This window comes from Rhinoderma darwinii, chromosome 11, assembly GCF_050947455.1.
Source record: "Rhinoderma darwinii isolate aRhiDar2 chromosome 11, aRhiDar2.hap1, whole genome shotgun sequence".
NCBI lineage: Eukaryota > Metazoa > Chordata > Amphibia > Anura > Rhinodermatidae > Rhinoderma > Rhinoderma darwinii.
In genome coordinates this window covers 80,424,010-80,496,098 of record NC_134697.1, presented here as the reverse complement: position 1 = coordinate 80,496,098, position 72,089 = coordinate 80,424,010, and the positions used below count along the sequence as shown (strand labels likewise).

General features: G+C 43.4%; 1 protein-coding gene across 2 annotated transcripts; it reads left to right on the top strand.

Moving 5' to 3' along the window:
• Positions 1-32,318: 32,318 nt before the first annotated feature.
• Positions 32,319-66,136, top strand: LOC142663973 (homeobox protein MSX-2-like). 2 transcript variants are annotated; one of them, XR_012851173.1, is made up of 3 exons: positions 32,980-33,067; positions 44,625-44,750; positions 48,859-49,085. XR_012851173.1 is itself a non-coding variant. In XM_075842834.1 (2 exons), exons 1-2 carry the CDS (start codon positions 32,773-32,775, stop codon positions 65,703-65,705), a joined length of 711 nt encoding a protein of 236 aa, XP_075698949.1. In that variant the 5' UTR covers positions 32,319-32,772; the 3' UTR covers positions 65,706-66,136. The 2 variants fall into 2 exon arrangements, 1 of the variants encoding a protein (XP_075698949.1); XM_075842834.1 differs by lacking the exons at positions 44,625-44,750; positions 48,859-49,085 and adding an exon at positions 65,290-66,136 and having other exon boundaries at positions 32,319-33,067.
• The last annotated feature ends 5,953 nt before the right edge of the window (positions 66,137-72,089 follow it).

Genomic DNA, 72,089 nt, shown 5'->3' with positions numbered 1-72,089 from the left:
CATTTTCAAAATATTACACTAATATTTACCAATATGATCACAAGAATCCTCTAGCAATAGAGAGAGACATAGACAAGACATTCAGTCATTCCTCTCACACCCGGAACTCCCTCAGTTATCCTTGGCACAAGAAGTTACGTAGTATAGTTCAGTCTATGGAAGATGGTCGTAAATTACTAGCCGATTTGGACTGTCAGAGTTTGTGCATCCACTTGGCAAATGAGGTTTAATGTGGATAAATGTAAAGTTATGAATTTGTGTACCAACAATAAGCATGCATCATATGTCCTAGAGGGAACTACGGATGTAGACATCTTTATCTTTACTCTGATAAATTGCTGCATCGTGATATCACACAACAGAAGCCATTGAAAAAGTCAAGTTAAAAGTTGCTTAACCCTTTCAAGACCGAGCTCATTTTGACCTTCATGACCAGCCCCATTTTCTCAAATCTGACATGTGTCTCTTTATGTGGTAATAACTCCGGAATGCTTTTGCCTATCCAATCGATTCCGAGATGGTTTTCTCGGGACATATTCTACTTTATGTTAGTGGAAAAATTTGGTCAATAAATTCATTGCTTATTTGTGAAAAACACCAAAATTTTGAGAAAATTTGCAAAAATTATGATTTTTCTCATTTTAAATGTATCTGCTTGTAAAACAGATAGTAATACCACACAAAATAGTTATTATTTTATATATTCCATATGTCTACTTTATATTTGCATAGTTTTTTGAACATTATTTTATTTTTCTTGGACGTTACAACGTTTAGAACTTTAGCAGCAATTTCTCACGTTTTCAAGAAAATTTCAAAAGGCGATTTTTACAGGGACCAGTTCAGTTCTGAAGTGGCTTTGAGGGCCTTATGTAATAGATAGACCCCATAAATCACCCCATATTAAAAACTGCACCCCTCAAAGTATTCAAAATAGCATTCAGAAAGTTTCTTAACCCATTAGGCGATTCACAGGAATTAAAGCAAAGTAGAGGTGAAATTTACAAATTTTATTTTTTTTGCTGAAATTCATTTGTAATACATTTTTTTCTGTAACACAGAAGGTTTTACCCGAGAAATGCAACTCAATATTTATTGCCCAGATTCTGCACTTTTTAGAAATATCCGACATGTGGCTCTAGTGTGATAATGGACTGAAATACCGGCCTCAGAAGCAAAGTAGCACCTAGTGGATTTTGGGGCCTCCTTTTTTTAGAATATATTTTAGGCACCATGTCAGGTTTGAAGAGGTCTTGTGGTGCCAAAACAGTGGAAATCCCCCAAAAGTGAGACGGTTTTGGAAACTACACACCTCAAGGAATTTATCTAGGGGTATAGTTAGCATCTTGACCCCACAGGTATTTTGCTATATTTATTGGAGTTTGTCTGTGAAAGTGAAAATCTACTTTTTTTCTGAAAAAATATTTAAAAAAAAAATATTTGCAAGGAATAAAGATTAAAAAGCACCCCAGAACTTGTAAAGCTACTTCTCCCGATTACAGCAATACCCCATATGTGGTACTAAACTGCTGTTTGGACCCACGGCAGAGCTCAGAAGGGAAGGAGCGCCATTTGGATTTTGAAGCGCAGATTTTGCTGGATTGGTTTTCAGTTCCATATCGCGTTTGCAACGCCCTGGAGGGAGCAAAACAGTGGAATCCCCCCAAAACTGACCCCATTTTGAAGACTACACTCCTCAAGGAATTGTTCTAGGGGTATAGTTAGCATTTTGACCCCACAGTTTTTTTGCTGAATTTAGTGGAATTAGGCCGTGAAAATGAAAATCTACTTTTTTCTGAAAAAACATAGAAATGTTTAATTTTTACAATGAATAAAGGAGAATTTGTCCTGATTACAGCAATACGCCATATGTGGTAATAAACTGCTGTTTGGACCCACGGCAGGACTCAGGAGGGAAGGAACAATATTTGGCTTTTGGAGCTCAAATTTAGCTAGAATGGTTTTCGGGTGTCATGTCGCATATGCAAAGCCCCTGAGGTACCAAAACAGTGGAAACCTCCCAAAAGTCCCTTTAGGGGACTGGAACGAGCGATCATTAGGTCGCTGGTACAATACACTGCAATACTAATGTATTGCAGTATAATGTCATTTTACAGGCTCCTGTAACAGCGCGATCGCTGTTCCTGTCCGTTAGTCCCGGGTGTCAGCTGTAATACACAGCTGACACCTGCAGAATATGGAGCGTGCACAGCGCATGAGCCCGCTCCATAAATAACCCCTCGCACCACGACATGCTATTAAGTCGTGGTGCGCCAAGGCGTTAATGCGCAGCGGATGGTGCAAAGTGAAAATTAAAATTTTCCACTGATATGCCATTTTAATACACAATATATTGTGCCCAGTTTGTGCCACTGAAGACAAATACCTCATACAATGTTGAGCGGGTTCTCCCGGATATAAAATGTCATATATGTGGACGTAAGCTGGTGTTTGGGCACGCTGTGGGGCTCAGAAGAGAGGGAACACCATTTGGCTTTTGGAGCGCAGATTTTGCTTGGTAACTGTTCTGTTTGGGGTTTTGCTGGTATTTCAGTTTATGATATGGGGGTATATGTAATCTGTGCGGAGTACATCAGGGCATAATAAAAGGGTATAATAATGGGGTACATAAATAATAATTCGCAGATATGTGGCAGGTGTCGCACTGATAAATGGTCGCCCGATCTCATCCGCTTTTGGAACACTGCACATTTTGCATCGCCATATTCTGAGAGCCAGAACTTTTTTATTTTTTCTCCAACGGAGCCGTGTGAGGGCTTATTTGTTGCGGGACAATCTGTACTTTTCATTGGTACCATTTTAGGGTACATGTGATTTTTTTTAATCACATTTTATTAGATTTTTTTGGAAGCAAAGTGACAAAGAAACATAAATTCTGACAATGTTTTTTGTATATTTTTTTTTACAGTATTCACCGTGCGGTATAAATGACATTTTACTTTATTCTGCGGGTCGGTACGATTACGGCGATACCATATGTATATAGGTTTTTTATGTTTTGTTGCGATTGCGCAATAAAATCACTTTTATGAAATTATTTATTTTTTGTGTCACCATATTCTGAGAGTCATAATTTTATATTTTTCCGTCAAAAAAGCGGTGTAAGGGCTTGTTTTTTGCGGGACAGGTTGTAGTTTTTATTGGTATTATTTTGGGGTACATGCGACTTTTTGATCACTTTTTATTCTATATTTTGGGAGGGTTGATGACCAAAAAAAAGTGATTCTGACATTGTTTTTAAATTTATTTGGTTTGCGCTGTTCACCGTGCGGGAAAAATAATATTATAGTTTTATAGTTTGGGTCGTTACGAACGCGGTGATACCAAATATGTGTACTTTTTTTAACATTTTCATTTTTTTTCCTATAATAAAAGACTTATAGGAAAAAAAGCATTCTTTTTTTTTTGTAACTTTTATAACTTGTTTTTACACTTTTATAAAACTTTTTTATTACTTTATTTTTTACTTTTTACTTGAAGCCTGGCAGCACTGATCGCTGCTATAATACATTACACTACCTAGGTAGTGTAACGTATTATAAACGGTCAGTGTGACGATGAGAGTCACACTGACAGGACGCTTATGAGGACCGGCATCCGGGCCTGAGCGTTGTTGTATACCTAAAGTTTGTCTTGCAAATGGTCTCCTAGTGTTTTCCAGTTGCCAGTGTTACCCGTTCCTGCTGCCTGTACCCTGTATCCCGTGCCTGTGTGCCATCTACAGTGAAAGTCAGGACGTGTCTTCCGCTGCATCTACTGTGCCATCTACAGTGAAAGTCAAGACGTGTCTTCCGCTGCATCTACTGTGCCATCTACAGTGAAAGTCAAGTTGAGCCACCTCTACGGTCTACATTGCCTCAGATACCCGTTCTGGACTATAGACATTGTTTTGTACCTAGTTGGCCAGCTGCTATCCCGCTACACGGTACGTCCCAGTGGGTCCACACCCCGCGCCGTGACAAGAACTTTTTCATCACGTTTTTAATCTCATTGTCTTTGTATGTGTTTCTTTACCCTGTGCCCATATTAACCCCTTAATGACCGCCGATACGTCTTTTTACGGCGGTCATTAGTGGGCTTTATTCTAGAGCGCCGCTATTCTACGTCGCTGCTGTAGAATAAAGTAAACAGAGCAGGGAGCCGTGAAATCTCCCTGCTCTCAGCTGCCAGAGGCAGCTGAGGGCTGGGGGCGTCCCTGCTCTGCCGGGTGAGATCGATATTAGTATCGATCTCACCCGTTTAACCCTTCAGATGCGGTGCGCAATAGCGAGCACCGCATCTGAGTGGTTTTGGAGAGAGGGAGGGAGCTCCCTCTCATCTCACTGACACCCGGCGATAAAATCGCCGAGTGTCTGTGTCTCTAATGGCAGCCGGGGGTCTATTTAAGACCCCCAGGTCTGCCTGGAGCGAATGCCTGCTAGATCATGCCGCAGGCATGACCTAGCAGATGCCTGTCCGTTTTAAACGGACAGGCAGTAATACACTGCAATACAAAAGTATTGCAGTGTATTATAATAGCGATCGGAGGATAGTGAAGTCCCCTAGTGGGACTAGTAAAAAAGTAAAAAAGTTTAATAAAGTTAATAAAAAAAAAAAAGTGAAACAAAAAAATGAAAAACCCAGCTTTTCCCCTTACAAAATGCTTTACTATTAAAAAAAACTACAATAAAGCAAAAAAGTTACACATATTTGGTATCGCCGCGTCCGTAACGACCCCGACTATAAAGCTGTTACATTATTTAACCCGCACTGTGAACGCCGTAAAAAATAAAATAAAAAACAATGGAAAAATTGCTGTTTTCTGTTAATCCTGACTTAAAAAAAATGTGATAAAAAGTGATCAAAAAGTCGCATCTACTCTCAAATGGTACCAATAAAAACTGCAAGTCGTCCCGCAAAAAACAAGACCTTATACAGCTATGCCGACGCAAAAATAAAAAAGTTACAGCTCTTCGAATGTGACAATGGAAAAATGTAAAAAATGGCTTGGACATTAGGGCCCAGAATGCAAGCAGGGGGAAGGGGTTAAAACAAAAACAACACATAAAGGCAGAGACACACGCTTTATATTTTTCTATCCGTTTCAGGTAAAAAAATATATGTCTGCTCTTTTTAAAATAATATATTCAAAGAACGTCCCCATATCACAGTACAGCGAAGCAGGTAATGACATACAAGCCCCTGTGCTATTTAACACCTATTGACAAAACTTTCTATGTGTCCTGGAACAAACTCTCAGAAGTGAAATTCACTGAGCCTGTCTCCAAGTTAAATACCCTGGAAATATCCCCCCATTGTACTGCTGGGAATTACAGTGCTCCATCTGTCATTCACAATTGCTGACATGACAGAAACTGTCTGGGTCACTGAGTCAACTGGCACCACAGGTAATAGCTTTTTAATTTGCGGGAATTGTAATTTATTACGACTGAAATGGCATCCCTACTGAGAGACCACAGGACAGTCCTGGGGAAAATAAGGAACTGCTTAAGAGTATTAGCTATAGAAGCTTGCTGTCAGTTATAGTCATATTGGCAGGTGCAGAAATTTATTTTATATTTTACCTTACAGCTATGATAATAAACTTCATATTTTCTAATATTGTTATATTCATAGAAATGTATAATTAATCACTAATAAATATTAATATTAATAATAATAATAGGAGGTGGTTAAAAAGGTTTGGCAACTCACTTCTATATACATTTGTTAACAAGACCAAAAGCTCTAAAATAATCAAGTTAGTGGAGAGGCTGCTCCCGGGAGCAGGAGGTTCACAATTATATTTTTCTAAATTCCCCTTCCTTTACCGATTTTTTTTAAAATTTATTTTTTTACCTATTGATGTGGTCTACAAAACATCGGCAGGGCAAAATTACTCTCGTCCTGTGAAAGTTTATAGAGTAACCACGCTCTTGGGGAGAAGATAGCCTTCATTCCCTAGCAGAATGAAAAACAATTCCATCCATTAAATGAGCCATTGATGCAGCTTTGGAGTTTTAATAGAGGTTTAATATATATTATTAATATAATAATTTCCAGTGATGCCCAGTAGCAAACTCTGGACTGGTTTATTGTAGGCCCATAAGTGTATAGCTGCAGGGCCTTCAACTGGAGAAATAGGGCTAATTTGCTGAAGTATACTATTAAGGATAGGGGAGGGTTTTAGATTGGTCAGCTGGCGATTGGTCAGCAAAAGCCTAGTATTTACATGTAGGGCTGTTTTGGCTATTATACAGTTGCCCACCATTCTGTGCAGAGCGAGTTTCCCATCCTCCCTTCCCTGGTCCTGCGGTATAAAGGATGGGCTGGTGTTTTTTTTTTGTTTGCTTGATGTCAATAAAATAAACAAAAAAACAAATAGAAAAAATAATTATATATATATATATATATATATATATATATATATCTTACTAGCTTTTGAAGCTGCATTCACTACGGTATTGCATTTTGATTAAAAAAAACAACAAAAAAGTATGAGTTAAAGGTCTGCTCGGCATTTGGTTGTATGACTAATTGCTCCTAGTATGGATTGACGTAATATTGTGTCAATAAAATTATCATTTCAAGAAATTCAAGTTAAGATTTTATATTTAATAAATAACTGGCCAACCCTTAGTAAACCCACATTTGGAAAAAATATTTGGTCTCCAGTGTTTTACTTATTTTCAATCACCTGGCCTATTCTAGTAAGTATGTTTTAAATTATGCAGTCTTCGTATTCAAAGGAACAGACTTCGGCATCGTCCACATCTGCGTCGGGGGTTCCGTTCGGGAGTTCCGTCAGACCTTTCCTGAAACCATAGCTTTCCGTTAGCACTACCATTGATTTAAATGGTAACGCTTCCGTTGCTAATGGTTTCCGTTTGACTCCGTTCCGTAAGGTTTCAGTTTTATTGACAGAATCACTAACGCAGTCGACTATGCTATTGATTCCGTCATAAAAACGGAAACCTTACGAAACGGAGACAAACGGAAGCTATTAGCAATGGATGCGTTACCATTAAAATCAATGGTAATGCTAACGGAAAACTATGGTCTGCGTTTGGATTCTATTCGTGGGTTCCAGAAGGAAAGGTCTGAAGGAACCCACGAACGGAACGCCGACGCAGATGTAAACGAAGCCTTAAGGATTAAAATGTACAGTGTATGTTCCTTCCGCTACAACTATTTTTTAAATGGTATGTATAGTCAGAAAATGAGCTATTGTTTGAATTAACTGTTTATATTAATCTCTTTTTTGAAATTACATTTTGTATGATACTATCTATATTTTTTTTAAAAATCCTATAATATTACATCGTTCACTCTGGCCATTGACACTTCGTATTTTGTAGAGATAATTTTTCACAGTTTTCAAATCATGATCAGGTAACAACTCTATAATAAAGCTTGTGAAAGATAAAAACAGGATCACAATAGGTGATGGGGACAGCTCACCTCCTCCCCGTTAAAAAAAAAGACAAGTCCATCAAGTCAAACCTATAGTCCTACTGTGTTAATCCAGAGGAATGATCTGTACTGTCCAATTATATATTTGTACATTGTAATTAGATCGATCATAAGCCGTCGTCTTTCTAAACTGAATAGCCCCAAGTTTGATAACCTTTCTTGGTACAGCAATCCACCCAATTCCTTAATTACCTTGGTCGCCCTTCTTTGCACCCATTCTAGTTCAGCCATGTACTTCCTATACACAGGTGCCTGAAAATGTACACAATATTCCATGTGTGGTCTGACTAGTGATTTGTATAGCGGCAAAACTATGTTCTTGTCATGAGCATCTATGCCTCTTTTGATGAATCCCATGTTTTTATTTGCCTTGGCAGCAGCTGTCTGGCACTGGTTGCTAAAGGTAAACGTACTGTCCATCAATATCCCCAAGTCTTTTTCAGTGGTCGATTTACCCAGTGTTTTAACATTTAATGCATAATTGTACATTTTGTTTACTCGGCACAGGTGCATAACCTTACATTTATCCACATTAAACTTAATTTGCCATTTCTCTGCCCAAACCTCCAGCTTCCCCAAATCCCTCTAGTATTACATTATCATCCTCTGTGTTGATTACTTTACAGACCTCAGTGTCATCTGCAAATACTGAAATTATACTCTGTAAACCCTCTTCAAGGTCAATAATAAACATATTAAAAATAAGCCCAATACTGACCCCTGTGGAACCCCACTTGTAACTGTGACCCACTCTGGGGATGTACCATTAATAAAAGAAGCGAAAAGCCTACTGGATATACAATTTAAATACATTGACAACGAACTCACTGAAATAATACTCTAATACCAAGGACTTACTCCTGCATTTTTTAACTTTCCCCTTCCACCCCACTCACAATTGCTTACAGCTCAGCATCTACCTATCTTCAGGGTCCCTACCCCCACTATATCCTACTCCATTCTCATATCATATCCCCCTTTCGGTTTCATATGTCTAATCAGTTCTGTCAATCCCCACCAGCTACTATAGGTCAGTACACTTCACACCACCAGGGCACCCAATCCATCTCCCCATAAACAATACTTTATCCTATATTACATTCCGCCCTTACTTTTAATATTTCTCATGTGTACAACCAGTTCTCCACCATGCTCCATTTCCGCCGTACAGCAATATAGTCTTATATTGCCAAATTATGCATAAGACTTTCTCATAGGTCACCAGCTCATATTATCCCTAATCCATGGACCCTTTTATTTCCCCTTGATTAGTCCTTCCATTCTCACAACTTTATCCATTGACCCCCGACAATCTGGCCGTATGTTTCCCCAAAAAGTGTCCCTCCCATCACAGAGGGAAACCACTCCCCCAGTATTCCAACCTCTTTCATACATAACCGCGCGCATTCACCGCGGTTTTCTCAGGCTCTTTATTTTTACGCCTTTAGTTGAACAACTTCCTCGTGGTCCAATCCGCCCTGCAGTTCCACTGAACCATCCCAAGCATAACAGCTGCATTCCATGCCCAGCCTCCAGCTAAAACTAACCTGCCCCACTGTATAATTACAGCACATTGTCACAATCCTTGACCTCTCCAGGCCTCCATACCTACTCCTTCAGCAGCCATGTTAATCCACTGCACTATACACCAATATCGCTCTATACACTCGTATTGCACCCCTGTTCAACATAACTGTTCCTTTCTTTCTACTGCAGGTTAATGTGCTCCATATACCTAAATACTACTTGCAATTTTATGTACTTTGCTTGTATTTCTTGTTTTGAACTGCATAAACTTCAGACATATAAGCCCTGCCCCCTCCTCTTAATGTGTTTTTTCCCACACTTTTTTTTCCCCCTGAAGTTTTTGCCTGTATTTAAAATAGCTGCACCCTCCAAGGCCACTATTTTTCCCCACAAGTACATACTGACTAACGCCTATGGCCACGGTCCGTCGTTCTGCCTTAATCCCAGACGGCCGTGGCCATGGACATCTTACCTGCTTGCAGCATTGTCCTCCTGTGAGGCGCCGGCACTCACTTCCGGACTTCGAGTGTCTCCGGCGGGCGCGCGCGTGTGCACGGTCTTAAAGGGCCAGTGCGCGCATTTTTGCAGGAAGTCTGCAATATAGCCCAGGGTGCCCTGGGCTATAAAAAGGGCTCTGCCCTCTTGCTCTTTGCCAGAGCATTGTTTGTTACCCAAAGTTTGTCGTGCTTATGGTCTCCCAGTTTCCCTTGTTCCTGTATCCCGTATCCTGTTTCCGTGCTACGCTGTTCTAGTGCCATTCTGTGCTGTTGCCATGCTGTGCTATAGTCTACGCTTGATTTGCTACGTCTCACCTGACGTCTTCCCGCCACCTGGTCCTGGACGTGCCTGCCTCGCTACTGTCTACGATTGCCTCAGGTACCCTCGGTGAACTATTTGAACTCTGTACTTAGCTGTTTGGCCAGCTGCCGTCCCACTATGCGATACTGCCCAGTGGGTCCACACCCCGCATCGTGACAGTATGCTCTGGCCTGGTCTCCGCTGGTCAATTCAAGGGCTTGGCACCCTCCCAAGCCATGCAGGCGGACCTGCTGGATCTCCGAGCTAGGCAGGATCAGCTCCTTGTGGCAGTGGACTCTATGGCGCAGCAGCTAGTGATGCTAGTTGCTTCTCTTCTTGCCTCTATGCAAGCTTTTCAAGCCGATCCTCCTGTTACTCCTCCTGGCAGTTCCTGTCCGGATCCCCGGTTCTCGCTGCCATTGCCCTCTCGGTTCGATGGAGACGCCAGTGCTTGTCGGGGATTTCTGAACCAAATGCCACATTCATTTTACCCTGCACTCTCGAGCATTTCTGTCGGATGGAGCCAAGATCGCATTCATCATATCCCTCCTGACTGGCAAGGCCCTGGCATGGGCTAATCCGATCTGGGAACGTCAGGGACCCGAGACCCAAGATTTCCAGGAGTTCGTGCGAATATTCCGAACTGTTTTTGAGGAGCCTGGGCAAGTCTCATCGGCAGCCACTGCCATTTTCAACCTTCGCCAAGAGGACACCTCCGTGGGCGAGTATACGATTCAGTTCCAGACTCTGGCAGGAGAGCTATCCTGGAACAATGAGGACTTCGTGGCATCCTATTGGCATGGCCTGTCGTCCGAGATCAAGGATGAACTGGCTGCTCGAGACCTGCCTCCTGCCTTCTGCCTTGGACGACTTGATTCTGCTTGCCATTCGGGTAGACATAAGGCTGAGGGAGAGATCTCACGAGGCTCGTCAGGAGCGTCGGCGCCCTAGACTGGCGCACAACTTTCAGAAACCCCTCTTGCCTGCTTCTATTGCTTTGCCTGAGGTCACGATGCAAGTAGACCGACTAAAATGATCGGTCCAGGAGAAACAGCGCAGGCGCACCTCTGGACTTTGCTTATATTGCGGCCTCGCTGGCCATGTTGTGCGTCTGTGTCCTCACAAGCCAAAAAACCCCAGGGCCTAGGTTTGGTTGGAGAGAGAATCCTGGGCGTCAACACATTAAATCAAGAACTCTCTTCCAAACTATTCATTCCCGTAACCATCATTGCTGGCGAGAGGTCCCATCAGGTCTCTGCCTATCTGGACTCCGGCTCTGCAGTCAACTTCATCTGCCAGGACCTTGTGGACCTCCTTCAGTTGCCTACTATTCCGCTTGAAAGGCCGTTGATCGTTGCCTCGGTGGATGGACTGCCATTGCCTGACCCAGTTGTGTTTGTAACCAAGCGGTTGAGACTCCAAGTGGGAGCCCTTCATGCTGAACTCATCTCACTGTTCATCCTGTCCAAGGCCGTCAACCCTGTGCTGCTAGGTTTGCCTTGGCTCGGTCTGCACGCCCCCTTCCTGGATTGGAACTCTGGAGAGGTCCTCCAGTGGGGTCCGAAGTGTCTTGACCGCTGTCTGGGCCATATCCAGTCGCCACAGCCTGCTCCTCTTCAGTCTTTGACAGGGTTGCCTTCTTGTTTCTCCATGTTCTGCGATGTCTTCAACAAAAAGGAGGCTGAGACCTTGCCGGGCATATGACTGTCCTATCGACCTGGTTCCTGAATCGTCCCCTCCTCGTGGTAGAGTGTACCATCTCTCCTTGCCAGAGACCCTGTCCATGTCGGCCTACATTAAGGAGAACCTGGAGAGGGGTTTCATTCGTAAATCCTCATCCCCAGCCGTAGCGGGGTTCTTCTTTGTTAAAAAGAAAAATGGATTGCTACGACCTTGCATTGACTACCGAGGCCTAAACCAGATCACGGTGAAGAACAGGTACCCTCTCTGCCTTTGATTTCTGAACTGTTTGATCGCATATGGGGGGGAGGATTTTTTCTAAACTGGACCTGCGAGGGGCCTACTATCTGATTCGGATTCGTCGAGGTGACGAATGGAAGACTGCCTTTAATACTCGTGATGGGCACTACGAATACTTAGTTATACCCTTCGGCCTGTGTAACTCCCCCGCTGTATTTCAAGAATTTGTCAATGACATTTTTGGCGATCTCCTTTATGTTTGTGTTGTGGTGTATCTCTATGACATTTTGATTTTTGCCCCAGATCCAGTAACTCATCAAAGTCATGTCCGCCATGTGTTGCTCCGTCTAAGAGAGAATCGCCTTTATGCCAAGTTGGAGAAGTGTGTATTTGAGAAGAAGTCTCTATCCTTCCTGGGCTATATTATCTCCGATCGGGGCCTCAAGATGGACCCCCAGAAGGTAAAGGCTGTACTGGAGTGGCCACACCCCCAAGGCTTAAGGGCCATACAACGCTTCCTAGGATTCACCAACTTCTACCGACTGTTCATCCCCAACTTCTCATCTCTGACTGCTCCTATCTCCACCCTCACTAAGAAGGGTATGAATGCCAAGATGTGGACTCCGGAGGCTGAAGCCGCATTTGAATCCTTAAAAAAAGCCTTCACGTCCGCCTCCATTCTGCACGATCCTGATGTATCCCTACAGTTTTCGTTAGAGGTGGACGCTTCCACGGTTGGTGCTGGTGCACTGTTGATCCAGAGAAGATCGAAAGGCAAGGCTGTGGTATGTGGTTACTACTCTAAGTTGTTTTCTTCCGCAGAGCGCAACTACTCGATTGGGGACTGGGAGTTACTGGCCATCAAGCTGGCTCCGCGAGTTGCAGTGTGATCTGGGTGGTGGTGGATCGAATTTCCAAGATGGCTCACTTCATTCCCTTGACCGGTCTGCCGTCTGCTACGCGATTGGCTGACCTCTTCATACAGCACATCTTCCCTCTGCATGGCTTGCCCCTGCATATTGTCTCGGACCGAGGGGTCCAGTTCACCTCGAAGTTTTGGAGAGCACTTGGCGGCCTCCTCGATGTAAAATTGGACTTCTCTTCGGCCTATCATCCCCAGTCCAATGGGCAAGTCGAGAGAGTTAACCAGATCATGGAGAACTATCTACGTCGCTTTGTTTCCAGGTGCCATGATGATTGGGTGCAGTTGCTCCCGTGGGCAGAGTTCTCTTATAACAACCACACCAGTGAGTCGACCACTTCCAGTCCATTCTTCATTGTCTACGGTCAGCATCCTCGTATACCTCTTCCTGTTTCTACTATGTCCCATGTTCCTGCAGCTGACTCGACTTTCAGGGACTTTCTACAGATTTGGCAACAGACCCGTTCCTCTATCCTGTTGGCGGTGGACCGCATGAAGAGAAAGGCAGATACAAGAAGACGGACGCCTCCGCAGTTCCTTCCAGGGACTAAGGTCTGGTTGTTTTCTAGGAATATCCGGATGAAGGTGCCGTCGTGCAAATCCTCAGACCCTTCGAAATCCTGCTACAGATCAACCCGGTATCCTACAAGCTGCGGCTCCCCCCAACCCTAAGGATTCCTAACTCCTTCCACGTCTCCCTGCTGAAACCCGTGGTCTTGAATCGCTACACCAGGACTCCTAGTTCTACAGTGGTTCCTGGCGACTCATCAGGGACTTTCGAAGTAAAGGAGATTCTGGCTGGCCAAGGCCTTCGACTCCGTGGAGTGGAGGTATTTGCAAGCGGTACTGTCTAAATTTGGATCTGGATTTTCTAAATGGATATCCATTTTATATGAGCACCCCAGGGCAAATCTATTAGTTAATGGTATCGGTACTGCCTTTTTTGATCTAAGTAGGGGCACTAGACAAGGATGCCCGTTATCCCCTCTTCTCTTTGCCTTAGCCATAGAACCTTTTGCCATTCACATGCGTCAGGATCACATATTTCGTGGAGTGCTAATTGGTAATAGAGAAAGCAGAATAGGCCTGTATACGGACGACTTAGTTCTCTACATGTCCGAGGTTCATGATACTCTTCCACGGGCTATTGATATTGTGAACCGTCTTGGCCACTATTCTGGTCTACTGATCAACTGGGCTAAGTCGGCTCTGATGCCTTTGTAGGAGGTGGACTGGCCAGATGTATATTATAATCTGCCGGTGGTTACTAGCTTTAAATATCTAGGCATATACATCACAAAACTTCCTGAGAAGTCTCATGATAAGAATATATACCCCTTGGAGAGCCTTTTCGTTGAGAAATTTAAAGCATTGAAAACTTTGCCGTTGTCAGTGACGGGACGGGTAAACTTGGTGAAGATGATCCTTTTACCAAAGGGATTATACTTACTGGAACACGCAAATGGTCCTATCCCGATATCCTTTTTTGATAGATTGCACTCCTTGATGGCTAGTTTTGTTTGGGGGAAATCTCGCAGGAAACTAGCTTTGGTCAAACTACAGTGTCCGAAGGTCAGGGGAGGACTGGCACTGCCTGATTTTTATATTTACTTTTTGAGTGATCAACTGCGGTATTTGAAGGAATGGACTGACCCAACTATATATAATACACCAGTGTTATATTACACCAACTAGTCTATACCGTATGGGTAGGATGCCTCATACAGAATGTCATAGATGTCATTCCTCAGGGGCAAACGTCATACATCTTATCTGGAGCTGTCAATGTATTAGCTCCTTCTGGGATGAGGTAGACGAGGTTTGGAATGGAATTGTATCGGTGCCTATACCCAAGAAACCCCGAAATTTGTTTGCTGGGACTGTTGCGGGAGAATTGGCCATTCCACAATCGAGTATTTATTAGAGAAACGTTCCTAGCTAGGAAAGAAATAGCCTTGAGATGGATGGCGGACGGGCCCCCCACGCTTACACAATGAAAATCTCTGGTTAATCAAGTCATCCCGTTTGAGAGAGTGGTTTATAGAAATAGGAAATGTGACCATAAGTTTGGGAAGATTTGGGATGGGTGGCTATCCCAATCTGAGACATTGGACCCAGGAAATAATATGCACTTTCTCTTACATAGACTGTCAAGGGAGGGAGGGGAGTGAGATATGCTTGAATAGTACACTTGAATACTGTGTAATACTCTTTTTGCATCTTTCTTGTACATGTATGTATATATGGAATTCAATTGCCTAAAGTCATATGTATACGTTGCTGACGTGTGGGTCGGATATAATACCTGAAATGCATTTTGTGTTGTTCGAAACTAACCTGACTAACATGTAATCATTCTGATTCGTTGATGTATGATATGCCTTGAACATTGTATATTCTTTGTTGCAAGCTTGAAGTTCAATAAAACGAGTTTAAAAAAAAGGAAATTCTGGCTACCAAGAAGGTGGGAGAAAGGACATTTTATTTGGTGGATTGGAAGGGGTACGGCCCAGAAGAGAGGTCTTGGGAGCCAGTGGAGAACATCGATGCTCCTGTCCTCGTGAGGAAGTTTCTCTCCCGCTCTGGTCCCAAGAAGAGGGGGCATAAGAGGGGGGATACTGTAACGTCTATAAAAAGGGCTCTGCCCTCTTGCTCTTTGCCAGAGCATTGTTTGTTACCCAAAGTTTGTTGTGCTTATGGTCTCCCAGTATACCTTGTTCCTGTATCCCGTATCCTGTTTCTGTGCTACCCTGTTCTAGTGCCGTGCTGTTGCCGTGCTATAGTCTACGTTTGATTTGCTAAGCCTCACCTGACGTCTTCCCGCCGCCTGGTCCAGGACGTGCCTGCCTCGCTACTTTCTACGATTGCCTCAGGTACCCTCGCTGAACTATTTGAACTCTGTACTTACCTGTTTGGCCAGCTGCCGTCCTGCTACGCGGTACGGCCCAGTGGGTCCACACCCCACATCGTGACACTGACAATGTCTCGCTTATCCCCCCTATGTCACAATTCTCCACCAGCGTTATTAACTATAATTCTTCAATCTTGTCATTGAGGCTTCCGGCATTAGTATACATGCATGTCATATGTTTACCTGTACCACTTTTCTTCTTATTCCTATTAACTGTTCTAAACTATTCCTCTATTCCAACCCACGTTAATTTTTCAGCCCCAGCGCACAAGCTACGCTGTCCTCCCCTACTTTACAGTAATTGCCCTCCCCATTCTCTAGTTTAAACACTCCTCCATCCTTCTAGCTATCTTCTCCCCCAACACAGCTGCACCCTCCCCATTTAGGTACAGCTCATCCCTACAGTAGAGTCTGTAGCCAACAGAGAATTTGGCCCAGTTCTCCAAGAACCCAAACCCCTCCTTCCTATACCAATTCCTTAGCCACCTCCATAATCCCCTACCATCTCTCTGGTGTGGCACATGGTACAGGCAGTATTTCTGAAAATACTACATTTGAGGTCTGAGATTGTTACCCAAGACCCGGAAATCATGTTTTAGGACCTTCCACCTTCCCCTAACTTTGTCATTTGTGCCAATGTGCACCATGACCGCTGGGTCCCACCAGCCTCTCCCAATAATGTCAACCTGATCCGCGATATGCCGAACCTGAGCACCCGGAAGACAGCAAACTGTTCCGTATTCCCAGTCTTTGTGACAGATTGCCCTATCTGACATTACCCTGGTTGAAGCCTAACTGCCGTCATATCTGTCATACACTGCACACATAGGGAAAAGAACATCCTGCACTACAATCTCTATTAATATTTGGAAGCAGCAGCAAGGAGGACAACATACAGCAGTAATGTGTAGTGTAGCTGTGAATCCAGCACTGGGGTGAGATGTAACACTTACTCGGAAGCTGTTTCAGCTTGTCTGTGTGTCTCTCCTTGGCTGCTTTTTTATGCTGCTCCTGTCCGCCCCACCCTCCTTCCCTCCAAGCTACATAGACTTCTATTGGCAGCTGTAATCTGATACCTCAGTGGAAATATGCAGCAGAGGACCTCTGTGCAAGAACAATTTATGGGCCCCTTGCTCTCAAATTAAAGAGCATCCCTCTTATGGAGAATCCCCGTATATATCTCACCAACAATACAACAGTAATAGTGCGCTGTGAAGAACAGTCCCTTACATGCAATTTAATAAATAATACAATTATGCTGGCTACAGCTGCACAGGTTGCACATATAACATATGTCCATCCCTGCCTAAGTGAGCAGTAAATTCAGAGTGAGTCACAAGTTAGAAGGAAGTGGGGGAGGGAGAGAAGAGCCTGCAAAATTGAGAAAAAGGCATTTTTCTCTAATAAGTTAATTTTACAAAGAACTATTGATTTATGCAAAGTTTGTTAAAAAGTTAGTCACTTTAAGTCTGCTGGCACTTGCTGAGGACCCAACCATGGTCATTTTCCCCCAATAAAAGTTCATACAGTGATAGCAGGCGCTTTGAGAATTGTTCCACGTGCATGTAATACAAATGTCAAGCACATGGTCCAAGTCAAGCCCGTTTATAATATAAACTTTTTTGTAATCATAAAAATGATATTTAAATATATTACCACTGGATTAGGTACGCTAGGGAATGTGCAGCTAGTCTGTACATTTTATTTTGCTCTGATGTCAAAATACCTTCCAGTGGAATGCATACCTTTTATCTGGACTGATTACTTATGACAGCCCATACCCACATATATATTTGGTTATTTTTTATCTGGCCTGTGGCTGAAACCACTGCCCATTCTCCCACTTAGTTGGAGAACAAACCAACATATTTTTTAACGTATACACACACATACATCCTGACTATAGGAAGCTGATTACCTAGGAGAGGTCTTTCCATGGGAGATAGGTGTGCTGATAAGTGTCACGTAGTGTTCGTGGACCCACTGGGCTGTACCGCCTTGGCGGTATGGCAGCTGGCCAACAGGGTGCAGGTTAAAGTTTATAGTTCGTAAAGGGTACCTGTGGCAGCTCGGACAGTAGCAAGGCAGGCTCGGCTGGGACAAGGCAGCAGGTAGACGTCAGGCGTGGAGTAGCAGGACAGGCGTGGAATACAGCACAGCACGCCTCTAGCTCAGCACGGCACATGACCAGGATAGCACGGGATACAGGAACAGGAACACACTAGGAGACCATCGCATAGACAAACTAGGGTATGACAACAACGCTAGGCATACAAGCAAGGGGCTGAACCCCTCTTATAGTCCAGAGCACTCAAGGGCTGACAATATATTAAAGTCCAGTGCGCGCGCTGCCCATTTAAGAGCGAAGGCTCCAGGGCCGTAACGCGCGTCGGGGATGATGCCAGACATTGTGGACCGTGATATGGGTAAGGTGCTCTAATTCAGAGCTATTTTCATATAGGCTTCTTCTGCCTTTTTTGTTGTTACCCTACATTATATACCCATCAGTTTACCTACCAACGGATGTATCTGGCTGCTGTGTTTGCATCTAGTCTCTACCTTGTTATCTCCTTGTGATCTATACCAAATATTCTGGACGCAAGGTATTATGCATCAAAGTCTTATCCTTCTAACATTGATATAGTATCATCTATATATATCTTGTGCATTATATTTGCACACATCACTGTCTGGTATTCACTCACACTGTGGCAATCATCTCTAATTTTTAATGTGTCTTCTGTAATTTTTTGTATACTTGATAGATAGATAGATAGATAGATAGATAGATAGATAGATAGATAGATAGATAGATAGATAGATAGATAGATAGATAGATAGATAGATAGATAGATAGATAGATAGATAGATAGATGGATAGATGGCTAGATAGATAGATGGCTAGATAGATAGATATTTTCGGTGGATAGATAGAATAGCTGTAGATATTAGATAATATCTCCTGCAAAACCCCTTGAAATAAGTCATATGGCTGTTACAACTTTATAAAGCAGTTTACATTGTAATAGAGAATCATGCACATGTCCTAGAAGTGAGCGTTCATGTCAGGGTTCAGCTGTAACTATTTTATTATAACTGGCCAGTGCAGGCACCCTGTAGCGGCAGTGCATGGGTTAAGCGGTAGCTGCGAGAGGGGTTCAGGACAGTTGGCATGAGCCCTCTGCTTTCTCTGTTTGATCCTGCCGATCCTGGCGCCTAGCACAACACTTGTCTGCCTTATTAACTGCCCTGACTTCTTCTCAACCATTGCGTATTGACTACAGCCCCGAACAAAGCAATCCATTACTCCATAGACGTACTAATGACTCTACACATTGTGCGGATACTTTCTAATAATAATAATTCTTATTAATTGCTCTGCCAACGGGAAATTCCAATGAGTGCCCAATAAAGCAAAGCCAAACATTTTGTCAACTGCGCTAACTCTCTAAAGACATCAAAGAGTTAATACTTTCCTTTACAAAAGCACCCACAGACATCAGACGTATAGCGGATGGCACACATACTTTCGGACGCACAAATAACATGCTATTGTTATGATTGCAAGCGATTGTAACAATGATCGCCTAGTGCAAAAGTGAAAAGCAATCAACGACAAATCTACCATCAATTACAATGTCTCAACCATAAAATGAATCATTAGAACTTTGTACCTACATGTTGATTGGCTGACGTTTCCTTCTACATACATACTACCATCTTAACCAACAAATACATTGGGCCCGATTTAAGATGTGCCAAATTATTTACAGAGGCGCGTGCTGGATGATAAATTTGGCGCGTTTTTAGACTAGGGATGTCACGATACCAGAATTTGGACTTCGATACCGATACTTCGTTTAGTATTGCGATTTTGATACCAATTCGATACTTTGCCAACAGTAATAAAAAAAAAGTTCTTCCATTTTCTGATGTGAGGCGCGAGGTGTGATTATGATTTTAACCTCCATGTGCCTTACATTAATAGTAATTAACCCCATCATGTGTCTCAGTCATAATGGGTTAATGTGTAAGGTACATGACGGGGTTAATTACTATTAATGTGAGGCACGTGGAGGTTAAATTCATCACACCTGGTGCCCCTCATTAATAAGTGATAGAAAGCAGTTTTTATTAGATTTTTTTACAGCGTACACATCATAAATGACGCAAAAAAAAATGTTGTGCAGGTTATTACGGCCGCGCCAATACCAAATATGTGTGTGTTTTATGTATTGAGACTTATTTTAATGTTTATTGTAAAAAAGGTGTACGTGTATTTTTTTTAATTTAACATTACTTTATGTTTTTACTTTATTTTTTAAACTTTAATGTACTGGCATATATCTATATTACAGTACATTAGCTGGTGTATGTATAGTACACAGGAAGTTGTTAGGACTGCCCTAACAACAGGAAATATGGTAGGACAGCTCTGGGGTCCTTCAATGGACCCTGGGCTGTCTGCCCATATATGGTATATCCCTCAATCGCGTCACAGGAATTCCCTGGATCCAGGAGCATCCCCCTTCTCATTTTCCCCTGAATGCTGCAGTCCACTGTGATCGCAGCATTCACGGGAATAGCGGTGGAGATGAGAGGTTTCTCTGATCTCCGCTGTTATAGAGCGGGGCTGCGACTGTGTAATACAGCCATTGCCCCGCTCCTGACAGGAAGTGCACGCGCGGTCAGCATGAGGAGATGCGGCCGGCGCTGCACTATTGAGCGGCATTTCAGGCGCTAAAGACAGAACATGGGGGTGTTTTGCAGTGCGCCCGCCATGTTCTGTCTTCAGTGCCGCCGCTCATTAGTGCAGCGCCGGCCGCATCACATCATCCTGACCCCGCGCACTTGTTATCAGGACTCAGGAGCGGGGCAATGACTGTATCACACAGCTGCAGCCCCGCTCTCATACATTCATGTGTTACTATACTGAGCTGTGCGGCCGCACAGCTAAGTATCGAAATACATGAAATAACGGTATCGAACCGTATGGGGATGCAGAGTATCGAAACAGTATCGAAGTTTCGATGCATCGTGCATCCCTACTTTAGACACGTCTGTCTATGGGTATGTTCACACGCTGTGTTTTCAGGCATAAACCCCTACAAACATCTGACCATTGAATTTAACCCCTTCCCGACATTTGCCGTACATGTACGTCATGGAAAGCATTGACTTCCCGCAAAATGCCGTACATGTACGTCAAATGTTTGGCACCGGCTCAGAAACTGAGTCGGTGCCATCATCACCGGATCTCAGCTGTATCTTACAGCTGACATCCGACTGTAACGGCGGGGACCGAAATTAGCTTCGATCCCCGCCATTAACCCCTTAAGTGCAGCGCTCAAACGCGATCGCTGCACTTAAGGTGTTTGCAGCTCATCGGAGCCCCAGCAATGAAATTGCCGGGGTTCCGGTGGCTGCAATGGCAACCGGAGGCCTAATACTGGCCTCCCGGTCTGCCTAGCACCGAAGCCGGTCAAGATCCGCCCGGCGGCGGAGCCTGATCGGCTTCCGTAGCTGCCGGCAAGATGGCGCCGGGTCAGGAGCTGATCCGGCGTCATCAGCGGTGGAAGTCAGCTGTATGTTACAGCTGACATCCACCTGAAACGGCAGGAACCGGAGCTAGCTCCGATCCCTGCCATTAACCCCTTCGATGCAGCAATCGAAAGCGATTGCTGCATCGTAGCGGTTACTAGCAGATCGCCAGCCCTGACAGGCAATCGGGACTGGCGACTGCTGTTATGGCAACAGGAGACACAATGGTCTCCTGCTCTGCCATTACGGAAGCCGATTTAGGCCCCGCCGGGAGGCGAAGCCTAATCGGCTTGCTGTCAGTGAATGACTGACAGATCTAATACATTGCACTACATAGGTAGTGCAATGTATTAGAAAAAAAAAAATCTGACCGTTGGACCTTCAAGTCCCCTAGTGGGACTTGAAGAAAAGTGTAAAAAAAGTATAAAAAAAGTGTAAAAAAGTGTAAAAAAAAGTGCAAAAAATAAAAGTTTGAAAACAATAAAAGTTTCAAGTAATCAAATAAAACACAATCCCCCTTTTACTCTTATCAAGTCCTTTATTATTGAAAAATAATAATAAACCATATGTATTTGGTATCGCCACGACCGTAACGACCTGAGGTATCAAAATATTGTATTATTTATTGCACGCGGTGAACAGCGTAAAAAAAAACGTAAAAACGTTACCAGAGTTTCTGTTTTTTAGTCACTTTGCCCTACAAATATTAGAATAAAAAGTGATCAAAAAGTCGCACGTATCCAAAAATGGTACCTATAAAAACTATAGCTCGTCCCGCAAAAAACAAGCCCTCATACACCTCCGTCGACAAAAAAATTAAAACGTTATGGTTCTCACAACTTGGCGACAGAAAAAAAATACATTCATTTTACAAAAGTAATTTTATTGTGAAAAAAGTTGTAAAACATAAAAAAGTGCTATAAATTAGGTATCGCCGGAATCGTACTGACCCACAGAATAAAGTTAACATGTAATTTATAATGCGTGGTGAACGCTGTATAAAAAAAACGAAAAAAGCTGTGCCAGAATTGCATTTTTTTGTTTACCTGGCATCCCAAAAAATAGAATAAAAGGTGATCAAAAAGTCGCATGTACCCCAAAATGGTACCAATAATAACTACAGCTCGTCCCACAACAGACCAGCCCTCATACCACTACGTCTATGAAAAAAGAAAATTAGTTATGGCTCCAATAAGTCAGGAAATAAAAAAATATGCAGTTGTGCCCGAGGGGAACATTTCTTCAGTTTGAAGAGGCGATTTATCAAGGACCTAAAATTAGGGAACCAGGAAAGGGAGGGCCCAAACATATCCGCTGGATGCGACGGTGCCCGTATTATACCAGGACAACACTTCCCAGCAAAATTCCTCAAACTACAAAGGTGCAGAGTGTGGACCAAAAGGGGGATAAGAAATTACACCATTTATCAGTGCGACACCGGCCTGTGCGGAAAGGATTGCTTCACAGCGTAACACACATCTATGGATTATTTTATTTTTTTCATACCACCTGACTATGCCCCTTATATACTCCGCCCCGCTTACATGTACCCCCACATTATAAAACACCAGCAATACTCAAACAAATTTAGTACCAAGCAAAATCCGCTCTCCAAAAGCCAAATGGTGCTCCCTCGGCTCTGAACCCTACAGCGTCCCCAAACAGCAGTTTCCTTCAACATATATGGCATCGTCATACCCGGGAGAACCCTTTTAACAATTTTTGGGGTGTGTGTCTCCAGTGTCATAAGCTTGGCATGACATATTTGCCACTGAATGGCATATCTAGGGAAAAATATAAATTTTTAATTTGCACCATCCGCAGTGCATTCATTTATGGAAAAGACCTGTGGGGTGAAAATGCTCACTACACCTCTTAATAAATGCCTTGAGGGGTGCAGTTTCCATAATGGGGTCACTTCTCAGGGTTTTCTTTTTATTATTTCACATCTGAGCCTCTGCAGTTGTGAACCAATACTTTCAGAACCGATAAAAACAGGGACATATACAAAAACACCGACAAAGGCCATACTTACAAATGGACACAGCCAGGCCAGAAATGCTGATGAAAGGGCGAGCAGGTGCTTTAAATAATAATAGCCACTCCCACTAGTCTTGAGGGGAGTGGTGTGTGGTGCATGGGATGTGTAGTAAGAAATAATAAATGAATAGTGTGTGTGCAAGTGTAATACTATAAGTGAAATATAGGGGGCAGTAATAAATGAAGTGCCTCAATAGAAATAAATGGATAATGGGGTGCAAGTGAGTGAAACATGGAGGGATAGTGTGTACGTCATGAGGCACAACGTGTATAGCCAGGTAGAAGCCTATTTGTGACGCCTTGATAATTCATAGAGCGGGCTACCCTGCTTGCTATGCCAAACAACAACACACCATGCTCTCCCAGCATCAAAGACCCGGCTGTGTCCAAGAGAAGCGAATATACATAATAATGAAAAATACCTGGGGTATTGGTAATCATTTTGGCCAAAAGGACGCAAGCTCGCAATCCACGACAAGGATCCCCAGACTTGCGAGTCCCTAAATCCTAAACTGGAACAGAACGTTCCTGATGCACAAACAGAACCGATAAAAACAGGGACATATACAAAAACACCGACAAAGGCCATACTTACAAATGGACACAGCCAGGCCAGAAATGCTGATGAAAGGGCGAGCAGGTGCTTTAAATAATAATAGCCACTCCCACTAGTCTTGAGGGGAGTGGTGTGTGGTGCATGGGATGTGTAGTAAGAAATAATAAATGAATAGTGTGTGTGCAAGTGTAATACTATAAGTGAAATATAGGGGGCAGTAATAAATGAAGAGCATGGTGTGTTGTTGTTTGGCATAGCAAGCAGGGTAGCCCGCTCTATGAATTATCAAGGCGTCACAAATAGGCTTCTACCTGGCTATACACGTTGTGCCTCATGACGTACACACTATCCCTCCATGTTTCACTCACTTGCACCCCATTATCCATTTATTTCTATTGAGGCACTTCATTTATTACTGCCCCCTATATTTCACTTATAGTATTACACTTGCACACACACTATTCATTTATTATTTCTTACTACACATCCCATGCACCACACACCACTCCCCTCAAGACTAGTGGGAGTGGCTATTATTATTTAAAGCACCTGCTCGCCCTTTCATCAGCATTTCTGGCCTGGCTGTGTCCATTTGTAAGTGAACCAATACTTTGTAAATCGCCAAATTAGGCCTCCACTCCGCATGGTACTCTTCACTCCTGAGCCCTGTCATATGTCCAGGCAAAAGATTAGGGCCACATGTAGGGTGTTTCTAAAACCGGGAAACACCGCATAATAATTAGAGGGCTGTCTTGTTATGGTGGCACAAGCCGGGCACCACATATTGGCATATCTATGGAAGAAAATCCCATTTTCACTCTGCAACATCGAGTGAACACTAATTTCTACAAAACACCTGCAGGGTTAAAATGCTTACTACACCCCTTGGTAAATGCATTGAGGGGTGTCGTTTCCAAAATGGGGTCACTTCTGGGGGGTTTCCACTGTTTTGGGCCCACAGGCGCCCAGAAACCAATCCAGCAACATCTGCACTCCAAATGGCGGTCCTTTCCTTCTGAGCCCTGCCGTTTGCCCAAACAGCAGTTTATGACCACATATGGGGTATTGCCGTACTCGGGAGAAATTGCTTTACAAATTTTGGGTTCTTTTTTTCCTTTATTTGTTGAGAAAATGAAAAAATTAGCGCTAAAGCTACGTCTTATTGAAGAAAAAGGACTGTTTTTATTTTCACTGCCTAATTCTAATAAGTTCTATGAAACGTCTGTGGGGTCAAAATGCTTACTACACCCCTAGATGAATTCTTCAAGAGGTGTAGTTTCCTAAATGGAGTCCCTTTTTGGGCGTTTTCATTGTTTTGTCCCCTCAGGAGCTTTGCAAATGTGACATGGCCTCCGCAAACCATTCCTGCTAAATGTGATCTCAAAAAGCCAAATAGTGCTGTTTCCCTTCTAAGCCCTGCCGTGTGTCCAAACAGCCGTTTATTACCACATGTGGGGTATTGTTTTACTCGGGAGAAATTGCTTTACAAATTTTGTGGTGCTTTTTCTCCTTCAGTCCTTCTGGAAATGAGAAAAAATTAGCTAAACCTAGATTTTTTTTGAAAAAATGTAGATTATTATTTTCAGGGCCTACTTCCAATATTTTCTGCAAAAAAACTGTGGGGTCAAATCGCTCACTATACCCCTAGATAATTTCCTCAATGGGTGTAGTCTCCAAAATGGGGTCACTTGTGGGGGGTTTCCACTGTTTTGTCCCCTCAGGGGCTTCGTAAATGTGACATGGCCTCCGCAAACCATTCCTGCTAAATGTGGACTCCAAAAGCCAAATGGCGCTCTTTCCCTTCTAAGCCCTGCCGTGTGTCTAAACAGCCGTTTATTACCACATGTGGGGTATTGTTTTACTCGGGAGAAATTGCTTTACAAATTTTACGGTGCTTTTTCTCCTTCAGTCCTTGTGGAAATGAGAATAAATTAGCTAAACCTACATTTTCTTAGAAAAAATTTAGATTATCATTTTCACAGCCTACTTCCAAAATTTATGCAAAAAACCTGTGGGGTCAAAACGCTCACTATACCCCTAGATAATTTCCTCAATGGGTGTAGTTTCCTCAATGGGGTCACTTGTGGGGGGTTTCCATTGTTTTGTCCCCTCAGGGGCTTTGTAAATGTGACATGGCCTCTCAAACCATTCCTGCTAAATTTTGAGCTCCAAAAGCCAAACGGCGCTCTTTCCCTTCTAAGCCCTGCCGTGTGCCAAATATCCATTTATTACCACATGTGGGGTAGTGTTTTACTCGGGAGAAATTGCTTTACAAATTTTGCGATGCTTTTTCTCCTTTAGTCCTTGTGGAAATGAGAAAAAAAATCGCTAAACCTACATTTTCTTTGAAGAAATGTTGATTTTAATTTTCACGGCCTACTTCCAATAATTTCTGTAAAAAACCTGTGCGGTCAAAATGCTCACTACACCCCTAGATAATTTCCTTGAGGTGTCTAGTTTCCCAGATGGGGTCACTTTTGGGGGATTTTCACTGTTTTGGCACCGCAAGAGCCCTTCAAACCTGACATGGTGCCTAAAATATATTCTAACAAAAATAAGGCCCCAAAATCCACAAGGTGCTCCTTTGCTTCTGAGGCCGGTGCTTCATTCCAGTAGCACGCTACGGCCACATGTGGGATATTTCCTAAAACTGCAGAAACTGGGCAACAAATATTGAGTTGCATTTCTCTGGTAAAACCTTCTGTGTTATAAAAAAAATTGTATTAAAAATTAATTTCTGCAAAAAAATATGAAATTTGTAAATTTCACCTCTACTTTGCTTTAATTCCTGTGAAATGTGTAAAGGGTTAAGACATTTTCTAAATGCTGTTTTGAATACTTTGAGGGGTGAAGTTTTTAAAATGGGGTGACTTTTTGGGGGTTTCTAATATATAAGGCCCTCAAAACCACTTCACAACTGAACTGGCCTCTGTAAAAATAGCCTTTTGAAATTTTCTTGAAAATGTGAGAAATTGCTGCTAAAGTTCTAAGCCTTGTGATGTCATAGAAAAATAAAAGGATGTTCAAAAAACGATGCCAATCTAAAGTAGATATATGGGTGATGTTAATTAGCAACAATTTTGTGTGGTATAACTGCCTGTCTTACAAGCAGATACATTTAAATTGAGAAAAATGCAAATTTTTGCAATTTTTCACTATATTTTCGTGTTTTTCACAATTAAATACTGAATGTATCGACCAAATTTTACCACTATCTTAAAGTCCAATGTGTCACGAGAAAACAATCTCAGAATCGCCCGGATAGGTGAAAGCATTTCAACGTTATTACCACATAAAGTGAAACATGTCAGATTTGAAAAATGAGGCTCTGTCAGGAAGGTCAAAAGTGGCTAAAGAGGGAAGGGGTTAATGGGAAAAAACTGTTTGGTTCAGACAGGGGGGGGGGGGGTTTACGCTGCCGTTTTAAAAAACGGCATGTAAAAAAATGCCCCGTAAAAAGGAGCTTGTTACCTCTTGATCTGTTTTTGGAGCTGTTTTTCAGTGTCAGGCTATGTTCACACGCTAAAGTAAAAACGTCTGTAAAATAGGGGCTTTGTAAATGTGACATGGCCTCCGCAAACCATTCCTGCTAAGTTTGAGCTCCAAAAGCCAAATAGCGCTCTTTCCCTTCTAAGCTCTGCCGAGTGTTCAAACAGCCGTTTATGACCACATGTGGGGTAATGTTTTACTCGGGAGAAATTGCTTTACAAATTTTGCGGTGATTTTTCTCCTTTAGTCCTTGTGGAAATGAGAAAAAAAAAATATCGCTAAATCTACATTTTCTTTGGAAAAAAATTTAGATTTTAATTTTCACGGCCTACTTCCAATAATTTCTGTAAAAAACCTGTGGGGTCAAAATGCTCACTATACCCCTAGATAATTTCCTTGAGGTGTGTAGTTTCCCAAATCGGGTCACTTTTGGGAGATTTCCACTGTTTTGGCACCGTAAGAGCCCTTCAAACCTGACATGGTGCCTAAAATATATTCTAATAAAAATAAGTCCCCAAAATCCACTGGGTGCTACTTTTGCTTCTGAGGCCGGTGCTTCAGTCCATTACCACACTAGAGCCACATGTGGGATATTTCTAATTACAGTAGAATCTGGGCAATAAATATTGAGTTGCATTTTTCCGAATGGATTAAAAATGAATTTCTGCAACAAAAAAAAAAACGAAATTTGTAAATTTCAGTTCTACTTGCTTTAATTCCTGTGAAACGTCTAAAGGGTGAAGAAATTTTGTAAATGCGGTTTTGAATACTTTGAGGGGTGCAATTTTTAAAATGGGGTGACTTATTGGGGGTTTCTAATATATAAGGCCCTCAAAGCCACTTCACAACTAAACTAGCCTTTTGACATTTCCTTGAAAATGTGAGAAATTGCTGCTAAAGTTCTAAGCCTTGTGATGTCATAGAAAAATAAAAGGATATTCAAAAACCGATGCCAATCTAAAGTAGACATATGGGGGATGTTAATTAGCAACTAATTTGTGTGGTATTACTTACTATCTGTCTTACAAGCAGATACATTTAAATTGAAAAAAATATTAATTTGTGAAATTTTTCGCTAAAATTTGGTGTTTTTCACAATGAAATACTGAACGTATCGAGCAAATTTTGCCAGTAACAAAGTCCAATGTGTCACGAGAAAACAATCTCAGAACCGCTTGGATAGGTAAAAGCATTCCCAAGTTATTACCACATAAAGTCAAACATGTCAGATTTGAAAAATGAGGCTCTGTCAGGAAGGTCAAAAGTGGCCAAAGAAGGAAGGTGTCAAAGCATCAAACGTTTTTTGGTGCCGTCTTTGGAGCTGTTCTATTGACACAATGAAAAACGTCTCAGGAAGTGGCATGCTCCTTTTTACATAGTTTTTCCCATTGAAATCAATAGGCAGATGTTTGGAGGTGTTCAGCTTCCATTTTTTCAGGTTCTTTTTTGAGGGGTTTACGCCCTGAAAAACGTCTGAAAACACAGCGTGTGAACATACCCTCAATAGCAAAACAGCTCCAAAAACTTCTACAAAAAACGCCTAAAATATAACAGCTCCGGAATTTTCAGCCGTTTTTACTTCAGCATGTGAACATACCCGAACTGTAAGGCTATGTTCACACGGGGTATTTTGCAGAGTTTTTTTACGCGGAAACCGAGTCGCAAAACTCGGCAAAAACGGCCCGAAAATGCCTCCCATTGATTTCAATGGGAGGCGTCGGCGTCTTTTTCCCGAGAGCAGTAAAACTGCCTCGCGGGAAAAAGAAGCGATATGCCCTATCTTCGGGCGCTTCCGCCTCTGACCTCCCATTGACTTCAATGGGAGGCAGAGAAAGCGTATTTCGCGCTGTTTTATGCCTGCGGCGCTCAATGGCTGCGGGCGAAAAATGGCGCGAAAAACTCAGCGAAAATCGGCGTGCAGGGAAAGGAATATCTGCCTCAAACTTCCAAACGGAATTTTGAGGCAGATATTCCTACTGCAAAATACCCCGTGTGAACATTGCCTAAACCACCTTGGATCGGATTTAGTTTGGGACGAATATTTGCACCAGAAAATGTAAAACAAAAATGGCCAAAATCACGCCCATTTTCTACATAAACAAACTATTGTGTTGAGGATGTGCAAAAAAAAAAAAAATTCCTTCTGGCGCACGCAAGTTACAAATGACATACAAGTAACAATCACCACACAAACACGTGCACGACTAGACAGACCCGAGGTGCAGCAAGCATAATAGATCTGCCGCCTGCGGGATGCTCTACCCAACACCTGATAGCTGAAAGAAGGATTTAAAGGGAATGTGTTGCCAGCAAAACATGTTTTTTTTTTTTTGTTAAACAGTTAGTGTATAGGTGATTAAACATTGTTCTAATTTATTTTATTTTTTTCACGAGTCAGGAAATATTATAAATTGGATTCAATTTATAATATTTCCCAGCACTGGTCACTAGATGGAGCCATTCCCAAAATTGCAGCATTGCATGTGGTAAAGCAACCACATTGCTTTATGCTGCAAAATTGGGTAAAAATCCCTCGCTCTAGTGAGCTCTCAGCATCCCCCCCTCCTTTATCCTGGCTAGTGCCGGGAGAAACGAGGGGTTTGAACAGTCTAACCTCCTACACTGTGTGTCGCCATTTTTTGAGCTAACACACAGTGTAGAAGGTTAACATACAGTAGTAAACACACTGAAACACGAACATACATAAAAATAACTTACCTGCTCCAGTCGCCGCCGCTCCCTTCGGTCCGTCTGCTGCCGCTGCTCCAAGTGCACAAGTCCGGAAGCCGCGACCGGAAGTAGTAATCTTACTGTCCGGCCGCGACTTCCGGTCCACAGGAAAATGGCGCCGGACGGCGCGCATTTCAAATTGAACTGTGTGGGAGCGGCGCATGCGCCGTTCCCACACAGCGGCGTACACGATAGTGGATGGAACGGGCCCCGTTCGCAGTCAGTATGGGACTGGAGCTGCCGTATTCCATGTCTGTATGTGTCGTTAATCGACACATACAGAAATGAAAAAAAAAATGGCAGCCCCCATAGGGAAGAAAAAGTGTAAAAATAAAAAAAAGTAACACACAAACACACAAATTAATTCAAACGTTTTTAATAAAGCACTAACATCTTTAACATATTAAAAAAATTTTTTGGGTGACACTGTTCCTTTAAAGCTTTGTACCTTTAGGAGATAAGCAGCGCCAGATTTGTTTGCTAGCTTCTTATCCCCATTGAATCATACAAGCACATACTAGCCAATTCAATCATGCATGTTTGTGGATCACCTTCCTGCAGCACAACCACCAAGTCTGTGTGTTCTCTCGCGGGAGGGAACACAGTGCAAGCCGCCCTGACACTGTCCGCAGCTGATTGGACAGCGTCAGAGCGAAGTTTGTTTTTTTTGTGTAAAAAAATAAAGAAATATTAAAAGTTGAAAAAAAAACCCTTTTCCCATTTCCCCCTAGAGCATAGTAAAAAAATTAATAAATAAACATAATTGGTATCGCCGCGTCTGTAAAAGTCTGAACTATCACAATATATCATTATGTAACCCGCACGGTGAACGCCGTAAAAAAAAAGTAAACGCTAGAATCTCTATTTTTTGTTCACCTCATCTCACACAAAAAATTCAATAAAAAGTGATCAAACCGTCACATTTACACCAAAATGGTATTATTAAAAACTACAGCTTATACCGCAAAAAATAATCCCTCATACCATTAATCGACAGAAAAATAAAAAAGTTATGGCTCTCCGAATTTGGCGACATAACATAAATTTTCTTTTTTACACTTTGGTTTTTACTTGTAAAAGTAGTAAAATATAGAGAAAACGATATATATTTGGTATCGCCGTAATCGTATTGACCCGCAGAATAAAGTTAACATGTTGTTTTAATTGCACAGTGAATTCCGTAAAAACGGCGCACAAAAAAACATGGAGGAATGGCTGTTTTTTTTCATTTTCTACCCCACAAATAATTTTTCCCCATTTCCCAGTACATTATATGGCAAAATAAATGGTGCTACGAAAAACTACAACTCGTCCCGCAAAAATCAAGCCCTCATAGGACTATATCGACGGAAAAATAAAGACGTTATGGCTTTTGGAAAGTGGGGAAGAAAAAACGAAAATGAAAATCTGAAAAAGGGCTGCGGCAGGAAGGGGTTAAAATCCTATATGGGAAAAACACTTGAAAAAAATGCCATACTCAGAGCATGCTAAAAAAAAAAAAAATGCACGGACCACAAAATTGCCTCAAAAACGCCACAAACCAAAACGCAGCTGTGTGTGGCGCATTTGGGTTTTCCAGTGCCTAAAAAAAAGATGGCCTATCCTCAGAATAGGGAATCAAGAGCTGATCGCTCGGGGTCCGACTGCCGGGACCCCCACCGATCAGCTGTTATGAAGGGGCCGCGCGGCTCGTGCTGACTGTGAATGGTGGTGGATCGCAGTATTACAGCCGCCTACCCTTCACCTCACCGGGAGGGGGCTGTGATACAATAGATTTGTGGTAATCTCACCCAGACTGCCGCTACTGTAATACGCTGACGATTTTCTGCGATTAGTTGCGGAAAATCCGCCGTGTTTACGCCTAGTGTGTTCCTACCCTTAATGTAACATCTGGTCGCACTTAAAACTGCATGAAAAAATGCTGCAAAAAAGGGTCAGTTCACACTGAGTTGCTTTGACACGGAAACTGCGTTGTAAAACGCGCCAAAAATGCCGCTCATTGATTTCAATGGGAGGAGGCGTTTTTTTCCCGCAAGCGGAAAAAGAAGCGACTTACCCTAACCACGGGCATTTACGTTTCTGACCTCCCATTGCATCAATGGGAGGCAGAGAAAGCGTATTTCGCTGCGTTTTTTTCCCAATGGCCGCGGGCGAAGAAATGCAGCGAAAAACCGCGTGCAGGCAGCGCAAAATCTGCCTCAAAATACCAAACAGAATTTTGAAGCAGATTTTCTTTCTGCAAAAAAAACTCGGTGTGAACGCAGCCTGTCATGATGAGGGGTTTTTTTAACCCCTCCAATTCCGGGCCATTTTTTATTTCAACCTCTCCGCTTACCATAACTTTTTTTAATTTTTTCACCAAAAAAGCACTGGTTTTAGTCACCTATCAGTTACGTGGCGGCCATTTAGAATAAGCGGTACTGAGCGGCCCGCGATACTCGAGCGCGGCCATCACTCCCCGCAGTCACAGCCGCTTCACAAACACCTCATTCCGTCTGGATCCTGGCGAGGACTGAGGGGGCGTTCCGTCCGTGACGTCATCCTAGGATCGCTTCTTGTGATTGGGCGGCGGCGCCATGAAAGAAAAGTAAGAGCTTATTATAAACTCTGAGGTGAGTGTGAGAGGAAAGCGCTTCTTCTGCCGCGGGACACGGCCGGCGTCGCCCTGGGGATGTGGGATCTACAACAACTCCCATCATTTATGAGATAAAAAAATAATATTTGTCCGGACGTTATTGGAACTCCACACTCATCTAGGTACAGCACCTCTTTACTCTGGACAGCTCCACAGCTGCTGAAGAACCTCTTTTGACCATCTTCTGGGATTACATATGCCGTAATTATACGGCCCCGTATCCCCTGACCATGAATGATGACCGAGAGGGGTCCCCCGGGCCAACCCCCATGCAGCCTCCGGCCAGTACGACAGAGATACCCGCAGAGATGGGCAAGAGCCTGGCATTTAGTGTGGAAGCGCTGATCTCCCATAGGAAACCTGGCACAACACAATTGGCAGATTCGTTAGGTGTTGGTGAAACCAATCTTGCCGCTTTTGGGAGTCTCCCTCACCTGGAAGAGAGATGTAAACCAAACCCTGAATACCAAGGAGAAGAAGGGAGTAATGGCCGGAGCCGCGGTCCCAGCTACTCCGCACCGCCAAGTAGGTAGAGCCGTCATTTGTATCTGCGCACCGGGAAATATAGAGAATGGCAAATCAAAGCGCTCGTCCACACGTAACGGAAAATACGCCGCGGAATACAGGAGCGGCAAAGTGGGTGAGACTTAACAAACCCCATCCGCCCGCCGCGGAAATTATCCGAGCAGCAACTGCGTATTTTTCGTACCGCAGCGTGATAATTCCCTGCTGCGGAAAGTGACTGAATTGCTGCGTTTTTCAGAGGATGTCGCCATCTCCCAACATTGCGAAAAACGACGCAAAATAGGCGGTGAAAAACGCAGGAAACGGTGCGGAATTGCTGCAGCGATTCTGTTACGTGTGAACAAGTCCATGAGTTTCTTAAAGTGTTTTTTTTTTTAAAGATATTCCTGTAAGGGATCCCGATAGCTTCTCCTGTAGGTGCAGAGCTGAAGATTCGTTCCTTTGTATCATTGTTATTCGCACTGATCTAGATAGAAAGCCCGGGTCATATTAACGCTGCTTTTAGCTTCCCAGTCCCATCATTTTCAGGGATTGCCTAAATTCTACATAATCGTCACACAGGGATCCACTTATCTGACAACAAATCTGACAATTATTGCCTTCATTTTTCTTCCGGGAGACGTCATTTAGATTAGTAGCTGTAAAGTTGTAGCTGAGGCTCCCGGTCTTAGGCTGTGTTCACACGCAGAGTCAAAAACGTCTGAAAATACCAAGCTGTATTCAAGGGAAAACAGCTCCTGAATTTCAGACGTTTTTGTAACTACTCGTGTTTTTCATGGCGTATTTTATGGCTGTTTTTTAAGCTGTTTTTCAATGGAGTCAATGAAAAACGACTCAAGAAATGTCCTGCACTTCTTTTTACGCGCCGTATATTGAAAACAACGCGTAAAATGACGCCTCGTGAGAACAGAACACCGTAAATCCCATTGCATGCAATTGGCAGATGTTTGGAGGCGTAATGGTGCCGTTTTTTCAGGCGTAATTCGAGGCGCAAACGGCCCAAATTACGTCTGAAAACACATCGTGTGAACTTACCCTCAGGGCTCGTCCACACGTAACGGAATTGCTGCAGAAAATTTCTGCCGAATTTCTACTGCAGAAAAACCGCACCATGTCCTGCGTATTTTGCGTGGTTTTTCTCAATGCTGGGAGATGGTGACGTCTCCTCTGAAAAACGCAGCAATTCAGTCCACTTTCCGCAGCAGGAATTGATATGCGGCGGTACGAAAAATACGCACCGCAGGGGAATTTCTGCTCGGAATATTTACGCAGGGTGTGGATGAGATTTGTTTAAATCTCCCCCACTTCGCTGCTACCGTATTCTGCTGCGTAATTGTGGACAGAAAATACGCAGCAATTCCGTTACGTGTGGACGAGCCCTAACACAGCCTATCAATAAGACTGTGCTGACTAAGGGCGTGTTCACACGGCTTATTTTCGGGCCGAAAAATCGGAAGCAGAACGCCTCCAAACATCTGCCCATTGATTTCAATGGCAAAAACTGCTTTTTGTTACGACGGGCCGTTTTTTCTACGCGGCGTTTTTAAAAACGCCCAGGAAAAAATAGTGCATGTCACTTGTGCCGCTTTTCTTATTTACTCTATAGAAAAACAGCTCCAAAAACGGCCGTAAAAAACGCGAGTTGCTCAAAAAAGGTCTGAAAACGGCTCCGTATTTTGCTAAGCGTGTGAACAGAGCCTTAATCTCTTCACACAGTTGATTCCACCAATTTTAAAAAAAAAACAGAACCTCAAACTTTTCAACATTTTTCACGCGATACAACCAATTCCAAAACTCATGAACATCATTATTACTAGATCTATATCATTTATTGAAATCCTTTTCCACATCATATTTGATCTATTTTAGTTGATCGTCCCCATGTCCCGGGCTGTGTATAATTTACCCTGAATGCTCTGTTATTCTAGTCTGTACTTACATGATCAACTACTCGTTTAGTTTACAAATAATCAATTCCATTGATGGCCGGCTATTGAAATCCGAGAGGAATTGGTTTTCGGGTGAACTATTCAGCATGAGCTCAAACTTTTAGATGATTGAACTTTTAGCTTTCCAGAAAGTCATAAAATATTCATCTTGTTGCTACTTCCAAAATTGATAAAAAGTTTATTGGAATTGATGTGTAGTTTCCCAAGATGAAGCAGATTTTGAAAAGCCAAAGTTTGATATTGGGGTAGGCTGGAAGAACGGAAAATGTCATTTTTGTCGAAAATGCTCAAAAAACATTCTGCATTATTAACTGATAATTTGTGCGTCAGAGACCATTTAAATAAATCCATTGAAATTAGAAAAAGTGAGAACGGTAACGGGGGACGTAACAAGCCCGGAGTTACGTGCGGAATAAAAAGTTCAACTAAAATGTAAAAGTAAATCCATGAACGAAGCCCCTACTAAATCACAAACATTGTCCTGTGAAGATGAAGAATAGCTTTAGAATGATCTATTGTGTATTTAGGGATGGCAGAAAAGTTACCGTAGATTTCCACTTGTTTCCTCTACGTTACGTTTAGTAAATGTGCCAAATATTGTCATTTGTAGCATGAGGTTTATTTTTTTAAGACAAGTAGTAATAGAATTCATTTTAAAACTAAATGATCCACATTTGGTTCAATTTCTAATAAGTTTCAAGTGTTCTTCCAAGCCGCAATAAATGTCAATTTTATTTTTTTTATTCCTTTTTTTCTTTAAGGCTGGGTTCACACAAGCACGGTCGGTCCGTAAAGGACGGAACGTATTTCGGCCGCAAGTCCCGGACCGAACTCAGTGCAGGGAGCCGGGCTCCTAGCATCATAGTTATGTACCACGCTAGGAGTCCCTGCCTCGCTGCAGGACAACTGTCCCGTACTGAACACATGATTACAGTACGGGACAGTAGTTCCACGGAGAGGCAGGGACTCCTAGCATCGTACATAACTATGATGCTAGGAGCCCGGCTCCCTGCACTGTGTTCAGTCCGGGACTTGCGGCCGAAATACGTTCCGTCCTTTACGGACGTCACATGCTCGTGTGAACCCAGCCTCATATTAAACATTTAATCAAATAAGTTCATCATTTTAGTCGAATGTGAAGGAAAAAAAAACATTGTAATTGCTGGTATCGTCTCATTTTGATATTTGATATTGTAATTGAGATGATACGAGGAACAATAAGCCTGCAATAATATTTTGACACTTTATTATTATTACAAACTGTACTTTTAATAGTCATTTTATTTTCTGTCGGTATAAAGCACTTTACAATTCATGCACCTGAAAACTTCTATTGCAAATCTACAAAAAAAAATGTTCCGATCTGGAATTTTCAATATTGCATCTATGACGTTCCCAACGAAATACTATCAATCAAATGGGTTTATAATACAACGTTTTCTTTTCATGATATATATTCCGGTGTGTATGGATATATTTAAAAAAAAAATGAAAGCTGGCGTAGAGCAAGTAAGAGAGGGGGTAGGAGGTCAGAGGATACCCTGGGGTCATGAAGGACATCACATGAGTCTTCTACAATCGATTTCTCTTTCCTTAAAGTGGAGCTAAACTTTTGACAAACTTCTGACCTGTCATAGTGACATGTCAGAAGTTTGGATTGGTGGGGATCCAAGCACTGAGACCCCCACCAATCGCTAAAACGAAGCAGCTGAAGGTCTCATGTGAGCGCTCAGCCGCTTCGTGTCTGTTCGGCTTTTTCCAGAATTATATGTATCAGTGTACGGACTCAATGGAAAGTCTATGACCCCGTACTCCGATATATCGGCTTTCCAGAAAAAGCCAAACAGACACAGATCGATAGATCACACTGACCTGTATTCACTTCATAACGTGGGAGCTGCACTGTAGCTACATTTTCACTTTGATCTGAAGGGCTTATTCAGACGAACATAGAATATGTCTGTTAAAACCACAGCCGTCATAGGGACGCATGTATTTCAATGGGGTAGTTCACACAGCCGTTGTTTTATCAGACAGTGTGAAGGGTCCGTTGAAAAATAGAACATGTCCTATTTTCTTCCGTTTTTCAGGATCCCTCCATAGATTCAAGTCTATGGGGATCTGTCAAAACGGGATCCGCACGGGTGCAACTTGGACATGAAAATGGTCAGATTTTCACGTCCGAGTTTCCCCACGTTTGTCTGAATAAGCCCTATGTCTTCATAATTAGGGCACATTCAGACATGGCAGAATTTTTCCGCTGCAAATGTTGCTGCAGATTTGGGGCAATTACACAACGATTATCTGTAGCAACATTTGCATATTTGACAGGTAATTCAGACGTTGCGGATATCACAGCAGACTTGCCGCAGATTTCAGTTTCTGCATTCCAAAGGCTGAAATCCGCAGTGAAATTTCGCATGTTCTCCGCAACTAAATGTGCTGTCTGCGGAGTGAAAATTCCGCACTGCAGCCTAAATTCCGCAACGTCTGAACTAAGTTACCTAAAAATTTATAGAAACCTATGTATTGGAATAGCACAGCCATTCCGCCAGGTGTTAGACCTCCGTTACCCTGGTTTGTAATATGAGTTGTCAGTGCCATCAAACCGATCATAACTGATCATATAGATCGAGGACAAACCCCCTTTGTTGTTGTGTCACAGAAAATGTAAATGTGATGGCATTTTCCCACTTTTTTTTTTTTTTTTGTTTCTTAAAAAAAATCTGATGTATTCCGACTCTATATACAGTACATGTTCTTTGATGACAAAATTATATAGAAACATATACTTTCTGGATAGCCATGTTTTTAATGAACTATTGTGGTACAAGTGATTAATCAAAAATATTAAAACAAACAAACATCCCATAAAAGTAGAAATCTATGTTTACATCCTGCACGAATTCATTCATCAGTTGCGCCATATTTAAGATGAAAAACCGAAAAATAATAATTTATTTCTTTTGCGTGGCTTATATAGCGACTGAAAATCAGTTCCACACATTTAGGCCCCGTGCACACGACAGTAAAAATCGTCCGTAATTGCGGACCGTAATCACAGTGAACAACTACGGACCCATTCACTTCTATTGACCACGGACAGTTTCCCGTATATTTGAGTAGTAGTGTACCGCAAAAGATCGGACATGACTGTTCTTTTGCTTTTTACGGGCCGTGCTCCCATACTTTATATGGGAGCACGACCCGCAAATGCAGGTGGCTGTCCGCTGCCGTGCCCACAATCGTGGCCGTGATTAAGGGCACGGCCGTGTGCATGGGGCCTTAAGGGTTCCTTCACATCTGCGTCGGGTTTCCATTCGTGGGTTCCGTCAGACCTTTCCGTCAGAGGAATCCACGAGCGAAAGCCAATTGGAAACAATAGCTTTCCGTTCGCATTACCATTTGATTTCAATGGTAACGCTTCCGTTGCTAATGGTTTCCATTTGTCTCCGCTCGATAACGTTTCCGTTTTTTAGCGGAAACAATTCTACCATTCTGCGTTCCCGCTGAAGCGTATGATGTATGACCATGTTAGATAAAAACCGCGTAGCTCGTTGAGCTACGCTGTTTCCGTAAGTCCCATAGTACTGAATGGTAGTTATAGAAACAGCGTAGCTCGCAGCGTAGCTCGAAAACGGCGAATCATGCCTAAAGCTGGATTCACACACAGCACTTTGCTGCATTTTTCATGTTGTTTTTAACTGAATTTTTTTATGCGTTGTTTTTTCTTTCTTTGCAAACGCAGCATTCTCTGGGTATGGTATTTTTCAGCCATTTTTCCCATAGGCTTCTCAGTAGGACTTTAGAAACTCCAGAAAAAAAGCATGTATAAAATGACACTAAATTAAAAAAAAAAGCCACCAAAAACGCTACTAAAAACACCAGAAAAAATGTTGCATTTTAATAACACTAGCGGTTTTAGAAGCAATTTTTTAAGCAGTTTACATTTCCAGAAAAAAAGCTGTGTGTGAAGGAAGGCTTAGGCTGGGTTCCCACGAGACGGATACACTGTGTAAAAATCACGCAGCGTGTCCGACCTGGAACCCGCAGGACATTCCTTCCGAAAAAGCGCACCTTTCTATGGAAATTCTGCTGTGGAGGAAAGCCGTTCATACTTACCCCCTCCCTTCTCAGACGTCCACTCACGCCTCCCTGAATGACTTTTCAGGCCATGTGACGCCGCAGCCTGTGATTGGCTGCAGCGGTCACATGGGACGCAACGACATCCCAGGAGGCCAGACTGCATGATGGAGGGCATTCTCGGTTAATTATTTTTTTTCCGGCGTTACGCTTGGCTTTCTGTTGCGGGTTTTGCATCCCCATTGAATTCAATGGGGAAAATCCGCAACGGAAAATGAACAAAAACGCAGCATATATTAACATGCTGCGGAATTAAATTCCGCACCACAGGTCAAGTTATTAACGGTTACACTGCTGGTTTTTTTCTGCAGCGTGGGCATGAGATTTTCTAAATCTCATCCACTTTGCTGCTACTGTAAACACTGTGGAATTTCCGCACACAATTCCATTGCGGAAATTCTGCAGCATTTACGCTACGTGGGAACCCGGCCTTAGAGTATGTTCCCATGGGTCAAATATGCTGCGTAAAAGTACACAGCGTATCCACCTAGAACCCGCAGGGAATTCTGCCTGAAAAAAAAAGTTTTTCGGGAGGAATCATCGCTGCGGAAACCAGAGGTTGAAAACCCCCAGCCGTTGTCATGGAGGCGCATCCCTCTGTTCTCTGTGCAGTCCTGCCTCCTGGGATGACACTGCAGCCCATGTGACCGCTGTAGTCTGTGATTGGCTGCAGCAGTCACATAGGATGAAACGTCATTCGAAGAGGCCGACCTGGGCGGAGAACAGAAGAACGCCCCGCAAAAAACCCAACTAAAAGACAAAAGCTTTTTTTGGTTTAAAATGACTGAAAAGGCTTATATTTACCACCTGGGAGTTGTCATGGCGCCGCTTTCTTCTGTTCTTCTGGCCGGCCTGACGTTTCATCCCATGTGACTGCTGCAGCCAATCACAGGCTACAGCGGTCACATGGGCTGCTGCAGCATCATCCCAGGAGGCTGGACTGCACGCACAACAGAGAGACGCGTCGCCATGACTACGGCCATGGTAAGTATTAACTTTTTTTTTTCTAGCGCTGCTTTCCGCAGCGGAAATTTTCCCCCCGAACAACCGCACCACAATGAGGTGTGGTTTTTCGGACGGATTGTGCTGCGTATCCGACCCGTGGGAACCCGGCTTTAGGCTACGTTCCCCATTACCTTCCCATTGAATTCGATAGGGGAAACCCGCAACACAAAAACAGCGATTACGCAAATACAGTTGACGTGCTGCCGATTAAAAAAAATGCACCACAGGCCAATTTCTCAGCAATTTTTCCGCTCATCATTTACGCAGCGTGTGGATGAGATTTGTTCAAGTCTCATCCACTTTGCTGCTTCTGTATTATGTATGCTTGATGAAGGCCCTGTTGGACTGAAACGTTGCCCATTTATTTTGGATGTGCTGCCTTGTTGCTCTCTGGATTTTATTGCAGACCTTTTCTGAATGTGGTTGCTTCTGCAGCAGGTGTATGGATTTATTCAAGTTCCATTAAAATACATGGAACTGATTATTTTTAGGCGCAGAAAATGTCTGCTACCGATTCTGCCGCACGTGATTGTACCGTTAGCCTGGGTTCCCACGTAGCGTAAACACTGCGGACGGAACTATGTGCGGAAATTCTGCAGCATTTACAGTAGGAGCAAAGTGGATGAGATTTTGCAAATCTCAGGCCCACACTGCGGAAATAAATCGCAGAAAAGTCGTGCAGAAAGTGTTCTGCGGTGCGACTTTCCCATCCGCAGCGTGCCAATTCTGCGTGTTCTATTCAGAGATGCTGCGTGTTTGGCCCATAGACTTCAATGGGGCCATAAAAATCTGAAGTTGAGTTTTGTTGAGGTTTGTACAGCGAGACTTCAGAAATTCCACAGGGGCACATAACGTTTGCTATGATCAAGCTTCACACTAAATCCACACGTTTTAGCCGCGGTGGAAAATTTCTGGGACTAATTTACCTGCTTTTTTTTTTAGATTCCGCTGCGTATCCTACCTGTTGGAACATTCACTTAGGCTGTATTCACACGCAGCATTTAGCTGCATTTTTCGGGCCATTTTTAATGTTGTTTTTAGATGTGTTTATACTGCGGCAAGATGTTATATTTAGGTCTATTGTGAAATATAAAATGCAAAACTGCACTATGTGAATACACCCTAAGGCTACATGCGCATGTCTTTTTCTAAACTTGTCAGATACAATTCGGAGGCGGAAATGTAAAATAAACTGACATGCTGCGGATTATAAAATACAGGTCAATTTACGTGCAGAAAAGTTCTGCAACGTGTAGATGAAATTACTTGAAAGCTTTCCCGCAGGAAAATACGTGCGGCAAATCCGCACATAATACGCATCGGGTGCATTTGGCCTAATCTGGCAGAAAATCTGCATCAAAACCACAGATAAACGCAGGAACTTCCACAGGTAAAATCCACACTTAGGCCGGGTTCCCACGGGTCAGATAAGCTGCGTAAAAACTGCGCAGCGTATTCGACCTGGAACCCGCAGCACCTTCTGTTCGCAAAACTGCACCACATCATTCAGATATTTTAATGGAATGTATGATTCTTTGGTTTTTTTTCCCTGAGTTGCGATTTTTGTGGCGGAATCGCTGCTTTCACTGGCTTTCTGTTGCTGGTTTTGCATCCCCATTGAATTTAATGGGAAAACCAAATAAATTTACGTGCGGAAAAATTCTGTACTATGCTGCGGAAATGCTGCAGGAAAATACACGTGGCAAATCCGCATGAAATGTGCATTTGGCCTAATGCCAGGTTGCCACATGTCGAATACGCTGCGTAAAAGTACGCAGTGTATCTGACCTAGAACCCGCAGCACATTCCGTCCGAAAAACCGCACCACGTTGTGGCACAGTTTTTTTTGGCTAAATTTCCACTGCGGAAATTTTCTAAATCTCATTCACTTTGCTGCTATTGTAAATGCTGCGGAGACCAGGTGAGCATCCACTGTAAGGAAGAGACACCATCCAGGCGCAAATGTTCCACGACTCAGTAGGATAGTTGGTCAAATATATTTATTGCAGAAGACACCATAAAACCCCTTTATCAAGTAAGCATGAGACAGTGTAGTTCCTATCACGCTACCTAACTATTTTATGCTTCACGGGAACCCGGCCTAAGGGTGTATCCACACAATGCGGTTTTGGCGAGTTTTTTTTGCCGTGCGGCTAAAAACTGCATTGAAAAATCATGGCACATCGCTGTAAAAACATATGCGTTTTTTTGGTTTTCAGCCGCGGGACCAAAAACGTGGCAAAACTGCACCTTGAAGTCAATCAGGGCTAAATCTGCATAAGGCCAGGATCAGACATAGTTTTAATGATGCAGTATTTGGTGCACTTATTGGCTGTTTTCAAATGCAGAAGTGGATCCAAGAGGATGAAAAGGTAAAAGGAAAAGACTGAGGCATCTCCTTTCTTTCATTTTTAACTTCTGTGTCTGGCTCAAAAAACAGCCAAAAATTGCACCAATAATTGCATCAAAACAGTGTGTGTGTGTGCGTGATCCTGGCCTAAAGGTCTCTTTCATACGGCAGTATTTTGCATCAGAATTTGTCATGTAAAACCAGGAGTGGAGAGAAAAATTATAAGGCCTCATGCACGCTTCAGTGATTTTCTTCAGTGTGCTATCTGTTTTTTTAACTGATAGCACACTGGCCCATTCATTACGGTGCCATGCACACATCCGCTTTTTTTTTGCGGATCTATGTGTCCGTTCTGGAAATTATACAACGGGATTCAGTGGGAGAGTTCCAGACGGTGTCCGGCTATCCCAGGCGGCCAGGGGTATGTCTCTCTGTCAACTGTATCTGTGTCCTCAGAGCATAGGCTGGGGATTCTGCTCCTAGAGGGAAGCCCTAATGTCACTGTCCATATATGGACATTGATGTCAGGGGCTCCTCCTGGAGCGGAATCACCGGCCAGAGTCGGCAACGCGGATTCCGCTCAAGGAGTAGCCACTGACGTCATTGTCAATATATGAACAGTGACATCAGGGTTCCCTCTAGGGTCAGAATCCCCAGCCTATGCTCTGGCTGGGGATTCCACTCCTAGAGGGAGTCCCAATGGCGCTATCTACAGGAGGTGTGGCACTATACACATGGACACTGGCACTATGTAGGGGCACGATCTACAGGGGACACTGTGGTGCTATCAACATGGGCACTGTGTCACTATCTACAAGAGCACTGGCAATAGGGGCAGCTAAGGGGGCATTATACTATATAAGGGCAGAGATGGGGAATTATACTGTATGGGGCATCTGTGTGGACATTATACTTTATGGGGGGCATTATACTGTATGGGGCATTATGCTGTTTGGGGGCATTTGTATGGGCATTATACTGCATGGGAGAATCTGTGTGGCCATTATACTGTATGGGGGCATCTGTGTTGGCTTTATACTGTATGGGTGCATCTATCGGGCAGTATACTGGTGGCAGCTATGGGGTCATTATACTGTATGGTGGCAGCTAAAAGGGGAATTATACTGTATGGTGGCAGCTATGGGGGCATTCTGCTGTGTGGGGGCAGCTATTTGGTATTATACTGTGTGGGAGGCACTATGGGAACATGATACTGTGTGGGCTGAACTGGGTGTGCATGGGCGGGGATTGGATGGGATTAGAGGCGTGGCTTAAAAGAAAACAAATTGCCGCAATGTGTTGTGCGTCCCACTTTGTTTTCCTTTTTTGTGATGCTTGAAAGTTGGGAGGTATGGGTACTATTCCTGTCAGTTTTTGCGGTTCTGTCTCGCCCATTGTAGCCTATGGGTCTGTCAAAAAAACGGACCGCACATGTGCGGTCTGTTTTTTTGCGGATTGGTTCCCAGGCAACGTGTGGGCGAACCGATTTTTCCCAGCATGCCACACAACATGGACATAGAGAGGATGATCAGTATGGTGCATGACCATAGAGTGCAAATTGTGGGATACACGCTCAGAATGACCATGACCGCTACAAAAAGGATGCTCCGTGAGAGGAAATGGCAAAGGATCTATTACAGCGTCATTGGGAGCAGGGCAACTGTGCGCGGCGTCAGAAAATCAGTAAGTAAATGCTCTGATTTACCTTTGTTGCAATTTTTAAATTGATGGCCTATTCTGAGCTTAGGCCATTAATATCTGCTCATTGGTGGTCCCACTCTACGCAGCCACGTGAATGAGCTTTTTTAAAGGGGCCGCTGTGCTCGGTCGAGCGCTGCTTCCCCTTCAATACTTACCAGCTCCGTACTGTGATTCGCCAACACAATTGTAGCTGCAGTCTACAGTATTGCTCTGCTATAAGTGTGTCAGAGATTCCAAGTATGGACCAGGTAAACGGAATACTCGCACAATCTCCACGGCCCCTTCAGCTGATCCGCGCGGGTGCTTAGAGTTTGACCGACAACGATCAGAAATTGATGGCCTAGTCTCGGGATAGTCCATGAAACTCCAGATTTAGAACACCCTTTATTTATTATTTATTTTTTTGTAGTTCAAGATAAAGACACGGCGGAATTCCAGTCGTGACCAATTCCGACGTGAGCAGTCCAATCTTGGAAAAGCCGCGAGACTCCATTGAAAAAGCGGGCCTATATGTTTACCCAGCAGCTCATGTTCCGTGAGTATTTATTTTATTTTCTGAGCATTTTTTCAACAGTATTGTAATTTTGATACTATTAAAAAAAAGGTAGAAACAATGTAGCAGTGACTGCAATATGTTAATTACCATATTAAACTATCATCATGATATATTGCAGGCCTAGTAGGTGCCGTGGAAATATGTTAATTACCACAGGACACTAGGGTCATTACCATATTTCCTGATCCCTCTATGGACATAAGGGGTTGTCCAGTCATAAGAAATGGATGGCCTATCCACTGCAGATTTGCTTTTTTTTTTTTGGGCTGTGGTTCTGGTACAATGCCTGCTTCCCCTTCATTCTTTACCTGCTCGTAATGTCAATCACAGACACAATTGTAGCGGCGATTCACAGTACAGCCTTCTCCTATTCAAGTGAATACGCGAATACAGTGAACCGCCGCTACAAGTGTGTCAGCGAGTCACAGTACGAGCAGGTTAAGAATGAAGGGGATGAAGTGTAAGCAACGTTCGTACGAGCGCCGCGGTACCTCTAATACAGCTGATCAGCATTGGTGCCAGGGTCGGTTTTAGACAAAGTGTGGCCCCGGGCAAAGTTAAAAGTTCTGGAATACTGTATCAATAATGCAGTCAATTCAGAAGCCGGTGTGCAGAGAACTGCATCACTGATTTCTACTACATCCTGGAGTGTTGCAAGCCCCAAAATTATATGTCCCCCCTTTCACACAAAAAAATATCTATATACATATACAGTTATTATATACCACTATACCAGATTAAATATTACTTGCATAATTGTACTGAACACAACTCCGCTATTATAAGACCAATATTACCTATAATAACACAATATAAGGTCCAAATAATACCGCCATACCATAACCACATAGTGACTGTATAATACCCCCCCTACTGTTACTGAATAATACCGCCACACCATAACCACATAGTGACTGTATAATACTCCCATACTGTTACTGAATAATACTGCCACACCATAACCACATAGTGACTGAATAATACCTCCATACTGTTACTGAATAATACCCCCACACCATAACCACATAGTGACTGAATAATACCGCCATACTATTACTGAATAATACCGCCACACCATAACCAGTGACTGAATAATACCCCCATACTGTTACTGAATAATACCGCCACACCATAACCACATAGTGACTGAATAATACCACCATACTATTACTGAATAATACCTCCACACCATAACCACATAGTGACTGAATAATACCCCCATACTGTTACTGAATAATACCCCCACACCATAACCACATAGTGACTGAATAATACCCCATACTGTTACTGAATAATACCGCCACACAAGAACCACATAGTGACTGAATAATACCCCCATACAGTTACTGAATAATACCCCCACACCATAAGCACATAGTGACTGAATAATACCCCCATACTGTTACTGAATAATACCCCCACATCATAACCACATAGTGACTGAATAATACCCCCATAGTTACTGAATAATACCGCCACAACATTACCACATAGTGACTGATTAATACTACCATACTGTTATTGAATAATACCGCCACACCATAACCATATAGTGACTGAATAATACCCCCATACTGTTACTGAATAATACCGCCACATCATAACCACATAGTGACTGAATAATACCCCATACTGTTACTGAATAATACCACCACACAATAACCATATAGTGACTGAATAATACCCCCATTCTGTTACTGGAAAAAAAAAACACTGTACGAAGAGCAATATTACCAGCATATAGTGACCACATACTGGTGAGCCCTAATCTACCCGCCACTCAGTCCCTGCCTACTTGCACGACCCGTCCTAGGCGACGGCGTACAACTGGGCGACGGTCCCTACGCTCAATACGTGCACAACAGACAAACAGATAAGGGTACACAGAAGCTAAGGGAAATGGGGCAGTTGCCCACAGCAACACCGTGAGCAACAAGAATAGTGAACGAGCCGAGTCAAACCAGGAGTGTACGAGGTACCAAACGCAGAGCAGGAGCGTAGTCAGTAAAGCCAGGGTCAATCTAAAGCAGAGGTCAATAGTACAAGCAGGAACAGCAGAGCCAGGAAACAAGACAGAATCACAGGCAAAGGAGGAGCAGGAAATAAAGGTATAAATAGACCGAGGGCGGGAGCTAGCTCCGTCTGGCCAGGCTGCGATAGGTTCTCCCACTCCTCAGCCTACCAGCCTGAGTGGTAGAAGATCGAGTCACTCTATCAGACCTAGGAGCAGATGCAGACTGATTAACCAGGGGCGTCGACACAGAAGCTGTGTCTGGCAAATCCTCTACAGGTAGATGCCAGTTATACACTGGAGCTCTGCAGACCATATAATATTACCACCATATAGTGGCCATATAGTGGTAGATGCCAGTTATACACAGGAGCTCTGCAGACGATCTAAATTATTACAGCACATTTATATCCAGTGGCTCACAGGTGATTTTTTTTTTTTCTCTGTTTAGAGTCATTCTCTTTCCCTTTTGTTCTCCATCCGGCCCAGACCACTGTGACAATTTATTCCAGCTACTACCCGTCTCTGCAGAATTTGACACACAGACATGTTGGTTTCTCGCTTTTCCAGCACCCTCCAGGCCTATACCCTATCCTCTAAACAAACTCGTAATCCATAGTGCCTCAGATGGTAATAATGATCAACACAATAAAAGTGCCCCACCAGTAACTGTCCCATTTGAGCCCCCACAGCAATTATGTCCCCTTTGTTCTCCCTGTAGATAGTGCCACAGCATCCCCTGTAGATAGTGCAAGACACGGCTCCCCCTTGTTGATAGTGCCACACACGGCCCCCCTTTGTAGATAGCGCTGCACATAGCCCACTTGTAGATAGTGCGACACACAGCCCTGCCTTGTGGATAGCGCCAAACACAGCTCCCCCTTGTAGATAGCGTCACACACAGTGCCCCGTCTTGTAGATAGTGCCACACAGCCCTCACCTGTAGATGGTGCCACGCAGCCCTCCTGCTTGTAGATGGTGCCACGCAGCCCTCCTGCTTGTAGATGGTGCCACGCAGCCCTCCTGCTTGTAGATGGTGCCACGCAGCCCTCCTGCTTGTAGATGGTGCCACGCAGCCCTCCTGCTTGTAGATGGTGCCACGCAGCCCTCCTGCTTGTAGATGGTGCCACGCAGCCCTCCTGCTTGTAGATGGTGCCACGCAGCCCTCCTGCTTGTAGATGGTGCCACGCAGCCCTCCTGCTTGTAGATGGTGCCACGCAGCCCTCTTGCTTGTAGATGGTGCCACGCAGCCCTCTTGCTTGTAGATGGTGCCACACAGCCCTCTTGCTTGTAGATGGTGCCACACAGCCCTCTTTCTTGTAGATGGTGCCACACAGCCCTCTTGCTTGTAGATGGTGCCACACAGCCCTCTTGCTTGTAGATGGTGCCACACAGCCCTCTTGCTTGTAGATGGTGCCACACAGCCCTCTTGCTTGTAGATGGTGCCACACAGCCCTCTTGCTTGTAGATGGTGCCACACAGCCCTCTTGCTTGTAGATGGTGCCACACAGCCCTCTTGCTTGTAGATGGTGCCACACAGCCCCCCCTTGTAGATAGTGCCACCCAATACTCCCCCCTTGTAGATAGCGCCACACTCCCCTTTGTATATAGTGTCCGCCCGTTCCCGCGACGGACAGATCGCTTAACAGTCTCCAGGCGGTACACTTGCGTAGGCCAGATTAATGCAGTGACGTCATCACGCTGGCCTGCGCAGGTATCCTTCCCAGTGCCTTATAGGCTGCAGGCCTGAGGATGCAGATACAATTGAATGTCGCAGTCGCTCGCAGTGGGCTAACCACCGGGCATGAGGGGGCCTACGCCGCCCAGCCCATAAATGTTATGTGCCAGGCGCTGTAGCAGCCGCTATGGTTGCTATAGTGGGCAGGGGGCCTGAGAGGATGGGGGACCTAATTACTGGCCCTGGTTGGTGCCTGTAGTTGTACCCCCACCGATCAGATATGGATGGCCTCTCATAAGGATAGGACATCCATATCTTATGACGCAAGGCCTAGTATTTTTAACATATTTTTATTGTAAAAAATATAATTTAATATTTTATTTCATTTTCTGAGCCAGGATAAGGGACAATTTAGAGGAGGCAGAGAAAGTGGACTCTGATGCCACCCAACTTGAGCCAGAAGCAGAGACTCACTCTACTACAAGTAGCCACTCTCCTCAGGTCACAATGGAGGACACTTCGAAGCAATCTGCTTCGGCCAGGGTTGCATCCTATGTAGCTCCAAAAACCACTTCTCGTGGCTGCTGCTCCTGCTGCAGTACAGGACAACAGAGCTCGATCGTTTCAATTGTATCTCACTTTGGTCAAGTTAGCCATTATTACTATTATTATTTTTTGTTAAATAACTTTGTTTTAATCCCTCGATACCTGTACTACCGATGACGTCATTTTTCACCTTTGACCTTTTACCTGCATGACTTCTATTCCCTTCCTGTTTGTCCGACCCCTCTCAGCATATAAATAAACCCCCGTGTATGCATATATCTTATGGCCTGAGGAAGACGCTGGTACAGTGTCGAAACGCGTAGCCTGCATGACTTAATAAATTTATTTGTACACCTTCGCTTCCATTATCCGTGATTACCTTTCAAACAACCACGCAGCAGCGCCCTATAGGATCGTCCATTTTGTCTTCTCTTACCCTATGTATCACTAGCGGTAACCTGTTTGGTTTTCCGGCTTTGGATCCTGGCAGCAGCACGAAGTGGTTTTATTATTTTCTGCTTGTATTACCTACTTACCAGGTGAGCATAACTGATCAGGATTACAGCTCTCCTGTTATCGCATTGACCTGCACCATGTGGCGCCGTGCCTTTTGCTTTCCTCTCATAAGGATAGGACATCCATATCTTATGACGCAAGGCCTAGTATTTTTAACATATTTTTATTGTAAAAAATATAATTTAATATTTTATTTCATTTTCTGAGCCAGGATAAGGGACAATTTAGAGGAGGCAGAGAAAGTGGACTCTGATGCCACCCAACTTGAGCCAGAAGCAGAGACTCACTCTACTACAAGTAGCCACTCTCCTCAGGTCACAATGGAGGACACTTCGAAGCAATCTGCTTCGGCCAGGGTTGCATCCTATGTAGCTCCAAAAACCAGTTCTCGTGGCTGCTGCTCCTGCTGCAGTACAGGACAACAGAGCTCTAATCGATTCTTGAATGCTGGAATACCTCAACAGGAGCACGAATGAGGATCCGGAAGAAACCTTCCTCAGTAGCCTCACCCCGTATCGGACTAGGCTACATCCAGAATTTCGGGTTCAGGGAGCCATGATATTGGTGCTGCAGGCAGCAATGCCACAGAATGATCCAAGGTCCATCTTCTGGGCAGTGGAATTGTGGCATCCTCACAATGAAGAGCCCCTAGACAGTTGAGCGCCACAACCTACCCCGTTCACTCCTGGACATCCACCTACCCGGGCACCACAATACAGGCAGCAGTATGAGTCGTCACCTAGCCTTTTCAGCCAGGATAGGGGGATGAACCTTCGTCCTGATTATTAAGCGGGCCATGTTATCCGGGGCAGATGGAATACCCCTATCAAGGACATCAGCAGGGACACGATCCGGTTGACAGACCTTCCACAGGTCCACCTGACACCTCTTCAGCAGGACCATCAGGTCATGATATGTTTGAACTGTAGTGTTTTTTATTTATTATTTTATTTTTCCTCACTTCTTTGTTGGCACCATGTTGGTGCATGTTGTTTTTTTGTTATTTCTCCAGAAATATTTGAGTAAAACAAAAAAAACAACCACAAAAAAAAGGCTTGTGTCTTTATTTATTGCGGTAGGGTGCTAAGGGTGTTTATTACTTTAGAAGTCAAATGGGTTGAATTGGGTAGTGTTGATATCCCATAACCTATTGTGCATGGTCCGAGTACCGCCACAATCCGGTTGATCATCTGTTGTTTATAAGCTCTGTCGGTCACTGAACAGTGGACGTAACCATGCCCACTTCAGATTTTTTGTCACGGTGCTATCCGTTTTTTAACTGATAGCATACTGACACATTCATTTCTATGGGGTCATGCACACGTCCGTTGTTTTAACGGAACCGTGCGGCCATTCCGTCAAAAATAGGGCAGCTCCTACTCCTGCCCGTTTTTGACGGAACAGTCTCGGCCTTTGCATTGATTTGGTCCGTGAAACAACGGACTGCACACGGAAGCAATCCGTGTGCGGTCTGTGATTTACAGAACCGTCATTAGCGGCCGTTTAAAGGCCGACGGAAGTGTGCGTGAGGCCTTAAGGTACCTGTATCTGACACCAGAGCTACTTAACAAAAGCCGATCAGCCGTTTTGTGACGTTAGTCCGACCCCCTTCCAGTGTGTGATTGATACATTGATTTAGTTTAAATAGGAACTACACTTTTATCAAACTTTTGATATGTCATAGAGACAAATCAAAATTGGTGGGGGTGTGAGTGGTAAGACCTCCACCGTTGCTGAATGGAAGGTTCAGAAGCGTTCAGCTGACCGATTTTGCTACTTTGGTTGTGATCAGCGCTCATGGACAAGCTGAAGACCGCTCTCCTAGAACGTCTATGTAAACCGACAGCTTGACAGGGAGTGTTGATTATAGCCGTGGGTGCAGAGCGCTCCGCTAACAAATAAAGAGGTATTTGTTTATAATTTTTGCTGCGTTTTTGTGTGTTTTTCATGGCGTTTTTTGCGGCATTTTCATGCAGTTTTAAGTGCGGCCAGATGTTACATTAAAGACTATAGCAAAATATAAAATGCACTACGCACAACTGCGTTTTGGTTTGTGGCGTTTTTGAGGCAATTTTGTGGTCAGTGGCTTTTTTTCCAAATGCTTTGGGTATGGCGTTTTTCTCTGGCGTTTTTTTATAATCCGCTTCACTACAGGACTTCAAAAACACCAGGAAAAAAAAAAGCATGCACAAAATGACACCACTTGAAAAACACTAACAATAAGCGTTTTTTGACGCAGTTTAATGTTCACGAGGAGTTTTTTTTGCAGGCAGAAAAATCTGCCTCAAAATTCATTCAGGAAATTTGAGGCAGATTTTTCGGCCGTGGCCATTGAACCCCGCTGTGCAAAAAACACTGCGAAAACCTCTTTCTTTGCCTCTCATTCATGTCAGTGGGAGGTCAGAGACGGAACCACGGGAAAAAAGAGCATGTCGCTTTTTTTCCCCGTGAGCGGGAAACAAACACCTCCGCCTCCCATTGGAATCAATAATAGGCGATTTCGGACATTTTTTGAGCACTGTTTCTGATACGGTTTCCACGTCAAAAACAGTTCCAAAAAACTTTGTGTAAACTAGCCCTAAAACTCCAGAAGTTTTCTGTGTAAGTGCGCCTAATGGAAAGATTTGTACCTCTTGCATTTTTTGGATTCACTCCTAGATTTGGCTTACAAATACTGACCAAAATACTTCCGTGTGAAAGAGACCAAAATGTTCCGTATTCTTGCTGACATTCTACGAAATTCTCCATTAACCCGTTAATAAACGCACACTGGTGTCATTAACCAGCTTTATTCTGAGGCATTAGCCTTTTTACAGCGTTGCATCAGATTAAGGCCCAATGATTACCCAAGATTCCTACCTGTTGTTTTCTTTCTGTCTTCTCCTCACCATGAATGTTTTGTAAGAGGCGATAAAATACGTGATAATAACCCCCCCGCAGCTCCCTATCGCTTTTCACTCCCCTGTTCAGAAAAAACAAAAGTGGCGCACGCATACGCAGCAACTGCACAGGAGAATCTGCCTGTGCATAATAACGATCAGGGACCGTAATCACATATTTACTAAACACAGCACAGATTACAATTGATCATCCCCAGATTACCCTTGATCAACCCCAGATTACCCTTGATCAACCCCAGATTACTCTTGATCATCCCCAGATTACTCTTGATCATCCCCAGATTACACTTGATCATCCCCAGATTACACTTGATCATCCCCAGATTACACTTGATCATCCCTAGATTACACTTGATCATCCCCAGATTACACTTGATCATCCCCAGATTACACTTGATCATCCCCAGATTACACTTGATCATCCCCAGATTACACTTGATCATCCCCAGATTACACTTGATCAACCCCAGATTACCCATGATCACCTGTGAGCACCGTTTTTCTTCTAATTACGCTATTAGAATATGCGGTTATTCGCTGCGGTTTACGATAATGTTTTTCTTTTCTCTGTTCGTTTTATAAAAATAAAAAAAGTTCATTCGTTTATTAGTTAGCAAAGCAGACCTGAATCGCACAAATCGCAGAATCTTCACTGCAGAGCTGGCGTACACCTTGCTGTGCCCCAGCAGTTCAGGCAGCGATGCGGAGACTGCATCAGAGGAAGAACTTTGTTCAGAAAGTGAGAGAAGTTCTGCTTCTGCCACTGGACCCCCAGCCCTATGGTGGTGGACGCAACTGTCACCGCTGACCGTCAGGAGCAGGGCCTAGTAATGCAGTCCCTCCCGCAATATGCGATCCTACAGTTTCTTTCTCCCCCAAATTTCTCCATTTATAGTGACTCCGGGCATCAACACAGAGGTCACAAATTTTACCCTCTATTATTTTTTTAACTTTCTTATAGGAGAGGAGGTCCTGGAATTAAGTGTCCAGCAGACAAATTTTTATGCCAGGCAATTTGTGACCGAAAATCCCTGGTCTTCCTATGCCAGAGCATCCCCACAACAGTCTCTGAAATAAAAAAAAATTTGAGAATTACCCTAAATATGGGGTAGTTTATGGGGGATTTCTATGGTTTTGGCAGCTCAATGCCCCTACGAATGTGCAGTTGGGCCTAAAACATTTTTACGCAAATATGTGTCCTGAAAGCCACCGGTTGCTCCCTTCCTTTTGGCCCTGCTGTGTGACCATTCAGCGATTAGGGCCACAATTTCCCGATGTACATGATAAAAGTAGGGTCAAAACAAGATGTGCACAGAGCCTTAGATATCACAGTGGATCTCCACACTGAGACCTATGTTCAGAACAAAAGGGTCCCAGTTTGAGCCCTTTGGTTCGGTAATTTTTCTAAGATACTTCAAAATGAGTGGCGCACGCAGGTGAGATTTCAAGTTGCCCAAAAAAAACTCTGGATACAATTGACAGCGCTAGCGAGTCAAGGGAACCACAAAAAAAAGCATGCATTTGGAAACGCCCTTTAAAAATCCTGCTTTTGCCCTGATGAATAGATACATACATACATACACACATATATATATATTGTGTGTGTGTGTTAGATATATATATATGCAATCACACACGCACTGTATATATACACATATATAGTATATATACTAGTCCTACTCAATGAATTAGCATATAATCAATGATGATCATTGAGAAGGACTAGTGCATATAATATATGTATGTGTGTGTGTGTATATATATATATATATATATATATACATACACGCCGGGAGGGTGGTACGTTGCTCCTGTGGACACTGGGTGAATATAAGTTTATTGGATTATACTTCTTGAGTGCTGCTTCCGTTTATGGATGCAGTATACATATATATATATATATATCAGTGGATATAAAAGGTCTACACACCCCTGTAAAACAATGCCAGTTTTTGTCATGTTACAAAATCAGTACAAGATGAATAATTTCAGAACTTTTTCCACCTTTAAGGTATGTTCATACGGCTTATTTGCGGGCCATATACGGCCGAAAAACCGGAAGCAGAATGCCGTTTTTTTTACGCAGCCGTTTTTAAAAACGGGCGCATTAAAAAACGCCTACGAAAAAGAAGTACATGTCACTTCTTGAGCCGTTTTTGGAGCCGGTTTTCATTGACTCTATGGAAAAACAGCTACAAAAACGTCTAAAAAAGTGTGTACGTTGGGAACTTTGCATTGTACATGCTAAACGTGTACGTAGGGCATCATTATATGTGTTATATAGGTCATTGCGTTTTTCAAATGCCTTTCATATCGTATATGTTAACCCCTTCAGGACCCAGCCTGTTTTGGCCTTCAGGACCCAGCCGATTTTTTCAAATCTGACATGTGTTACTTTATGTGGTAATAACTCTGGAATGCTTTTACCTATCCAAGCGATTCTGAGATTGTTTTCTCGTGACATGTTGTACTTTATGTTAGTGAAAAAATTTTGTCGATAATTTTGGTATTTATTTCTGAAAAACACCACAATTTAGAAAAAATTAGCAAAAATTAGCATTTTTCTAAATTTAAACGTATCTGCTTGTAAAACAGATAGTAATACCACACAAAATAGTTACTAGTTAACATTTCCTATATGTCTACTTTATGTTTGCATCGTTTTTTGAACGTCCTTTTATTTTTCTAGGACGTTACGAGGCTTAGAACTTTAGCAGCAATTTCTCATATTTTAAAGAAAATTTCAAAAGGCTATTTTTTCAGGGACCTGTTCAGTCTGAGGTGGCTTTGAGGGCCTTATATATTAGAAAATCCCCAGAAGTCACCCCATTTTGAAAACTGCACCCCTCGAGGTATTCAGCCTTCAGAAAGTGTTTTAGCCCTTTAGGCGTTTCACAAGAATTAAAGCAAAGTAGAGGTGAAATTTACAAATGTTATTTTTTTTGCAGAAATTAATTTCTAATACATTTTTTTTTTTTGTAACACAGAAGGTTTTACCAAAGAAATGCAACTCAATATTTATTGCCCGGATTCTGCAGTTTTTAGAAATATCCCACATGTGGCCCTAGTGTGATAATGGAGTGAAGCACCGGCCTCAGAAGCAAAGGAGCACCTAGTGGATTTTGGGCCTCCTTTTTTTTAGAATATATTTTAGTCACCTTGTCAGGTTTGAAGAGGTCTTGTGGTGCCAAAACAGTGGAAACGCCCCAAAAGTTACCCCATTTTGGAAACTACACCCCTCAAGGAATTTATCTAGGTGTATAGTTAGCATTTTGACCACACAGGTTTTTCGCTAAATTTATTAGAATTAGTCTGTAAAAATGAAAATCTACTTTTTTCTGAAAAAACATAGAAATTTTTAATATTTACAAGAAATAATAAAGAAAATGCACCCCAACATATGTAAAGCAATGTCTCCCGATTACGGTAATATCCCATATGTGGTAATAAACTGCTGCTTGGACCCACAGCAGGGCTCAGAAGGGAAGTAGCGCCACTTGGATTTTGGAGCACAGATGGATTGTTTTTCGGTGCCATGCCGCCTTTGCAACGCCCGGGAGAAACCAAAACAGTGGAAGCCCCCCAAGTTACCCCATTTTGGAAACACCCCTCAAGGAATTTTTCTAGGGGTATAGTGAGCATTTAGACTCCACGGGTCTTTTGCAGAATTTATTAGAATTAGGCGGAGAAAATTAATATCACAATTTTTTTCCACTAAAATGTTGAATTTTCTCATTTTCACAAGGGATAAAGGAGAAATAAACAACCCATTTTTATAAAGCAATTTCTCCCGAGTACGGAAATACCCCACATGGGGTCATGCATTTTTTTCATTAGAAATGAATTAACCCTTTCAGGACTGATCCATTTTTTGCTTTCTTATTTTCGTTTTTCACTCTCCGCCTTCCAAGAGCCATAACTTTTTTCTTTTTCCGTCAGTAGAGTGATGTGACGGCTTATTTCTTGCGGGAGGAATTTTAGTTTCTATTGATACCATTTAAAGTGCCATAAAAAGTACTGGGAAACTGAAAAAAAATAGGAAAATATAGTAATATAGGAAAAAAATCTGATTCTATTTTTTGGGGTTTTCGTTTTTACAGCTTCCGCCGTTCAGTGAAAACTACAGCGATTTTGGCGGTTTAAATTATTTAAGTTTTTTACGGTGTTCACCGTGCAAGTTAAATAATGGTATATTGTAATAGTTCGGCCTTTTACGGACGTAGCGATATCAATTCTGTTTATTTTTTTACATTACTTTTGAAGAAAAATGGGAAAAGGTTTTTTTTTTGTAACTTTTTTTTCTTTCTCACTACTAATAACTTTAATTCTTCTACACATTTTATTAGTCCCCTTAGGATCGCGGGTACAATATGCTGCGATACTAATGTATTGCAGTATATTGTTATTTTTACAGGCTTCTGAAACCGCACGATCGCTGTTCCTGTCCCTTAGGCCTCATTTACACGAGCGTGTGCGTTTTGCGCGCGCATAAAACGCAGCGTATTGTACCCGTTCGCATTGCGTTTTGACTGCGTATACGCAGCGTTGTTGCGTTTGCAACGCGCGTCAAAAACGCAGAGGGGATTAATGGCAAGCCAGCCTACAAATAGGCCAGCTGGCCCAACCCCTGCTTGCTGGGAGAAGCAGGTTTAGCACCTTAATCTCCACCTCTGCCGAGCTCGTCGAAGTGTGGAATGTGCCTTTTGGCATTATGTCGAACAGGTGGCGTGTATTTCTGACGACAATGCAATTGTCCATGCAGAATGTGACACGTGTTATAGAAGCGTGTGTCGGGCTGCATAACTTCTGTGCATTAATGATGCTACCTTTGATGCTGAATATATCATAACACATGCAGGCAGCAGCCACACTGTCCCGGTTATTCCTCTCGGCCGATCTCTCTCATCCGGCATTCGTGTGAGGGATACTTTGCCGGCATATTTTGAGTGTCGATCAGGAGCCGCCCCGTGGGTGCGTGATGACCTTTGAAGGGTTCTCTGTTGTTTGGCGGCTTCACTACACACGTCACATGTGGCCAGGGTTTTTTGTTTTTTTGGGGGTTTGTGTTGGGTTAGGGACTTGCAAAACATGAGGACCCTTGACGCGGGATGCGAGCTTACATCTGTCGGGGTTTGAGCAGGACTTTTGAAAGTTGGCAACCTTCTTTCTGGAGATAGAATGATGTGCGGCCTAAAGTTAGGAAAGTCCAATTGCAAGTGTACTTAGTTTGCTTCGGGGCCCATGACAGAACCTAAACGTTCGCACCTCTTGGAAACCATGTCAAACCCCGAGAGATGAACTAAAACCTCATATCACGTGTGTATGCATTGGGCCCAAAGGCCAGAAGTGTGAGAGGGTATAGCCAAAGGAAATGTGGCTCAAACATTGTGTTGAGGGGTATCAATGAAAAACAACATGAAATCTAACCAATCAACATCCATTTTTTTAATAATGTGTTTGGAAAACACACAAACATATGGCATAACCAACAAAAACACCAACATGGTGTATAATATACATCAAAAATACATAAGACGGCGAGTTGCCATCCCTGCATCAAAATCAACTATGGCGTCAAAATATCAGTCCTTCAACACACTCAAAGGTGTTGGTACTGGTGGCCCGGGGACGAATACGCCGGCATTTCAGCACCACTATGCTGGACCTGGAGCTGTGGAGGTTGTTCCTCGCCAGCATAGTGGTGCTGATGTTGCCCGTGGTATGTTGGGGCAGGGAAGTGGGGAGCCATAGGGCGCATATAGGGATGCGGACGTGGCATCTGGGGGCCTAGATGGAATGGGCCCGGCATCTGGGGCGTGGTGGCCGGCATGGCTAAACTGCGCCACTGCTCAATGGCCGTGAAGCACTGGTTGGGATTGTGGGGCGGTCTGGAGGCGTCGATCAACGTTACGATCGACGCTTGCAGACGGCCCATGCGGTCCATGGGGACCAGCCGGAGTAGGGGAACGATGCTGCGCCCAAAGGCGTCGTTCCCGTCCTCATCTGCGGCTCGCCTCAGATATTCCAGAACCTGCGTATCGACTTGCCCAGCTGTGGAGGCCTGTTGAGCACCGCGCCGGCGAGTGCGGGCACGCACGGGGAGATCCTCAGCCGGAGAGGCGACGGCCCGTGCAGACTGGCCAGGGGCGGGGTCCAGGGGTGTCGGCTCGGGGCTAGGGGGCAGGACATGGGCAGCAGGAGGTTCCGGCAGAGACTCTCCAACGTCCGTCTCCTCTGTCGTATCCTCCAAATTGTCGGTGGTTCTATAATGAGAAAATGACGTTAGAACAGAATATAGAACAATGCCCACAACAACACGATGGCAAACAGGACATGCGCGAACACACATTAGACACATGCAAAAGCAGAATCTCTTACGTGCGCATCTCCATTATGTCCTTCAGGAACATCAGCTGTTTCGTGTACATATAAGGGCGCTTACGCGATCTGCCATCTCCGCTGCGTCCCTTTTCCCCCATTTCACGGCGGAATTGGTCACGGCAGCTCCGCCACGTGTTTTGATGTCTTTGACTGTTGGAGTAAAAACAAATATCACGCCATTAAGAACTATGCCCTCTCACTTAAATGAGGGGCCCTGCACTGCCAATTACGTGGTACACGGTGATGCGCCTGCTCCACAAAAGGTCATCGGCCAAATGCGCGAAAGACACATACAGGGCCCCAGTTCTTCAATAGGGATGACATTGCATTGACAGAAAAAGCCTGGTACTCACCCAACCGACTGCGGTCCCGGGTTCGGCCACTCTTCCACTCCTGGCCAAAAAGCTCCCTCGCGACCTCCTCCCAGGCGTCGTCCTTGACCGTGCGGTCGTGGTACGCCTCCGCGCGAGTGTCCCAAATTGCATGATGGCCCTGGACCAGGGCGATGAGGCGCTCCACGTCCATCCCACGCGGCATGGCAGCAGATGTCAGTGGAAGCTAACTTCTGTCTCCAGTCAATAGCCTTGCCCACTCGCAGTCAAAACGCAAGCACTTCCTAGTTTTTGTTTGCTTTGTCCAGCTTTATAGACTCTTTTTCATGGACATAACAAGTGATGCGTGATTTTCGCGCATGCAACGCAGGAGCGTCCGTGTGTCATGCGTGTTTTTCACGCACCCATTGACTTCAATGGGTGCATGATGCGCGAAAAACGCACGATTATAGAACATGTCGTGAGTTTTACGCAACGCACTCGCGCAGCGCAAAATTCACGCATCGTCTGCACTGCCCCATAGACTAATATAGGTGCGTACGACGCGTGAAATGCACGCGCGTCGCACGCGCGTATATTACGCTCGTGTAAATGAGGCCTTAGTCCTGGGTGTCAGCTCTAATACACAGCCGACGCCCACAGCGTATGGAGCGGGCTCAGCACGTGAGACGCTCCATACATTACCCCCGCACCATGACGTGCTATTAAGTCATAGTGCTCAAAGGGGTTAATGCACAGCGGATGGTGTGAATATTACAATTTTCCACTGATGTGCCATTTTAGTGCATATGTTGTGCCCAGTTTGTGCCACTGAAGACAAATACCTCATAAAACGTTAAGCGGGTTCTCCCGGGTATGGCGATGCCATATATGTGGGCGCAAACTGCTGCTTGGGCACGCTGCAGGGCTCATAAGGGAGGGACGCCATTTGGCTTTTGGAGCGCAGATTTTGCTTGGTAGTTTTTCTGTTTGGGGTTTCGCTGGTATTTCAGTTTATAATGTGGGGGCATATGTAATCTGTGCGGAGTACATCAGGGCATAATAAGAGGGTATAAAAATGCGGTAAATAAATAATAATTCATAGATGTGTGGCCGGTGTCGCACTGAAAATGGTGTCGGATGTTACCCGCTTTTAGAACGCTCTGCACATTTTGCATCGCAATATTCCAGAACTTCTTTATTTTTTCACCACTGGAGCTGCGTGAGGGCTTATTTGTTACGGGACAATCTGTGCTTTTTATTGGTACCATTTTGGGGTACATGCGATTTTTTTTTTAATCACTTTTTATTAAAAATTTTTGCAAGCCGGGTGACCAAAAACAAGCAATTCTGACAATGTTTTTTAGTTTATTTTTTGCGTGCACTATAAATGACCATTATATTTTATTCTGCGGGTCGGTACGATTACGGCGCTACCAGATGTATATAGTTTTTTTTTATGTTTTGCAGCGTTTGCGCAATAAAATCACTTTTTTATAAAATAATTTATTTTCTGTGACACCATATTCTGAGAGCCGTAACTTTTTTATTTTTCAGTCAAAAAAGCGGTGTATGGGCTTGTTTTTTGCGGGACGGGTTGTAGTTTTTATCGGTATTATTTTCGGGTACATTCGACTTTTTGATCACTTTTTATTCTCTATTTTGGGAGGGGTGGTGACCAAAAAATTGTGATTCTGGTGTAGTTTTTTATTGATTTTTTTCACGGTGTTCACCGTGCGGGAAAAATAACATTATAGTTTCATAGTTGGGGTCGTTACAAACGCGGGGATACCAGATATTTGTACTTTTTTTAACGTGTTAATTTTTTTCCTATAATGAAAGACTTATTATAGGAAAAAAATGAAGTGTTTGTTTATATAACTTATAACTTTTATTTTTACACTTTTTTTTTAAAACATTTTTATTCTTTTTTTTACTTTTTTCACTTGTCCCACTAGGGGACACTTAGACTTGCAGCTTTGATCTCTGCTAGAGTACATTACACTACACACGTAGTGTAATGCACTCCAACTGTCATTGTGACGTAACGGTCACACTGACAGGAAGCATCGGAGGACCGGTGGAGGCTGCTCCTCCGAGGCTTCCGTACATGGCAACCCGGAGGTCATTATCTGACCTCCGATTGCCACGACAAGCATCGGTAGCCCCCACGATTACTTCGTGGGGGCTGCCGATGTGCTTCAAACCACTTAAATGCGGCGACGGCAATCCGTCGCCGCATTTATGGGGTTAATTGCCGAAATCAGCGGCGATGGTCCGCTGACCGGCAAGGCTGGAGTGTCAGCTGTCAGGGACAGCTGACCTCCCGGTTCCCGGACACTGTACGTTAGGACAGTGTGCGCCGGGAACTACTCCGCAATAGTACGTCCTGATGCGGGAACTAACTCCTCTGCAGGACGTACTATTGCGGCGCAGCGCGGGAAGAGGTTAAACAGATACCATAATAGTCTATGCATGATGAATCCGTTAAATGCATGCCTAATAGTGGCATCAAGTCACCCATAGTCTATAATGGTATCAGATTAACAGATATGTCATGAACTCTCATGACCCCAGTTCACAATGTATATGTTTAACGCATACCATTATAATCTATGGTGACGGATGTAACATTAAACGTAGGCCAAAAATGTGATGTGAATGCCCCATTCACATCATGTTTTTGGCCTACGTTTAATGTATGCGCCAGGAAAGACCTCCTGACTTATGCGTTAAAAGTAGGCAACCGTCACCATAGAGTATAATTGTATGCATTAAACTTGTATATCGTGAACTGGGGTCATGAGAGTAAGTCTGCTTGTGCACGAGTGTATTTTTCATCTGTATTGCATCCATTTTTTTTTTCTGTCCGTGAGCGCTCCTACACTCTTGCATATAAAAATAGGGATCAATGCACAGTACATATAAACAGCAGCAGATCAATGCACAGTACATAAATACAGCACCAGAACCAAGCTCAGTACATAAATACAGCACCAGAACAAAGCTCAGTACATACAGTGCATTCGGAACGTCTTCAGATCCTTTAAATTTTTTTCACATTTTGTTATGTTGAGGCCTTGTGCTAAAATAAAATCATTCTGCACTCAATACCCCATAATGACAAAATGAAAAACAGAATGTTACTAATCTTTGTTAATTTATTAAGAAGGTAAAACTAAAATATTGCATTGACATAAGTATTTAGACCGTTTACTCAGTACGTAGTGATAACAGCCTCCAGTCTTCTTGGATATGATGCCACAAGGCTTTCATACCTGGATTTGGGGATTTTCTGCCATTCTTCTCTGGATATCCCATACCGTCAGGTTAGATGGGACCGTCGGTGGACAGCCATTTCCAGGTCTCTCCAGAGATGTTCAATAGGATTTAAGTCTGTGGCTGGGCTACTCAAGGACATTTACAGAGTTGTCCCTAAGCCACTCCTATGGTGTCTTGGCTTTGTGCTTAGGGTCATTTTTTCGTTGGAAGATGAACCTTCGGCCCAGTCTGAGGTCCAGAGAACTGTGGATCAGGTTTTCATTAAAGAGAACCTTTCACCTCCCCATACATGTGCAGCTGGGTGCAGCATGTAATGGGGAGGGCTGCACAAAGCCTGGGGCACTTTACATTTTTTTTCTACCTCCCTTTGTTATTTAGATATCGGTGCCGTTATATTTGGCGCTTGATAATTAAATAACCCCCTGAACAGTTAACGGGGTGTGTACTGTCAAGGGGGCGTGTTACTATGGCTGTGACACTGTCCAATCAGATATGGACAGTGCCACAGCAAGAGCGAGCAGAGAAAGTGCACAATCGCTCTCTTCAGCTTTGAAGATCAGTCTTTTCACCTGAACTGTCAAGGGGGCGTGTCACTGCATGCGCGCTCTCATCTCTTCAGCTCTAGTGAGAGATCAGTCTTGTACTTTGTCTGCCGAACTGGCAAGGGGGCGTGTCACTGCTACGGACAGTGTATGAGCTGGGGAGCGCTTGCACTGTCCGTAGCAGTGACACGCCCCCTTGCCAGTTCGGGTAAAAAGACTGATCTTTAAAGTTGAAAAAAGAGATTGTGCACTTTCTCTGCTCGCTCTCTGTGGCACTGTCCATATCTGATTGGACAGTGTCTCAGCCATGGTAACACGCCCCCTTGCCAGTACACGCCACGTTGACTGTTGAGGGAGTTATTTAAATATCGGGCGCCAAATATAACGGCACCGATATCTAAATAACGGAGGAAGGTTGAAAAAAAATATAAAGTGCACCAGGGTTTGTTCAGCCCTCCCCATTACATGCTGCACTCATCTGCACATGTATGGGGAGGTGAAAGTTTCTCTTTAAGAATATCTCTGTACTTTGCTTCATTAATTTTTCCCTCAACCTCAACTCAAGTTCACAGAGTAAATACAGTACCAGAATCAATCTCAGTACATAAATACAGCACAGAACCACACTCTGTACATAAATACATCACCAGAGTTCAGTACATATATATAATACCAGCGCAAATACCCCTAGATAATTTGCAAAGGTAGTTTAATCCCTGCCATATATGTTTGGACTGCGTAAAACTGCATTTCCCTAGTATGGCCTGATCAATGGTAAGGATATGCTGGGAGATGCACCCATCATCTCCCTGTAGATCATACAGTGACTCTAGTACTGATACAACGCAGTCAAAGGGAGAATAAAAATGTACACTTACTGACTCACAGTTCATGTGTTTTCAAATTCTAGTAGTTTATTTAGTCTTTTATTCTCCATTCTCCCGGCGATGATCCATTTCTGCAGCGTTTCCCACTCTATCTTTGGCTCCATACACTGCGACCCTAAATAGAATAGTACCATACCCTGTGCCCCTGAATACAATTGTGTCAAACACTGTAAAGCACCACACCCCCTGTACAAAGTGCCACTCACAGTACCCCCGATAGATAGCACTACTTAGTGCCCTGTCAAAAGTGCCACTCCCAATACCCCCTGTAGATAGCGCCACTCACAGTGCCCCTATAGTGTTATTCACAATGCCCCCGGGAGATAGTGCCTCTCATAGAGCTTCATGTAGGTAGTGCCCTTCATAGAGCACCCTGTAGATAGTACCCCTATAGAGCCCCCTGTAGATAGTGCCCCCATAGATAGTGCAGTCATAGATCCCCCAGTAGATAGTGCCCCATTGAGCCCCCTGTAGATAGTGCACGCATAGATAGTCCCCATAGAGCCCCTTGTAGATAGTGCCTAAAATCATTAGGTAAATATGTGATAGATATAATACAAACAATAAAATGATGATCAGGCAGTTGATAAAAGAGAAAGTTATGATTTTCATGCCATACGGCACCTATTTGTTAATCATTAAAGGTATGAAGCACCGCGAGCTATGCTGTTTCCGTAGCTCCCAAGTTATGCAAACAGAGTAGCTTGCCGAGAACAGCAGGAGCGGGACAAGGTAGGATTGGGGTCAGGGGGCCCCGTTCTAGAGATAGGTGCGGGTCCTAGAAGTGGGACCCGCATCTATCGGACATTTATGGTATATCCTGTGGATATGCCATAAATGTCCAAGATGGGAAAACCCCTTCAATACCTCAGATCGCAGGTTAAGTTGATTTGTAAAAGGGTTCATAGTGTCCAAGCCATTCTGTGTGACTCCCAGTGACACTGTGTGGCTGGCACTGTAATAGAGTGTAACGTGTGGCTGGCACTACTACGGGGCACAATGTGTCTCACACGGTTATGGGGGGACATAAACTGTTACTGTGTTAGGCTTAACACACGCCTAAAGGGGTGGTGCATAACTGGTATTCCCTCTTTGGTGCCCTTTGAATCCCTCTGTCATTTACTGCCCCCTCAGGCCCTGCACTGGCCATAATGCAGTGTGTTCATTTTACTAGGAGTGATCGTTTAAAAGGTTGGAGACGTGGCCACCCACGAATGCTGTTCTCTCAATTTCTCCATTGCATTTTATGGGAGTTATGAAATGCCCCCCAAATTGGTACCTCATCTTCCAGACATTTGTGGCATGTACAATAGATATGCCATAAATATCCCAGATGGCGGTACCTCTAAGTTTTACTGCAGCCCCTGGGAGCAGCGCACTTTAACAATGTGGCCCCTGGACCAGAAAAGGCTGTCCACCCCTGCCGTATACTGTTTATTTTTTTTTATTTTATTTTTTTTGCAGGACATTCAAGCCCTCCACCATGCACACTGAGGAAGCACAAAAACAACAGGAAACCGAGAACTCCATTCACCACCTCTCAATTGTTGGCCCTGGAGAGAAAATTTAGACAGAAGCAATACCTGTCCATTGCAGAAAGAGGCGAATTTTCCAGCTCTTTAAACCTCACAGAGACTCAGGTGAAGATCTGGTTTCAAAACAGACGAGCGAAGGCTAAAAGGCTACAGGAGGCTGAACTGGAAAAGCTGAAAATGGCTACCAAGCCATTGTTGCCCTCTTTTGCTCTTCCGTTTCCTTTCGGCGCCCAGTTAGGACCAACTTCAGCGTATGGACACCCTAATTCCTTACAAAGACTTGCTCTACCCATTCCCGGACGCTTCACTACACCAGTCACATATGGAATGTACTATCTGTCTTAAAGAAGGGCGAGATGAATAAAACAATAACCAGGCGGCATCTCTGTGTTACAATAAAGTACAATAATGTGACAGCGGTAGAAGGTGCAGGAATAACGGATTATCCCATATGTACATTTGCCCTCGGTGTCTTCCTGTGAGACTACGTAGGCAGTAATCTCAAGTCCTGAATACGCTGCCATCCTATAACGAGTTCCCGGCTGGTCGGTTTCACATAATTTTATATGGCAGTGACATTATACAAAAGCACTTGACTATATAGGCCCGATTCACACATGACGAACATGCGTCCATTATACTTTCTACTGAATCCCAAACCTTTGCGTTGTAGAAGTTTTTTTATTCTTTCTTCACCATGTTGTTTTCCATTTACTATCAAATAAACCTGGCCTACTAGACAAACAGTCATTGATGTAGAGTCACACAACTGGAAAGTGTCTGCTTATTTCTTGTGAATGTTCTTAAATTACCGTGAGAAAATGCCGGCAAAGAGCTCAATGCCGGTAGAAAAGTTAACACTGTAGAACAATAACGCCACATAAACAAGTCACAGATGGATCAAAGTTAGGAAACGTTTCCAGTTTACTGTTTGGAATTGGATTGTCCTGGAATATCGAAATTATATCAACTAATTTCTCAAAAAGGTGGAAAACCCAGAATATGGACCATTGTATAGATTGTTGTTTTGTTTTGCTTTTTATATATATAATGGCCTATGTAATTGAAGTTAGTCATTAGTGTTACTGTTATAGTAGGAAAAATAATGCAAAACCTCAGTAATCCAAAATGGACCTGTATCAGCCTTATACCCATATACCTAGCCCTCATCATTATTGAAGAAATAACCTCTTGTGCTCTCCACTTTGGGCCATTAGTTGGACAGAGTTCTTGTAACATGGCAGCTCCAATTTAGAAATGTAGCGATTTTCTCATAATCGCGGCGAGAGAAAAAAATGGTTTAGCAAAATGCTGCGTGTTTGCAACACAAAGAAGACACCTGTGAATACACCCTATAGTAGCGGGAGATTGCTGGAAGAAGCATTCCTCTTTGGGCATATACACATGGCCGTATTACACTATTGTGATAGGCCTTTCATAGAGGTGCATGAGCCCGCTGAATAGGCAACTGTACTGGCATACGGAGGCTCTATCCATCCATTACTTTTAAGGGAGAATACGCACGCACGCACTGTACTGGTTCGTGCCAGTGTGCATGAGCCCGTACTGTGTGCAGCTTAGAATCCACATCCAGCATCTCAGTTATGGATACGGAAACCCAGGGGCACCCAGAACCTGTACATTTTTGCAGCAAACGTTATATGATGGGGACAGCAGGCAACATACCAGACACTCACCTCACTACAAAGATTATTGTGGTGATCTGTTCTATTGATGTATAAAAAGTTGTTTATGATTGAAGGCACACAGTAATCTTAGGCTTCGTTCACATCTGCGCCGGGGTTCCGTTCATGGGTTCGACTACGCTTTTGATTTTGTCAAAACAACGGAAACCTTAAAGAACGGTGACAAATCGAAACCATTTGCAACGGATGCGTTACCATTGAAATCAATGGTAATGCAAACGGAAAGCTATGGAACCCATGCACGGAGCCCCGACGCAGATGTGAACGAAGCCTAAGTTGTTTGCTAAAGTTGTTTTGTGGTCAGTAAAAAGGGCAAGCTAAAGTCTGACCACTGTCTTTCAAACTGGAATGACATAAGACAGATAATATATAGTCAAAAGAGAAAAGATTAAGAAAATATACAGAAATCACCATCTGCTGAGGGTGAAATTCCAATAAAAATTCCAATAAAATGCATTAACTTTCTTTTTAGTGTCAGGCTGGGTTCACACTACCTATTTTCAGGCGTAAACGAGGCGTATTATGCCTCGTTTTACGTCTGAAAATACGTCGGCAAACATCTGCCCATTCATTTGAATGGGTTTGCCGACGTACTGTGCCGACGACCTGTCATTTACGCGTCGTCGTTTGACGGCTGTCAAACGACGACGCGTAAATTGACTGCCTCGGCAAAGAAGTGCAGGGCACTTCTTTGCAACGTAATTTGAGCCGTTCTTCATTGAAGTCAATGAAGAGCAGCTCAAGATTTACGAGCATCACAGACGCCTCGCATAATGCGAGGAGGAGCTTTTACGTCTGAAACGAGGCAGCTGTTTTCTCCTGAAAACAGTCTGTCTTTTCAGACGTAAAAGCGTCTCATCGTGTGCACATACCCTCACAGTGCACCAATCTTTGGGGAAGGTCTAAAAAATAGGAACATTTAACCCCTTCCCGCCGCTGCCCTTTTTCAGATTTTAATTTTTGTTTTTCCCTCCCCACTTTCCAAAAGCCATAACTTTTTTATTTTTCCGTCGATATAGTACTATGAGGGCTTGATTTTTGCGGGACGAGTTGTAGTTTTGCACATTTATTGTCCCATATAATGTACTAGGAAACTGGAAAAAAAAATATTTGTGGGGTAGAAAATTAAAAAAACAGTAATTCCTCCATTGTTTTTTGTGCATCGCCTACGCAATTCACTGTGCAATTAAAACAACATGTTAACTTTATTCTGCGGGTCAATACGATTATGCCGATACCAAATATATATAGTTTTTTCTATATTTTACTACTTTTGTGACCAAAAAATAGAGATTCTGGCGTTTACAATATTTATTTTTTTACGGCACTCACCGTGCAGGTTAAATAATGATATATTGTAATAGTTCAGACTTTTACAGACACGGCGATACCAATTATGTTTATTTTTTTTTACTATGCTCTGGGGGAAAATGGGAAAAGGTTTTTTTTTTTTTCACTTTTAATTAGAATTTTTTCTTTTACATAAAAAAAAACTTTATTCTACTAATTTTTACTTTTTTTATTAGTCCCCCTAGGGGACTTCAACCAGCGATCGTTAGATCGCTTGGACGATATACAGGACTTAATAGGCAGGGCTTAATAGGAGCACAAAGATGGTGGACCTGGGGGCCTCCATGCATGCTCACAGTAATATACTATACTAGTTGTAAAAAAAAATCTGAACGAAGTCCTGCTCAGAATTGTAAGGGATCAAGCCTTCCCATCTCTGAACACCACTCTGCCAGCTTTCTAAGTTTCTTATCAAGCCATCATAAGGTCAATTACAGTTGCAAAATTCTGTATTTTCAATTAAAACAGAAGATGGTTAGGTGGTTGGAGGAGTGATTAAACTAGGGATCAGGGGAAGGCAACTACACAGAGGGCAAGATAGTGTAGATAGAGAACTGGGTCCTATTAATTAAACGGGTGGAACGGAAAAGGGGACTAGAATTGTTAAGGATCTGCCAGGCACAGCTTCTGTATCCACGCCCATAGGTAATCAGTCTGCACCTGCTTCTATGTCTGTGAGACTGACTCCATCTTCCACCACTCAGGATGGCAGCCTTAGGAGTGGGAGAGCCTATCATAGCCTTGCCAGACGTAGCTAGCTCCCGCCCTCTGTCTATTTATACCTGCCTTTCCTGTTCCTCCTTCCTTGTGATTCTTCTCTGTTGGTTTCCTGGCCCTGCTGCAGCTTCTTGAACTACTTGTCCCTGCCTCGTATTGACCCTGGCTTACTGACTACTCTTCTGCTCTGCGTTTGGTACCTCGTACACTCCTGGTTTGACTCGGCTTGTTCACTACTCTCCTGCTCTGCGTTTGGCACCTCGTACTCCCCTGGTTTGACTCGGCTCGTTTACTACTCTTGTTGCTCACGGTGTTGCCGTGGGCAACTGCCCCGCTTCCCTTTGTTCTGTGTTTCCTTGTCTGGTTGTCTGTCGTGCACTTACTGAGTGTAGGGACCGTCGCCCAGTTGTACCCCGTCGTCTAGGGCGGGTCGTTGCAAGTAGGCAGGGACTGAGTGGCGGGTAGATTAGGGCTCACTTGTCTGTTTCCCTATCCCTGTCATTACAAGAATACTTAATAAGGATAAGTTTAAATTAAAAAATTACCAAAAACCTCTAAATTGTATATGTAACGATCTGTGGGTAAGTGGATTCACTGGGCTGTACCGGAATAGCAGCTGGCCAACGGTACCAAGTCAATATATAAATAGTCCAAGCACAAGGGCACCTGTAGTGGTTCAGACAGTAGCAACGGCTAGGCACAGATGGGACCTTGACAGCAGACACCAGGCTTGGTGTAACACAGCAGGCGGAACCGGTCGCACAACACGACTCCAACAGGTTTAAGGCACAGGAACAAATAGCATGGGATACAGGGTACAGGTAGCAGGGCACGGGAAACAACAGGAACAGGATAACACTAAGGGACCATTTGCAAAACAAACAGGAAAACTCAAACAAAGCTCAGGCAGTGAGAAAAGGGGCAGGGCCCTTCTTATACTCCAGGGTCATCATGGGTTAATTACTGATGTTTTACATGGGCGCGCACTGGCCCTTTAAGGTCGGGCGCTAGTGTGCACCCTACAGGACACAGCAGAGTGGAGCGGAAGTAAGCTCTGGGGTCTCCTGGGGAGGAGATGCGGGCCAGCACTCACCAGACCATGGAGCCACAAAAACTCTGAACTTTAGGATGGTGAAGTTCAATAAACTTCCCATAGCTTTTTAGCTAAAATATGTATTTTGTAAAAAAAAACTAATAAAGGCAACAAAGCTAGAGACAGAGAGAGTCCATTGCCAAGGAAAGCGAAACTAGCCCTAAATATTCTTCAAAAAAAATAAATAAATATATATATATATATATATATATATATAAAGGTTAAAGCGTACCTAACTTTTCAGATGACTTTTCAGAATAAGCAGTCATATGTGTGTACATGAGGAATAACACTATTTCTGAACATTATAGGACTTGTATATGACTTTTTCTTTAGCAGTTTTCCCCTCTGAAGTCTTAGTTTTCTCTGAGCTTGTGAGTGGAGCTTAACTTCTATCATGACTTCCATACACAGCAAACACAGAGCAGAGAACATTTTGGTACACTATCTCTCTGTAGCACACCCATAGAATCCAAAGCAGCATGGAGGACACTCAATAGTAGCAGGGATAAGTGTAGCTGAGAATTCAGCACTGGGGTGACATATAACTTTTACCAGCAGCCTATGTCTCCTCTCTCTGTTTTTACTTCCTTCTCCTGCACCTCTCCCCTCTCTATAGACTTCTATGGGAAGTGTGTGTGTGTGCGTGCGTGCGTGCGTGTGTGTGTGTGTGTGTCTTCTCCTGCTCCCTCCTCCTGTTCCCCTTCCCATCGCCATAGACTTCTATGGGCAGGCTGTGAAGACACTGGTGTGCTCTTTAGCAAAGACACCATTTCCTTCAGTCCGTCTTCTCTGCTCTGTTACTAGAGAGAGATTTTTCTTGACAACAGGGGATTGAAGGAAGGGAATAAACTAATGACAGTAACTTCACACAGAGTTTGCATAGTTAAAACAGATATATATTATCAGTAAGTAAATTATAAAGTTGATATATATCAGGTGAACTATTAGATTAGCATAAATTGTTTGAAAAATTAACGTCCATTTAAAACTGAAAGCGTTGTTCCTTTAAAAATAATGAGGGAGAGATTGTGGAGGGTGATGAGCAAAAACCAAATTAGTAAACATTTTTTTCTCCACTGTGTTCACAGCGGAGAATGAGATGTCAGGTGAAATGCAGACCAATAAAATAAATTATCCTTTAAATATCACCTGTCTAAGCCAGAAAGAAGTGCAGAATCGTCTTAAGAAGATTAAAATAGATGAATGCCAAACAGTGTGTTGTCTGCCAGGTGCTTGGATTCAGAATATTGTGCATCGGATAGACAGATTGCTCGGTGGGGCTGGAGAAAACCAGTCAGTCATGGTACACATCCGTACCAGTGATAAAACCAGCGGGAGGTGGAAGGTCATTAAAAATGATTTTAGGGAACTAGGAGGGAAGCTTAAAAGGCGTTGTCCTCGACCAGACAATATATGATCGGTGTGGTTCCAACACCCGGACCTCGCACAAATCAGCTGCTGGGATTTTTAACTGATCAGAATGAGGATAAAAACGGATCAGAGTAACAGATTATAAAACGCAAGTGTGAACTTAGCAGAACTTTTTCAGATAAAGCTTCTTCTATGTATCCTGGTTACATAGAAGCTGTATTCTGCATTCAAACCTGAATTAGTCTTCAAAGGTTTACATAGCCTTTAACCCCTTAACGCTACATGACGAATATATTCGTCATGGAGCAGCGTTACTCAATACTTTTTGACTTATATATACATTATGGCATCAAACCGTCACCGTGTCTTATTGCACGGTGATAGAGCTGTGATGGCAGCTGTCATAGACCAGTAAACTTTGAAGCGGGTCATGGGAGGCGGCCGAATACAGTGGCGTCGCGAGAACCGGTGCTAGCGACAGCCACATTC

Bases quoted from the DNA above. Each gene is read 5' to 3' on its own strand.
- LOC142663973 (XM_075842834.1), top strand. From the start codon at position 32,773: ATGAATGATGACCGAGAGGGGTCCCCCGGGCCAACCCCCATGCAGCCT. The intron at 33,068-65,289 runs GTAGGTAGAGCC...TTTTTTTTGCAG, and splicing joins CAGCTACTCCGCACCGCCAA to GACATTCAAGCCCTCCACCA.